A 56,011-nucleotide genomic window follows, 5' to 3' on the forward strand; every position below is an offset into this window, starting at 1 on the left:
CTCTCGCCATCGTCCCTGGTCGTTATCGGATTCGACCTTGTCCAGCTCCTCTGTTTCGTCTCTTCCTCCAGATCTGCTCGCCATCTCGTTCTACATGTGCGTTGTTCGAATGTGCTGTAGATGCATGAGCGTCCTGCTTTTGTCGCCTCCAATCTATGTCGCCGCCAACCTTTCACTGTCACCATCTATCACTGGTTTTGTTCTTTCTTCCTTTCTTTGTTTGTTTGGGTATTCACTTTCTTATTTTGTCTTCTTTTTCCTCCTAGGTCATTAATTTTATTTTTTTACGTTGCTGGAGCAGCAAAACGAGGTGAGTTATTGAAATTTGTCTAATTATACTAGCTAATTGTGTTTGTTACAAGTCCAATTTTTATTTTAGCTAATTGATTTTTGTCTAATTTTACTATGAAATTCATTGCTCCATGAGCCCCCCCGAATCTTGTTAACCCTAACCCTTTCTCCATGAGCTTCGATTGGCGCTACATTTGCTGGCCCTGACCAATGTTTCCCTGCTTCTTTTCTTCTATCTGTGGTTCGATTTGCTACAGCTGCACGTGTTTCTTGCCACAGTCATCTCCGACCTCCGTCGCCACCAGCACCATCTCAGTTCTCAGGTTCTTTTTCTTCTTCCTTTTATTTCTTTACTCGGGTTTCATTTTTTTATTCACCTTTTTATTTAGATTCTTGGATTTGTCAATTGATTGAACACCGAAAGTTACATTTCAATTAATAACTTAAAGCAATCAAAGGTGATTTGAGGAGTAATTTTTCTCTTCATATTTTATATCAATAGATTAAATATATTGAATTTGTCAGTTGATTTGATTGCTAATTTTGAAGAGTCATATGAAGATGATGAAGTCCTTGTTTTTTATATGAGATTTTGGGTGCTAAAGACTTCTTTTTTATCTCTATTAAATATGCGGCATTTTTGTGGTTCTAATTAACTATTAACATCATTAGTTAATGACAGCAGATCAAATGAACCACCAAATTAATTGAGAAATTCTAATACCTCAAGTTCTCCTTCAATTAGACATTGATTTAATATAATTTTATAAATTTATAATATTAATAGTCAATTAAGACTCTTAGGCTGCATTTGATTTTGAAAATAGGACAAGACAAGATATAGAGAACTAGACAGAAAGAACAGAAACACATAAATTAGTGTTCTTCTATTTTGTTTTGTAATAAACTAGAACAAATTATGAAAGTCTATTTTGTTATCAATTTTTTGCATTCAAAGAATTTAGAAAGTGTTACGGATCCAGCCCGCGGATCCTGGACCAGAGGTTGAGCCCGAACCCGGCACCTCGGGTCCGACCCACCTCTCTCTCTTAGAAGGCCCAAAACCGGCCCTCTGGAAATCCTAAACCGACTTTCGAATTCAAATGTTTATCTTATCTTAGCCAGATAAGATAAGATAAGATATTCACAATCACCTATAAATAAGAGGACCCAGGTCCCTTCAGGTATTCATTCATTCCTCACATTTTACACCTCTTAGATCCATTCTGACTTGAGCGTCGGAGTGTCTTTGCAGGTACCTCCCCCATCGCTCCAGTCAAGCGACCCGGTTTCAACCCTGTTCGCAGGTTCCCGATCCACCCTTCAACCCGTACCAGAGACATCTCGTACATTGGCACCATCTGTGGGGACCTTCCGCCAGCCGAGCCGGATGGGGGACGTCCTGGAGGAAACCCCCTCAAGCCAGGATGACTCCCGACCGCTTAACCCAACCCCAGAACACCGGGAGGTCACAAACCAAGCAAGAATAGCAAGTACTGTCCACCACTCGAACGACCACGTCGTCACGGACCAACGACATCCTGAGAAAGCTAGGGACAAAGCAGCACAGATCATCCAGGATCTCTGCCTCCGGGTCCAGGAACTCGAAGGAAAATTAACCAATAGAGAAAAACACAACAACGAACACGGAAGCCATGCAACTTCCAGATCAAAATCACGCCGCGGTAGGTTGCCAACCTGACGACACGACAGAAGAGACGGTCGTAGTGCCTCACGCGACCACGGGCACAAGAAATCGCCAGAACGACGATACAACAAGAAACACAACCGCAGCGCTTCCCGAGATCCGAGTCATCAACACTACTCCGACGAAGATCGGAGATACCGAAACACCAAGCACACGAGAAACGACCATACAATAATGGGAGCTACACCCTTCACAGAAAGAATTTTGAGAGCAAAACTCCCCAAAGGTTTCGACAAACCTACCGACTTGAAATATGATGGAACCAAAGATCCCCAGGAACACCTAACGGCCTTCGAGGCCAGAATGAACCTGGAAGGAGCGGCCGACGCGGTCCGATGCAGAGCCTTCCCGGTAACCCTAGCAGGACCGGCGATCAAATGGTTCAACGCCCTCCCAAACGGATCCATAGCCAATTTTCACGATGTGACACAAAAAGTCATGGCCCAATTCACAACCAGAATCACTAAAGCCAAACACCCCATCAGCTTACTGGGGATCACGCAAAAACAAGAAGAATCCACAAGGAAATACCTCGACCGCTTCAACAACGAATTCTTGACGGTCGACGGGCTCACGGATTCCGTCGCAAGCCTTTGCCTAACCAACGGGCTCATGAACGAAGATTTTCGCAAACACCTCACCACCAAACTAGTATGGACCATGCACGAGATCCAGAACGTCGCCAGAGATTACATCAATGACGAAGAAGTCAGCCAGGTCGTCGCCGCCAACAAACGGCAACACGGCAACACCCAACACGGCAACTCGGCTTCTCGCCAAAACCCACCACCCAGAGAGAATCAAAGAGACCACCCCAGACCGGCAAATACAAGCCGAACGCCAAGAATTGGCAAATTCTCTAATTACACGCCCCTGACAGCACCAATTACCGAGATATACCACCAAATAGCAGATCGAGGCATCATTCCAAAAGCCCGACAACTCAAGGAAAGGACGGGAGGCAACAAAACCCTCTACTGTGACTACCACCGGGGTTACGGTCACAAAACACAAGATTGTTTTGACCTTAAAGACGCCCTCGAACAAGCCATACGAGATGGCAAACTCTCAGAATTTGCCAAAATCATCAGAGAACCAAGACGCACGAAAAGAGATAGGTCGCCGGAAAGAGAAGGGCGTAACCCAAGAACCCAAAAGCAACCCCCCAGGGAAAGCCCGGAGGAAGACCCGACCATCATAGTAAACGTCATCACAGGCAAGGACGTATCAAGTAAGTCAAAACTAACAATGAAAAAAGATCTCAAAGTAATGGCTGTCAGAAACCAAACCCCAACCGTTACAGCCGACAACACGATAACCTTCTTACCAGAGGATTGCCAGCACGGCACCTCGGCCGAGGATGCCCCTTTCGTCATCTCGGCCAGAATCGGAACAGGACTAGTGCGAAGGATACTGGTAGACACCGGGGCAGACTCAAACATTCTTTTCCGAGGAGCCTTCGATAAACTTGGGCTCCACAACGACAACCTCCAAACACACCACAACGGCGTCACGGGACTCGGAGACAACTTCCTCAAACCAGATGGCTCAATCACACTTCCCATCACCATAGGAACGAGCAGCCAGAAGAAGACAATCCTATCTAAATTCGTAGTCCTAAAAGACTCCACAGCCTACAACGTGATTCTCGGAAGGAAAACAATCAATGAATTCTCCGCAGTCATCTTTACCAAATACCTCCTCATGAAGTTCAGAACCGACGACGGCTCCGTCGGTACCATCCACGGGGACCGAGAAGTCGCAGCCGAATGCGATAACACCAGCCTAGCCCTAAGGAAGAAATCTCGAGATGCGGCCGGGGTATTCCTAGCCGATCTGGATGCCCGACAAGACGACCAACCCAGGCCAGAACCAGAAGGAGAAATGGAAAAGCTACAAATAGGGCCAACCAAAGATGAATACACCTTCATTAATAGGAACCTCCCATACGATCTCAAAGAAGAAATCTCCCAACTCCTAAAACAAAATAGAGACTTGTTTGCATTTACACCAGCCGACATGCCGGGAATAAACCCCGACCTAATGTTCCACCGGCTAGCCGTGGACCCCAAAGCTAAACCAGTGGCACAAAGGAGACGAAAAATGTCATCAGACCGAGCCGCCGAGGTCAAAAAGCAAGTTAAAGCCCTACTCAAAGCCAACTTCATCAGAGAGCTCCCCTACACGACATGGCTAGCCAACGTCGTACTAGTGAAAAAATCCAACGGGAAATGGCGAATGTGCGTTGACTACACGGACCTCAACAAAGCCTGCCCAAAGGACGCCTTTCCCTTACCAAACATCGACGGATTGGTAGACGCCGCATCCGGCCACCGATACCTCAGCTTCATGGACGCATATTCTGGCTACAACCAGATCCCGATGCACCGACCAGACGAAGAAAAAACAGCGTTCATCACTCCCGACGGGACATACTGCTACACAGTAATGTCCTTCGGCCTGAAAAACGCGGGAGCCACCTATCAGAGACTCGTCAACAAGATATTTCAAAACATTTCCGGAAGCAAGCTAGAAGTCTACATAGACGACATGCTCGTCAAGACCAAATCCGGCGAACAACTCACCAACGACCTCAAGGTCATCATGAACACCCTGCGAAAGCACCAAATGAGGCTTAACCCGGCAAAATGTGCCTTCAGGATGGAGGCAGGGAAGTTCCTCGGCTTCATGATCACGCAACACGGAGTTGAAGCAAACCCGAAAAAATGCCGCGCCCTCCTCGAAATGACGAGCCCAAAAAACCTTAAAGATATCCAAAAGCTCACCGGCCGATTGACAGCGTTATCACGCTTTCTCGGGGCATCGGCTCAAAAGGCGATCCCCTTCTTCAAACTAATGAAAAAAGGGGCCCCTTTCAAATGGGAGACGGAATGCGAAGAGGCTTTCCAACATTTCAAGAAAGCCTTAGCGGAACCACCAATCCTCGCCAAATCCCAGACAGGAGAAACACTCTACCTATACCTCTCCATAACGGAGGAGGCACTCGCAGCAGCACTAATCCGTGAAAACGAGAAAAAAGATCAAAAACCCATATACTTCATAAGCAAAGTCTTACAGGACGCGGAAGCTCGCTACTCACGCATAGAAAAGCTAGCTTACGCACTCCTTACAGCCTCCCGGCGCCTACGACAATACTTCCAGGCTCATTCCGTTACGGTCCGAACCGACCAAGCGGTCAAGCAGGTATTACAAAAATTCGACCTAGCGGGCAGAATGCTAGCATGGTCCATCGAACTATCCCAGTTCGATATCAAGTTCAAGCCCCGATACGCGATCAAAGCACAAGCTATGGCCGACTTTATCGCCGAAATGACACCAGGAGACTCCACCCCCGAATCATGGAAACTACATGTTGACGGCTCATCGAACGTCACCTCTGGAGGTGCCGGAGTCATTCTCGAAAGTCAGAATGGAGTCGTAATCGAACAATCAGTACGATACGAATTTCCAGTCTCAAACAACCAGGCAGAATACGAGGCCCTCCTGGTAGGCCTAGCCCTAGCTCGGAAAGTCGGAGCAAAGGTCCTAGAGGTAAACACCGACTCACAGGTAGTTAGCTCCCAAATTAACGGAGACTACCAGACACGAGATCCCCTACTCCAACAATACCTCGCCAAGGTAAACAAACTAAAAGAAGGATTCGAGCGAGTTACCATACAGCACGTCCCTAGGGAACGAAACGCCAGGGCAGACCTACTTTCCAAACTAGTCACTACCAAACCAGGACACGGTAACAAATCGTTAATCCAGGAAGTCGTCAAGTCACCCGCCGTGTCAACGACAACCAACGCTCATATGACACTCTCGAACCAAGGATCTTGGACCTACCCTATCCTACAGTACCTCCTTGACGAAACACTACCGCCAGATCCCAAAGAGGGAAAACGAATAAAACGGGAAGCCGCCAACTATACCGTTGTGGCAGGACAGCTATACAAACGCGGATTCTCGCAACCCCTGCTCAAATGCGTCGAACCCGAGAACACGGAGTATATACTCCGCGAAATCCACGAAGGTTGCTGCGGCCACCACATCGGAGGCAAAACATTAGCCCAAAAAGTAATCAGGGCAGGCTACTTCTGGCCCACGGTTATCCGGGATTCCATACAAATAGTTAAAAGCTGCGACAAATGCCAAAGGCACGCCAATATCCACCAAGCCGCCCCACACCAGCTCAGCATCATATCGGCAGAACGGCCATTTGGCACCTGGGGGATCGACCTCGTCGGACCCTTCCCTACGGCACCCGGTCAACTCCGGTATCTCATCGTCGCCATAGACTACTACACCAAGTGGATTGAAGCCGAACCCCTAGCCTCCATAACAGCAGCCCAATGCCGTAAATTCCTCTGGCAACAGATCATCACCCGATTCGGGATCCCCGAGATCGTTATCTTGAACAACGGAACCCAATTTGCTGACAAAAAGTTCAGAGAATTCTTAGAAGGACTACGCGTATCTCACCGCTTCAGCTCGGTAGAACACCCCCCAAACAAACGGACAGGTGGAATCCGCAAACAAAATAATCGTCAAGGGACTCAAGAAACGGCTTGACGAAGCCAAAGGACTATGGGCCGACGAGCTCGGATCGGTCCTATGGTCATACCGAACCACGCCGCAAACGACCACGGGAGAAACCCCCTTCCGATTAACATACGGCGTGGAGGCAGTCATCCCGGTAGAAATCGGAGACCCAATCCCAAGAAAAATGGTCGGCAGTAACGACGAGGAAGCAGAACGAGACCTCATTGACGAGGAAAGAAGCATAGCTCACATCAAAGAGATAGCCCTAAAACAGAGAATCAGCTTAAGATACAACCATGGCGTCGTCCGACGAGAATTCGCGACGACCTCGTCCTACGACGAAACGACATCGGTCCCCCGACCCCAGGAGAAGGGAAACTCACCCCCAACTGGGAAGGACCATACAGAATCAAGGCGGTAATCGGAAAGGGAGCATATAAACTCGAGCGACTTAACGGCGACGAAGTCCCAAGGACCTGGAACGCCGCCAATTTACGGCGATACTACACTTAGGCCGACCTAACTAGGCCACCCCTTTTTTATTTTATTTTACAAATCCTGAATTTTAATTTTCGCTTAAGTATCTATCCCGGGTACTCTTTCCCCCCAAAAAGACGGAGGGTTTTAACGAGGACCAACCTTAAATAAATATTTCGTTAAAAGCTATTTCCACCTTTCTAAACGTCCCAAATACGGAACAAAGACGCGGCCACGACTGGAGGACTGATCACCCCCCAAGCCCAACACACGGATATCCACAAAAACCCGACCAAACGACGGTCCAAGAAAACAAACAGAATAGCTCAACAAAACATATAAAAGGCCCGAACGGCCGAAAATACCACAAAACGGAGGCCCGAACGGCCAAAAATACCATAAAACGGAATATACAAAGGCCCGAACGGCCAAAAATACCATTAAACGGAATCCAATGTCACGGCCCTTGGCCATCCAAAATATTCAAAAACAAACAGTTCAAAACAAAATTACAAAAGATAAAAAGCTACTCAAGGTCGACAATCCGGCCGTCACGAACAGTCTTGAAGGCTCCCATCACGGACACATCCACCCCCGGAGCCAGCACTAAAGCCTGAGCCTTCATTGTCTCCTCGGTAGCCGCAATCGCATCCTTTGCATCACCTAATAACTCCGTATTCTCCCTCTTCAAGGCAGCAATCTCGGCCTTCAGAGCCTCTGACTCAGTGAGAAGCACGGCAGCCTGAGAACCCGCATCCGACGCCCGCTGCCGCTCCTCTGCCAATTGGGAAAGAAGCGAAGTCTCAACCTCGGAAAGTCGGAGAATCTCCGCCCCGGCCTCCTCAGAAGACTTCACTGCCTTCTCCTTCGCAGCATCGGCAGCCTCAAGTTTCCCCTTCAACTTAGCTACCTCAGCCTGAGAATGGCGAAGCTTCTTATCCAACAAACCAACCTGAGCCATCACGAGCTCAGCCTTCCAAACGACAACGGCAGACCGGAGGAGGGCACGATACACCGACTTGGCCTGGAACGAAACATCGCAGCCATCAAAAAACGGCTCCGTACCAGGCATCAAGTGTTGATCAATGAACCCCGGGGCATCAAAGCGTCAGTCCATCACGCTAGGCACAAGTCCCTCTTCCTCAAAGGTCTCGCTGCTCGGCTCCTCAGGCCTTTTTCTCTTCCGAGAAGCCTCAGCAGCCGTCACCACGACGACTTCAGGTGAATTCGCTGGGCCAGGGGAAACCTGAGCATCGGTCCGCGCGCCCGAAGAAACCACCTCTTGAGAAACAGCCTGCGACCCCACGGCGGGGTTAGAAATAGGAGTAGCCGGAGACGACGACCCCTCCTCCTGGGCCATCGCCGCCTTCAACCGTGCCAAGGAAGTCAAATCACCAGCCATCACAACTGAAAGAAAACAAAAATCCAAGTTACAAAAACAGGAAAACAAACATAAAAACCAAGAAAAGAACAGACACACACCAACATACGACTGGCAAGCAACCGGATCACCCATCACATCCCGAGGATTAAGAGGACGCTCTCCAAACAACTGCCACAAAACAAGAGCGATATCTCGCTCCTCCGGGGACAAGAACTCCTTCGAGACCCGAGTAAACACGGACGGACCCGCCTTAAAGTTCCAATAATTGGGGAACCGACGCTCACCCTCCAACGTCAGCCAAAAAGGATGATGTCCCCTTACAGGACGAACCTTAAAATACCCGCTCTTAAAACCATGAAAAGAGTCTTCATAAACCCGAAGACCCGACGATGCGGCTGAGCTCTAAAAGACACATACCCCTTCTTATGCTTCCCCTCCTTAGTTGGAAGGGCACACAAGAAGAGAAAAAGGAAGACGTTTACCGAGGCAGGAAGCTCCAAATACTCACAAACAAGCTCGAAAGACCATATCGCCGCCCAGCTATTCGGATGCAGCTGGGATAGCGCCACAGAGCACCGGCTCAATAACTGCTGAACAAACGGGAAAAAGGGAAGCCGAATGCCAAGCCGGGTAAACATCGCCTCATACACCCACATCCAATCCGGCACAGTCGGGGAGTCAAGATTGGTGTAGCAAACCCTCTCATCAACCCCGGGAAGAGAAAGCTCGTAATGGCGTTCAGCATCACCACCCCCACAAACAGCTCCTTAATCGCGGAGCCGTTGGAGGTCCGCCTCCGTCATCTGCGACGGCGTCCCCCATACATCACTAGTAACCCAAGAGAAAAGACCGGGGACACCCCCCGCCGGGGCCACCGGAGCCCTCACACCCTCAGTCCTTCGACGAGCCATACCTAAAATAGTGACGAGCACCACCGTCAGCCAAACCCCGCAGCAGAAAACGGCGGATGAAACCAAAAATAGACACCACCATACACCACCAATTGTACGATGGCGCTCGCCCCCTTACGGAATCTACTACCCCAACAGAACTATCTACCACTATGCAATACCATCATACACCATAAAACAATCCTAAATCTATACGAAGCAAAGACGAAACAAAATGCAAAGAAAGACAAAGCAGAGAAAACAAAAGAACACCAACCTGATGATGCGAAGGAAGTAAATCCAAAGAGAAAATGCTGCAGCAGAAGACCAACCAAAACCACAGAGTGCGAAAGGAAAGCAGAAGATGTTCTTTCGAAAGAAGAAAGCAAATAGAGAAATGAAGCAAACGAGGGAACTGAAGGAAGAAAACCAAAAAGGTTTTGAAAAAGTAAAATAACGCAAACACCCCCGGAAAGAAAAACAAAGTAAGGGCAAAAAAGGAAAAAGCCCCCTCACAATAAATGCCCCCTTGGAAAAAGCAATTAATAAATCACGCCTCGAAGAACGCAACGGGCACAGCAGACATGGAAGAGTCACGTCAGACCAAAACGGTCAGACGAATCTTCCACGAGACGAAACCGAGACGCCGACCTCACCTCAGAAGAACCAAACGGCCACCTTAGAAAAACTAAAGGCCTAAACCCGTAGTAAAAACAGCATCTCCCAGCGACAGACCGACCTCGCTCGCTCTCCCGCTGCGGGGGGCAACTGTTACCTATCCAGCCCGCTGATCCCGGACCAGAGGTTGAGCCCGAACCCAGCACCTCGGGTCCGACCCGCCTCTCTCTCTTAGAAGGCCCAAAACCGGCCCTCTGGAAATCCTAAACCGACTTTTGAATTCAAACGTTTATCTTATCTTAGCCAGATAAGATAAGATAAGATATTCACAATCACCTATAAATAAGAGGACCCAGGTCCCTTCAGGTATTCATTCATTCCTCACACTTTACACCTCTTAGATCCATTCTGACTTGAGCGTCGGAGTGTCTTTGCAGGTACCTCCCCCCATCGCTCCAGTCAAGCGACCCAGTTTCAACCCTGTTCGTAGGTTCCCGATCCACCCTTCAACCCGTACCAGAGACATCTCATACATGAAGAAAAATATAATTATAAGAGTTATGATTATAAAAAATTAACAAGAATAATGAAAGAAAACATAAAAAATAAGTTGTGCCTCTTATTAGTGTCTCTATGTCTTTCCTGGTTGGATGAACATAAAATACACTAATTTAGTGTCTCTGGACACAAAATTTCTATCTATGTCTTATCTGTCAAACACGATTTTGTGTCTCTGTATTTTTGTCTCAGTGTCCCGTGCCTGTAAACAAACGCACCCTTAGGTGTGTGTTGCAGTGTCACTTAACCTGTCACATTAGCAAATTTTGATCCCATCAACAAAGAAAGTGACGAAAGGTCTACCATGAGTAATTTAAAATATTTAAAGAACGAGTTTAATTGAAAAAAAATTCGAAGACCAATTTGAAAAACGAATGATCTTTCAGGGACTAATTGACCAATTACTCGTACTTTAAATATGAACTACAAGAGTATTTTTTTTTTATTTTGTTTTTTAAAGACTATAAGAATCTTTTAGTCTCTTGAAATAGAATCTACGGAAAAACTTTAAAATTTCTTTAAAGTTTAACTTTATTTGAGTTATAAAGAAGGTATTTTGGTTTTTTTTTTAACTAAAAGTGTAATTAAGATTTCTTTAAATCAAATTTGAATTTTTTATTTCTAATATACGAGGGTGATACTGAGCATTTTGGACTTTGGTTGTTTGGTTAGGGTTCCTCTCCTCTAAACCAAACAGCGGAATTTTGGACTTTTGGGAGAAAATCGGCCGGATTCTAATTCGGTTTGACCGACCGACTGTGGTTTCTGAATCGAGTTATAGTATCTAACTGATTTGTTGTTTCCACTTGTTTATGATTCGATCAGGCAGTTTAAATTGGCTTTCAAGACCTTGCAGTACAATAATAACTAGATGAGAATATCTGTATACTTGACACAAACTTAACGCTTTATCTTATAATTCATCATATATATATATATATATATATATATATATATATATATTGTTGTCAATAATAATAATAATAATAATAATAATAATAATAATAATAATATTTTATTAATTCAGCTATAAAGTATACTTGGAACTTAACATATGTTTAATTATTTATGTACTTAATTTAACTACATTTTTCTATTGATACTTCAAATATTTCTAATAGTATGTTTGATAATTTAGTTTTTATATACATATTAAAATGGCTTAAAAATTAAAAAGAATTGAAATAGTGGTTTATTTCAATATTTATTTTTGAAACACAGCTAAATAAATTAAATAAACAGGATTTTGATACTAACGTTTTGTAGCAGTGAAGCAATACGTTTTTTCTTTAATTTGTTAATACAGAAATAAAATAAATACACAATTAATTAATAATCATTATATTTTTATATATATTTCACAAGTATTTCGTATATAAATAGTATTTTCATATGGATGGATTTTGTATATAAATTTTTAAATTTTCTTCTAACGAAATAAGTTTGAGAAAATAAATACATTTAATAACTTTATAAATACGTAATCTTTAAATAATATTAGTCAAATTTAATATTGATTTTGTTCATATAATAACGACCTATTTTCTTAATCTTGTTTTTTTAATTTAAATTTATTTATTATATACATTTTACATGTTAAATAATTTATAATATTTTATTCTTTAAAATTTATTTTCAATTTTAATATTAAATTTGTAATTTTAAGAATTAAAATATAAAATTATTTTTTTAAAGTCAATAGAAAAGTGGTAGAATCTATTGAGTCGCTAGTAAAAAAATAAAGCCAATTAAGTATGTTACATATTTAATTAATTCGTTTAAAAAAAACTAACAATAAAAATAGAAGAATTAGTATTGATTATTTCCCACACAATACATTTGTTTTGTCAAAACTGTTTTTTACATGATATATATTCTAAATATTTTAAGTAATCTCATGTATATAACCATATGTATGGTAAGGTAGGTTATGTTAATTAATTTATAGTGTATGATCCCAATTTTATATATGTATATATATGTATATATGTCGTATTTTATTACTGACCAAATTCGAACCAAATAGAAAATAAAGCCAAATATTCATGTTTACTTTTATCATATGTCGATGATATTATAATTGGTCTTGCAAAAGAAAAATAAATTTAATAAAAAAATATATTTAAAAAATATTAATATAATTTTTAACAATTTTTTGTATTGAAATATGTTACTTTACTATATTTAAAATAGTGTATTTAGAATAATTATATTACTTTAATTAATATATATTATTCAAAAGAACAACACAAATTTATTATGTTGTATTAAAAGAATTAATAAATATAATTTATTAGTTTCTCTTAAAATAACATTTTCTTTTCTTTGGTTAATCAAATAATATGATAACAAATTTTTTTTACATAATTGCGTCTAACGAAACAAATATTATATTTATTTATATCTATGTTGCATGTAAAATAAACAACTAATGTTCAAAGAAGTTAATTACCTAATTTTATCTTAGTAAATTATAATAAGTGAATAAAATGCAATGTTGCACATATATATTTTTTTTCATAGAAGAAAGAAGTACTCTTAGTTATATATTAAAGAAAAATTTGCAAGTGAACCGGTACGTGGGTATTTCAGTATTTTTTTAACCGTTGATTCTAATAATAAAATACATATATAATATATATAATATAAATCAATAGTTAAAAATTACTGAAATACCGTTGTATTGTTATATTTAAAAGTTTTCTTATATTAAATAGAATAATTATTTAGTTATATATCTGTAATATTTTATTTTATATTAAATAGCTTCAAATTTTAATTACTTTTTGAATAAATTAATAACAACGTAATGCGAATAATTGTTTATATATAATTTCATTTTAATTTTTGATTCTGTTATCCACTTACTTACGTGAACGTTGAGAATAATCTGAAATAAAAGATAATGGACTTGTTGTAACTGTCATGTATTTTATGCTTTGACTGCGTCATGCGCTTCGTGTAACTGTTGCGGGTTCTTAGTGGGCAACATCATAACTCTGCAGGCAAAGGATTCGATGGTCTCAGAAACGTTTGGACCATTAAATGGTCCCATAACAAAACATGTTTTTTAAGTTTTTTAATAACTGCTAAATAGTCCTTATTTAATTTTAATTATAAATTAGTCCTTTATATATTATTTAATTATAAAATTTATTTTTTATTTTATAAATTATTTTTTTATCATTCATCTATCATGTTTATTGAGAATAAAAACTAAAACAATAATAAATTAGATCTTCGATTAATCGTAATAAATATTTTACAATCTTAATCGATTATAATTTTATCATTGATCCAATTACATACGTATTAGGTTGGAAAAATCGTTTTTGTTAAAAATTCAATCGATTGGACGCACAAACCAATCGATTGAAATTCAGGCTTCCCAAACTTCAATCGATTGGAATTGATACACAATCGATTGAATTTTGCAAGGCATGTGAGATTTTTCTTATTCAATCGATTGGTCATATTACCCAATCGATTGAAATCATTAAAGCAATCTGGGTTTAGTTAATTCAATCGATTGGTTCTGTTACCCCTCGGTAAATTATTATTTTCGAAAACCCCATTTTTAAATTTAATTCTCCAAATACGAATTTTTTTATGCAAAGCAAATTCGCCGCATTATAATTTTTATAGAGTTTGCCTAACCCCGACAAACTTCACTTCAAATTCTAAAAAAATGGCTAACTCAAGTTCTTAAACTTCACAATAGACAATGACAACCATTATCATCTCCAGAGTACATAGGAGTGCACAAGAATATTGGGGAAATAATAGTTTTTTTTTAATTTATAATGAGAAAAAATCCTGGTTAAATATGCCTTATTCCCGTGTATCTGTTTATTTCTGGAAATGATGATAATGGTTGCCATTAATGTTGAAAAAGTCATGCTTGTTATTGGTGTATTTTTGTGTATTCCTATGTACTCTTGTAGACGATGATAATGGCTTAAAAATTTGAGTTTTGTTGGTTTTGAAAAAAATTCGAGTGAAATTTGTCGGGGTTAGATAAACTCTATAAAAATTATAGAGTTCGGGAGGTCAGACGAACTCTATAAAAAAAATATAGAGTGCGGCTAACTCGCCCTAAATAAAAAAAATCGTATTTGAAAAATGAAATTTTGAAAAATGATATTTTTTTAAATGATAAGTAAAAATGATTTTAGTGTTATAGGAAGTGTATTGGAATTTTTTTCATTGGTAAATTTTGAAGATGTCAGGTATATTTACGGACATTGAAATGGATGAATAATACTATGAGGACGATGACATTAACCAACAAGAAGAGTTAATATGTGACCAAGATATGATAGATAAATAATATGAATCTGAACAAGATTTTGGAGATGAATTTATTGAGGGAATAACGGAACTAATCGATTGAATTAACTAAACTAGATTGCTTTGATGATTTCAATCTATTGATAATATGACCAATCGATTGAATAAGAAAAATCCCGCATGCCTTGCAAAATTCAATCGATTGAAGTTTGGGAAGACTGAATTTCAATCGATTGGGTAGTTGAATTTTAAAAAACTAACATTTTAGTCATCGTTCAATCGATTGGGTAATATAACTAATCAATTAATTTTTGCGAAAACCATGATGCCTTGCAATTTTCAATTGATTGTTTTGTGATAACCTGTAGTCTAATCGATTGAGTTATGGGAAACCTGAAATTCAATCGATTGTTTTGATAATCCAATCGATTGATTTTCAAAGAAACACGATACCAGGACGAATGTCACGGATCAAATATAAACTTTTAATCGATTGAAATGGCCAAAAAGTTTATTACGATCAATAGAAGATCTAATTCGTTATTGTTTTTTATTTTGATTGTTAATAAACATAATAGATGAATGATAATATAATAATTTATAAAATAAAAAAATATTTTTTATAATTAAATAAAATATATGGGGTTAATTTGTAATTAAAATTAGAAAAGAACTATTTAGCAGTTGTTAAAAAAACTTAAAAAACATGTTTTGTTATAGGACCATTTAATGGTCCAAACGTTATGGGACCATCGAATCCAATGCCAACTCTGCATACATAAACACCTCTTAACCGTGAAAAATATTTTCATTACCGTTGTTAATTGACTATTATCCTCTTAAGAATGGAAATTGACAATAATACCTCCAACTGGGTTGATAAAAGCATCAATGAAAACCAATCTTGTCAGGTTGAAACCCTCCACTCCAACAGTGTTGTTGATGGCATAGTTGCCTCTTTGAAGGTGCAATGTGTTTCAATCTAAGTGTATCTGTTATGCACGATTGCAACTAAATTTTCTTTAATATTCATATACTGTTTTGCAGGATTTGCACATTAAAATAACTGACCTTGAGAGATTGTACAACAATATGAAGAGAGAGATGGCCATTCTTCAAGTTGCAGTATTGGACTTTGGTGTATTTTTAGTTGTTGATAGCATAGTAAATTATATATTTTTAAATATTACTTATTATTGCTTACTAATTCATATGATGCTATTATAAATGTATTATGTGTAATAGAAAATAATTTTTTTAAACACGTTTTTTAATTTAATTTAAAATTTCTTCTGCAAATGTTATTTAAAGTTCATTCGTCATTAGCATGTTTTTGTAATTCATTTTGTTTTGAGCCATAACTCAGTCTATTTGATTTCATTTTCTCTGGTCCGTACTACAGCACTAATATATTAAACAAAAAAAGCATTCCAATAGACAATTGGCCTCTCTGTAATGCTGGTGGCATCTCTGATTGCAACACAAGGTTTATAGCCTATTTTATTGTGATATGCTTGTTAACTAGATCATGAATAGTAATGATCCTAATTATTTAAATGACTTGTATTTTATAGTGATAACTCCGCAGTTTGGTTGCTTGAGTGGATGGCAATGGAAGACATGTTTCAACCCAATCTCACTGCTAGGGTAAGTTAACAAATTTCTACCTTGTGTACTTTTCGTTTCTTTTGACACAATAATTAATTTAACTTTTACGTTTTGTAGCCCCTGATTCTAAAATTCGAATGCTTGCGGCATGTGCAACTTTAAATGGGACTCACAATGAATATAATATAATGACATGGTCAGACATGGTTCTGCAACTAGGTGGAAAGCATTGGTTGGTAATTAGATGGTCACACTATTTATTATTAGAAAAGGATAGAATGCATTTGATTTGATTGTTTGGTATTTATGTTGTTTGTTATGAGATCTATTTGTTAGATCAATTACTTTTATTATTTAGCTTTTATATGTTCTCCTTAATATTTAGGATTTTTTAGTTACACATCTTTCATATAGCATATTATTTTTTCGTTGAATTTCAATTATGTACTCCCCAATTCTATTTTACTGTTTCATCCCTACTATTATAAACTATAATTTAAAAACATTCAGTTATTCACTGAACAACATATACAAAACTCACAATCTATAGTAGTTATTATAGTAAAAACGGCTACAAAAGTCACGTGTTCTAACCGTTTTTGAATATCTGTTTAGTCATTTTTAAGACTCTAATTTGTTTATTCTAAAAGTGTTGAGTATTTTTTATTTTATTTAATATGTAAAAAATAATGTTTTATTTTATTTAATAAATAATAAATTTAGACTCTGATTTCTTTTATTGTTTCGTCATAATTGAGTTGACATAGTCCCATTATATGATTCGCAATAAAATTCTTCTTACATTGTTGGATAACTTTTATTTAGTTTATACTGATACATATATATTTTTTTAATACCTTTAGTAAATTAAATACAAACAGAAATTAAGAATCAAAAATTAAGAATTACTAATTTGTTAAGTGTTTTTTAAAAAGAATATTTTTTTAGATCAATCAACATTTTAAATCAAAATAAAAATTTCTAAAAAATTTTTACAAATTATTTTAAATTCTTTTTTTAAATAACAAATAAAAAGAATATAAAAATTATAAATATTCAAAATAGTATGAAGCATATAATTTAAAATGTATTATTCTTGTAATGTATTTCCTAGATGATTAGACCAAACCGTGATTAGAAATATTCTTAATATTTGTATCCAGTTGCGTCATATTGCGTTCAAGTAATAATACCATAATTTTGAAATATTTTTTACAATGTGAAAAAGCAAAAATAATTTTAAATTGTATAAATCAATATATCTTTTCATAATGTCTTGCATTAGTAACTATTAAACACAAATGTATCCTAAGAGTAATAGCAAATATAATTTTCACATCTAATATTTGGGGAGTTAACCATAAAAATATATTCACTTACCATATGATGTGTATAACCAGATTTAGCTAATATATTATGGTTATGCTACTATTTTTTTTTTTGTAGAAGTCATCTTAAGTCCGCAAATGCAAATAAATAAAACAAATGTATCGAAAGAGTAAATTAAGAATAAATAAAAAAAACTTTTACTATTGTCCAATAAACTTCCTGCACTAAAACTAAAAAAATAAAATTCATATTCATCTTTCATCCAAGGCTAGACAGTAATAGCTAATGATATTTGCCTTTCTGATTACCGATGGTCACATCAAAATCCTACAAGAGCCAAAAAAATTAAAATTAGACAACCATGTAATTAATAAGAAGCAATATGTTAAATACTCACTATTTCATCGATCCCCTCCTCACTGGTTTGACTAGACCAATCGTCATCATCTTCGGGACCTCCTCCATCTCTACTTTCCATTTGATTATGGTCATCTCCACGCCGACAATTTTGCCGATTGTGTCCTATACCGTTACATCTGCTGCACCGAATCCTTCACTTTTTCTTTTTGTCCCCAGCTTCTTTTGAAGTAGCATCCGTCCGTGTTTTGAATTTCTCACCCGCACTATTAGAACTTCCTTCTCTATTCTTTTCATGTTTGGCAAATAATTCAGCCTTTTTGTTTCTAACCCACTCCATAACATCCTTAAAATCACCTAAATCTCCGTAAGCAGCAAATGGCAAGCCCTCTAGCTCATCATTCATAGCAGCAATCCTACTCTCATAACTTCCATCTCCAACTAATAATCCCCACTGCTCCAACCTTATATGTGCCTCTTTTGCTTTTATGGTCCACCGCTTCAATATCAGTGACTCAGGTAATTCTGTAATTTGAAGATATATCAACAGACGAAGGATATGAACACATGGAATGCCAAATGACTCCATTCGTTTACATGAACACCTAAACTCACTGCTGCCAGGCCAATAAGATACAACCCATTTTCGTGTTAACTTATAATATTTTCGTACATCATAGTTCACACTACATGAAGTCTCTCGCCAATCAACTATTATCACACTTGACGCTTTCAACAATAATGATCGAAACAAGTAGAACATCTCCCTTGTATAAACAGTTTCTCCTGATCGCTCCAATGCATGCACCTGTGTTTGCATTATCGGAAACCCGTATGAGGTGTAATAGTCAGCCTCAACCTCATTATTCCGCAACAAACCCATCCACCGGCGGAAGTGATGGAGGAATTCCTTAATGCTATAGCCAGATTTTACAAACCTAGCAACTTGCGAATGTAGTGCCTCACACCTCGATGTAGTTCTCAACCCGGCAAAGAACTTGCCTCTCATATGTGCTGTAGCCCACATATCTTTAATCCCATAAGTGGTCTCAACCCACTCCATGTCCTTAACCCCAAAACTATCAACCATTGACGCCCACCTCTCCTCAAACTCATCAATCTCATAATCGCCAAGCATGCATTTCCTGAATTGTTGGGTAAACTTGGGATTGGAGACATTGGCTGTGGCATTTCTTAACAAATGCCATCCGTACAACCTATGGTGTGCATCTGGAAAGACCTTTTCAATTGCAAGCTTCATAGCCTTGGCACCATCAGTTATCACAGCATCTGGTCGTTTACCATTCATTGCTTCCACGAATCTTTGTAATAGCCATATGTAAGTTCCTTCTCCTTCATCAGCCACAATTGCACTACCAAAAACTAGTGTTTGAAGGTGATGGTTCACTCCTGAGAAAACTACCAATGGAAACTTGTACTTGTTTTTCTTGTAAGTTGCATCAAAGGCCATAACATCACCAAATACTTCAAAGTCAACACGGCTCTTCCCGTCCATCCAGATTAGGTGCCGAAACACACCATTGTTATCCACCTCGTAGCTCCAGTAAAACTTTGGATCTAATTTCTTCCGCTTCTTTAAGTACTTCAACGTTTCGGTCACATCACTTTCCATCAATTGCCTTTGCTTTTCTATTTGGTTGTACATGTCTTTTCTTCGAAATCTAACATTCTCAAAACCACCAGATTGCTCAGCAAAATGCATATAGATTTGGGTTGTGAAAATTCCAGCATCTCTCATGTCGTTCATTCTTCGAATTTCTTCATTAGCCATTCTCCGTTGCGATCTCAACATCCGGCTCAAAGTTAGGGGTATTAACTCATGATTATGTTCATTTTGAAATAATGTTGTATACTACCAGTCCCTGCCAACATCTATGTGAACTCGCATTTGTGCTACACACCCACACCTAGTCTCTGGCTTTGGAGCTCTCTTCCTATTTGTTTCATCAACCCCTCTGAAAATATGATATTCTTGTCTCGAACACACAAATGTTTGCCAGAGTATGTGCTTATCAATCTCACTTCGCCCAACCTTGAACTTCCTAATTGAAAATCCATTGACCCTCCCAAATGCATTGTAAAAGGCATAGGCAACATTAAGGTCTGAAAATACATACTTCTTAGCAGCATCAACGCTCAAACCTACGAAATTAACCTGACCGATACTTCTTGTACTATTCAATAACAGGTCTTCAACATCATTGCCATCGCTATCAACTAACAATTCGTCCATTTCCTGAAAGACATTAAACAACAATAGACCTCAACGTTCTAAACATAATTTCAAACAATAATAAAGCTTAACATCCTAAGTGTTGGAATAATCCAGCTAAAAAGATGTACCTCAACTGAAACATTCCCTATTTGGTTATACAATGACTCTCCAATCAAATCAACCATTTTTGTCGAATGCTATATTTACTGCATACTATTACAATAAAATAAAACGAAAAATATTTATATTTATGAAATGACAAAAGTACAAAATATTTGACATATTCACAACTATGAAAGTAAGTACCATATGACAAAAATAGGCACAAGACACCTATGAAGTCCAAAATTCTCTTCTTCAAAATACAAAAATAATAAAAAATAAAACAATTACAAATAAATCACAAGGATATATCACAAATAATAAATTTTTACTAACACAACATTCACACTTCTAAAGTACAACAACCAAATCATGCAAATAGTATAATAACAAAGCATAAAAACAGCATTCATGAATCAATATTACTATAAAATACATTTCCGTATTGCTTTCCTTTACTCCTAGCACTCTACTAGAGAAATGAATGCTACTCCACTTTCATATTGTTACTAGCTTCTTGCAATGAATGAAAATAATAATAAACTTATTATTCTAGTAAATATTTTGAAAATAGAGGCTTTGTATTATTCAATATTATTGTATATTTCAAGTTTAAAATACTATTATAATGAAATGACTTGAAAAAAAATAAAGAAAAAAAAATAACATAGCACAAGTTCTTGAACTCTAGACCAAAATATGACTCGAAACAATAAATATAACTACATAAAAAAACTAACTCTAGTTTTTATTCTTCAAATTTTGAATGTAAAGTAGATAACCGACAATAAATTTAGCAATGTCGTGGAACTAAAGACGTGGCGAAACAAAAGTCTTCCTTAATGAGAAAAATTTTAAATCCACAAGAATCAAACATAAAGAGTAAAAAAGAATAAAAAAGGTCATGAAAATAAAAAATTTGTAACAAAAATGCTAGAAAAATTCAAGTTTAACACAAGAGATATTAGTTTATTAAAGAGATAAAGAAAGAAGAGCTCCTAGCATCATAATTCTACAAAATTGTTGACTATACATTATCCAAGAGCTCCTGCCATCACAAGGGGTATTAGTTTATTGTATCACCATATATGTTCTCTTTTAATGGATTAGAAATTTGAGAATCACATAGCAAGAAAGCCGGGACACATTTCCACAAATTCGTAACAACTCAAAAAACAGTAAATTGGACAAGCCCTCAATCTTAGTTGTTCCTTTATGTCTATAGACAAATTGTATAAAAATGTTATAGAAATTATAAAAAAAAAAAGTAAAGTTGATAATCTAACATTAGCCTTATACCATTTTTGAGCAAGCAAAATACCAATTTGAACACTCCCATATCACAAGAAAATCAACCATTCAAAATTTCATAATTATAGTCTAATATAAATCTTAAAATATCTTCTAAATTTAAAACATTACATGAAATGTCATCAACCAAATCTATATGATATTATCAAAATACAAACTCAAAAATTAAATAGTAAAAAGAAATATCTAAATATTAAATGGTTGTAGACAAAATAAACATTGATATTGTAGTTTTTCATTCACTACTTCCAGAGCAACATATTTCCAAGCTATAAATTAGAACCTTGTGACTGAGTATCTTAGAACTAGGAAGATTAGGATTAGCAGCATCATTTGCTTATTACCAGCATATTGCTTATTGATTAATACTATCATCTATAACTGAAATCAATAAGTCATTCACAATGTTAAAAACAGCAGCAACACAGCCAGAAATCAAATAATCATCCATAAAACCATAACTGAAATCAATAAGGCAGCAACACAGCCAAAAATCAAATAATCATCCTTGAAACCACAACTGAAATCAATAAGGCAACACCAAATGACACTAACAGCAGCTCTCAAAGGATAAATCCAATAAAAAAAACTATTACCAACAGCACAACAGATTCAACATTAAATTAATTTAAATGCACTAAACATTCTTGAAGTTTATTTTTCTTTCTGTTTAATGAGTCTAACCAGCAAAATTCTAAAAACATGAGCGTACTGAAAAGAAAACCCAAAAAGAAGAAAACATTTATTTAGGACTTTAGGTAATTAAAATTCAAAAAAGTAGCAGATCAGATCAGACTTCATTCAAACTTCAAAATTTAAAGGGAAAAAAATAGAATAAGCAGAAATCAGTGAAAACAGCAGAATAATTTCAACAAATCCAAAACTAGCAATAATTTCAACAACACAAAATCAATTATTTGATTTACATTCACAAATTCACATTCAGAAATCAGTCAAATACTCAAATCACTAAACATAGCATAAAAGGAATAACCGAAAAAGTGAAAGCAGTGCCACTAACCTTCGACGGACAACAGGACGACGAGTGGCGAGACTACGACGAGCAGCGAGCAGCGAGGGGCTACACGACGCCGAGCTAGGAGACAGGGTCTGGGTTCGGGACAGGGGGAAGGCCGGAGACGCAGAGGCGCCGACAACCCCGGACGGCGACGGCAGAACCTTTGAAGAAGCTAGGGTTTAATTTTTGTTTGGGGATTTTTTGAGATCGTGAGAGTGGACAGGGGGAGACTTGGAGCACGACCACAATGCAGTGAACGATGGCAGTTTCTCACTCCCTGCGGCGGTGGCCCCTGAGCACAATGGACGGCAGCAGTGCTGAGTCTCTCCTTACGGCGGTGGTGGAGGCTATAACCCAGGGTTGAGAGTTGAGAGAAAGGATTAGTTTTTTTTGTTGTATGTATCAATTTGTTTGTTCAGCTCATTACAATAAAAAAAATAATAATAATAAATAAATTAATTTACCTGATAACTTTTGATAGTATGTTACTTCTTAAAGAGTGCTGCACTCTCTACTTTGTCTGGAGTGCACTAGCTTTCGCCATTAAGATGGGAAGCGAAAACTGAACACCAAACTCCCCTCTTCCCTATTATTATTATTATTATTATTATTATTATTATTATTATTATTATTATTATTATTTGTTTGTTTGTTTGTTTGTTTACTTTTTACGTGTGTGTATATATATATATATATATATATATATATATATATATATATATATATATATATATATTTTAATTAAATTTATATAATATCAAATTCTTTATTATTGTGTTTATATTTAGGGTAAAATACATAATTAAATCAAACCTAAAACAATATTACACCGTTCATCCAAAAAGAGAAACATTACATGGATCACCTAAGTGCATATTTTTATATAAATCAAATGAGATGCATTTGATTTATAAATCCCCATAGTAAATTTGAATTACCATGACGAATGTAAATCTAATGTCAGAGTCTGATTTATGCATGCATGTCAACCACCCAGTAAATTCAATCAGTTACAATGCGGATCTACAAATCGAATGAGATAAACCGAATGTATCTCATTCGATTTATATAGAAATATGCACTTGGGTGATCTGTGTAATATTTTTTTTTTGGTAAATTGTGTAATATTATTTTAGGTTTGGTTTAATTATGCATTTTATCCTTATATTTAATAGTATAATTTTGTTTCACACAAAATAAAATTATTATATGTTTGTTTGCTTTTTAAGTGAGTATATATGTTTTTCTTTTAAATTAAATTTATGTAATACAAAATTTTTTATTATTGTCTTCATATTTAATGTTATAATTTTGTTCGCACAAAATAAAATTGTTATATATTTGTTTGCTTTTTATGTGAGTATATATTAATTAAATTTATATAACACAAAATTTTTTATTATTGTGTTCATATTTAATATTATAATTTATTTCACACAAAATAAAATTTATTTAAATTTTAATATTATATACATAAAATATATTTAATATTTTTTTCTAAGATTCTAATATATCTTTTTCTTTTCTGAATTTGGTGCATGAATTTTCAACTTATCTTTTATGTATTATTTATTTTAATTCTAAAGCACAATATTTTTTTTGTACAAACATGTTATAATTAATTATATGCTATTTTTTATTTTGAACTTTAGTCCAATATTTAAAATTTATAAAAAAAATTAAATTTTATAAAAAAATAGTTAACTTGATTAATAGGTTATCTTTTTAAATTTAGACTATTTAAATAAAATATAATAAATAAAAAATTTAAATTTAACAAAGTATGTATGCAATACTCTATACTTATAAGTAATAGCTCATTGGCATAAAATTTGGAAAGATATGTGACTCGGACCCGCAACTCCTTAATTGAATATGAAAAGTCTATGCCATTTGAACTATAACTCATTGGCCATTTACATAGTTAATAATAAAAAAACAATAATAACAAATAAACTCAATTTACGTAGTTGATAATAAGTTAATTTGTAAGAGTGCGGTACTCTTTATTTTATCTGAAATACACTAACTTTAATAATTGAAGATTTGTGTGGTTTTCTTAAATAGAAAAAACCAAAACTGAAAGTCCGAACCCCACCCACTCTTCCTCACCCAAAGCTCACCGCCGTTGCATCTGTTCCACAGTCGCACGTTGCCTTTCCTCTCTGTGTTCTGCTCGCTCGTTCCGTTGCCCTCGCCTCCTCCTTTCTCTGCTTGTGCCTCTGCTCCGCCGCCTCCTTCTCTTCTGCGCCTCTTTGCTCCGCCACCTCCTCCTCTCTCTGATCAAATTAGGTTAGCTTTTTCATTTTTATCTAAAGCTGTTATGTTCACTTCAATCTTATTGATGATGATTGATGAATGAATGAGAAAAAGAGAGATGCAAATTATGTGTTGAATTAATTTTCCTGATCTAATTTACTCCTTTATCAGTTTATCTTTAAGCTATTTTCATTTGGCTTTTTATGCTCCTAATCGCAGAAAATATTAAGTCCACGTACAATCTAATTTAGATAAATGAAGCAACGGAAGATACTACTTCTTATTCTTTTTCTTTCCAGTCTTGTCTTTGTAGAATCCTTCTTTTTTGAGGTGTTGTTGTAACATCTGTTACATTCAGTTCAGATTTGAGCCTTCTTCAATTATCAACGACAAGTGAACAGGGTACTTCACATGGAGTTTCATCATTTATCTATGAACTTACTGTGCTTGGTTATTTCATGTTTGTATTCTAATTATCTGACTTAATAGCTCTTCGTAACTTAATCTGCACTATCGGTTCGAATTTTATATAGTCTTGTAGCTAATAATATTCAATCAAAGCACAGTCATTACATGTGGTTATTTGAAGTGTCTTTGCTTGGATTTCCTTACATCAGCAAGCACAGTTTTCACCATTCTGTTTTTTTTGCTTTTTCTCGTAGGATTTCGGCAACAATGTCATCTCTCGGCACGTCCAAGGGGATTCTTGAGATTGCTAAGTTTGGGGTGTATGTCACTGTCCCCATTGTTCTTATGTATACTTTCGCCAACAATACCAAGAACCTTCAAAAATTCATGGGAAATGTAATCTCCTTGTCCCTTGCTGCGCTTTTCAATAAAATTATGCTTATGACACCGAATGTTTACTTTTCTTGCTTCTTGTTTAACTGCTTGAGTTGGGGTTTGGAACTGTTTGAAAGTAGAAAACCTTCGGTGTTGGTGTCGTGGGGATGAAGAGGTTTTGATTTGCATCTTTGACGGTTACCGTTTGAGTAGGGTTTAGTTATGGACTCATAGCTCCCTTCCTGTTGTCCAAGGACCAAAGTAATCTTAAATATATGATATATGCTAACACAGACATGCCAGTGCATGCCCGCCCCAATAAGCAATACTTTGGTCAGACAGGAAATTGTAGGTGCATGATTGGCATAACTGGTTAGTGATTAGTTTATTGGATCAAGCTCCTCTAAAGTGAGGAAGTGAAAACTTAATCATCCTTGAATCAAGATAATGGGGCCCACACATAATAAAATTACAATTCAATGGTGATTAACCCCTGATTTTATCACTTTACAATTCTCCTCACTTTAAAGGATCTTTTTCCTAGTTTCTTACAGTTATATCACTTTAGAGTAAACTATAAAAATCGGTTGAGATTACTTTGCTTTGAATGGTTGAAATTTGAAGATGTGAATTCAGATCTTTATAACATTTCACTTCTGTTTCAATATGCTATTAAAGACAGAGCAGCTGCCAATACTTTGTCATATTATTTATAATTTGCACTGCATGATGAAATGATGATACCTTTGAATTCTTAATTTCTTGTCATTTTGTCTTGCTAGCATGAATGCCATGTGGTAAAAATTATTGACTACTTGTTCTATCTTTTGCTTGTCTTGTAATGTAATGTAATGTTACAGAAATCATACATCGAATATCCCCCGGAGGCACCAAGGCCGCCATCACCAGAGGAACTTAGGGAGAAGGCTCGCGAGCTGGCTCGTAAAAGGAATAATCCATGATTCTCCTTCTATTTGGTTGTGCTCTACTTGTTACGGCCCAGTAGTATTATTATTATACAATACATATGGTTGTGTAGTGATAATTTATAGGGTTTAACTATGTTAAAGTTATCAAATAAGAAGGTTTTTATAGGAAAAGATGCAAAGTTTAATTTCTAATACATATGTTGTGTATTTATTAAAATAAAAAGTTTGAAAAAATTTCTACTAGTAGTAATTTTAATATGTGCCTTGATAGCTAAAATTTTTTTAATGAAAATATCGTTTTGTTTTTAATGGAAAATTATACAAACAAACTTGTTCATAATTGAACTACTTTTGCATATTAGATGAAGGAATGCGCCCGCTATAGCTTAGAACAAAAAGTGAATAAGATCTTAATGACTTCTATTCATAACTTTTGTTGAGTGATAGGTGTTATTTATTGGAAAAAGTCGAAGATATTTGGATAGGAAGAACCTTTCTCCATGAAAGTCCACTAATGTGATATTTGAAAATTTGTGAATTTTATCTATGTGTATCTAATTATATTTAATGGGGAAAAAGGGATCCATATTTGAAATTTGGGTGAGTATATAATTAAATAGGTTCTTACAATTTTTTTCTTCGGGAGATAAGAGATTGATTGCAAACAACGATCTAAATATCTACTTTCAGGAAAGAGCGCTGAAAATAAAATTTTATAGAAAATGCTATCTTTTAACATTGTAATCCTTTTCTTTATAACGTTTTCTCTACAACGAACAGAAAGAGTGGGAAAATTCTCCCTCAACTGATGCAACAAAATAATAACATAATAGGGAACTAAAAGAGTATCTCTCAGAATCAGAGATGAATCTTCGCAACCTAACTGAAAATGATACGAGAGATTTACATTTCACACAAAAGGGTATGTGTGAAACTGAGGTTTGATTGGTTTGGTGTATGAGCGTCGCATTTTTAAGACTTTGCTACAGGAAATTGTGAATGAACTTATAGAAACATTCTAGATGAGAATTTTTCTTATCATGTTTTCTTATGAATGACAATCCTGAATACTCCATCTTTGCTTTATTCTTATTACCATAAACTGCAGACCATCCACATTCACATATGTGGTCTTTTTTATTAGATTCATCATAAACTAAACTATACACATTTGAACCTTGGCATCACTAGACTTTTTCACATGATACGCTTGCATATGGTGATGCCGTCCCCAAATGGAGCAAGCGAAATCTGGACTCGAGAATCGGCTGCAATTTGTTTGTTGAATTCGATTGTCAGATGCCTGCCAGGTCTGTAGAATTCCGGAGTCTCATTTTCATTCTTTGCAACAGAGCCTCCCCAGAGAGTGTTATCATAGACTACTATCCCACCAACCTTCAACAACTTCAATAGCCTCTCATGGTAATTCCAATAGTTAACTTTGTCAGCATCAACAAATGCATAGTCATAACTCCCTTCATTCTCATGCTGCAATAACAAAAGGATCACTTTAACCATAAAGAACATTTAACAAAAACCATACCCCCAAATCACTAAATTTTTTAGAGCAATGAAAACTAAACTTGTTTAACCCTTCATAAAACCTACAAAAATGGAGAAATGTAAGATTCTCACATCAGTCAAGAGCTGATCTAGAACCGGCAAAGCCTCGGACTCCACAAAGTTAATCTTGTGCTCGACGCCGGCTTTCTTAATTATCGGTAATCCGATTTCATATGCATCTCGATCTATATCGATAGCGGTTATCTGCAGGGAAACAACATCTTTGTCAATTCAAATGAATTTCACCATGAACTAGTTCAATAAGGCTCAAATATAATACATAAAATTCAAAGTTGCACTCTACCTTCCCGTCCTCAGGAATCGAAAGCGCTGTCAGTAGAAGGGAGTATCCGGTGAAGACTCCGATCTCAATAGTCTTCTTAGCATTTACTAGTTGTAGAAGCATGGTAATGATCTGACCTGCATCCAGTGCTGTAGCCATTAATTTCCTGGCAAACACAAAAAGTGAAATGTGATTCAACAATCAGCATGTAGATATGTAAAACATGCAGAATTACATTTTTATGTTATCTTGGAGCAAATCGTGCTTCCTCTGTTTCTAAAAACATTCTTTGACTTCCCTTGAATTTAGGTAATAATACATTGGAGAAGTCAATGTTATTTGATAAAAAAAGAGTAAAATATTTCTGTCATATTCTTTAAGAATTAATAGAACTACTAGTCGTTACTACTAGTCTTAAAATATGTATGGCAAGAATTAATAGTGTTGTAAAGAAGTGTTAAAGAACAATCTCTAATAAAATAAAAAAGGGCATACCTTGGATGATTAGCAGTTACATCCCTTAACTCCTTGAGAGGCTCTGGCTCACGTGGGAAGACACTAGATTCCAAAATATACTACCATATCCATAAACAAATTCAGACGATGGAATTGAAGTCATACAACTATAGTGTATATCTAGCAACTAGGAAAAGAGATCAATGGGACTATGGAAGCAGTAATACCTTGTACAACTCTTCAGTTTGCAATAAACCCTTTGATGCCATTGTCCTCAAACTACACACACCAAGGAATATGAAAGTTTAGATCATGAGTGTGTAATCATTTCTAAATCATCATATAGCATGTTCTAGGTGTTTGGGAAAAACAAAGAGAGTCAAAGCCAGGAGTGGGAGCATACTACAAAAATTTACATGAAGAGTGATGGGAAGAATAACGCACTATTGATACTTTATATCAAGACACATTCACACTGGTAATACCAACAAATGGTTCAATAGAAAGAGAATAGACACTAATATTTATTATTTAACATGGAAAAATTTTCTGGTGGGACAAAAATTCATGGGCCAACCCGATATTCACAGTATTTAAAGGTACAGCAACAACAAAGTATTATCTCACTATGTGAGATCAGTTACATCCATCTAATAACATCATTAAGTCCTATAATGTATTATGTATACAATGAGACTGTTTGTACGTAGACCTTATTTGACTACCTCATGTATTGTCTTTCGGGTATTCTTTTACCTTTCGTCTCTGTCTACCTTCCATCTCATTTACTCTATTAACTCTATGTTTTACCGATCTTCTTTCCATATGTCCAAACCACCTTATATGAGTTTCTACCAATGGAACATTCTGCTAATATTAGATGTGTTTTTACTACAATTTAAATATAGTGTATCCTAGTAAAACTTTTTTCTAATATAATTTATAAAATCTAATGAACATTAGAGAATACCAAAAACCCAGTATATATTATTCAGTACATTCTAGTTGTGCGACAGATTCCTTAGGATATTACACTCACTATGAGAGCTCACTCTCACAAAAAGGCTTTTATTTTTGCTTCTTCTCCCTCGGTGGTTTTGAGAGCTCTATTTGTAGAGAAAGGAGCTCATCTCGTGCCATTGTCACCAAACCACCTAACCAATCTATTCCAAGACTTTGAATTCAACAAAGCCTTGCAATGTTGCCTGGCAATGGCAAAATGAGAGCCAAGGATCAAAACCAGGTATGTTTCTATGCTGAATGAGAATAGATATACCGGGGCACTTAAAAATGTCCATATCAAATATGGTAAAGTACTAAATTAGTCCCCTACGGGGGTAATCCTATTTTGGTCCTTAAGGTTTAAAGTGTTCTATTTGAATTCAAAAAAATTTCATTTAGTTTCAATATAGTCCCACCGTGAGGTCAAAGTTAAATAATTAACGAAATGTCCTAAATGACAACAGTACAAAAACAAGGTCGATAATCTGGAAAACAAATACGAGCTCTAGAGACACAAAATCAATTGTGGATGCATCAATACATTTATTTATCATTCTTCTTATAGTTTAAATGAAATATTTTCTATAGAACTAAAAAAAATGATAAATAAATATATTGATACATCCACGGTTGATTTTGTGCCTATGAAGCTCCTATTTGTTCTCCAAATTATCGACTATTGGTGTTATGTAGGACATTCTCTTAATTATTTAACTTTGACCTCACGGTGGGATTACATTTAAGTTAAATTTTTTTTATTCAAATAAGACACTTTAAACCTTAAGGAACAAAATAAAATTATGCCCAAAGCCCCAATGTAGGGAATTAATTTAGTACTTTACCCTATCAAATATCACAACCATGTTTTCATGTTTTCTGTACACAAAAATCAGCTACTAAATAAATTATCTCTGTATAAAATAAAATAGATTGAATAACATATGTATTTATACACAAATACATAATAGTTAATTTAGTGGCTGATATTATTTTTTTTGCACATAGCATTTTTGTATCACATATGTTTCGGGTTAAATTTATAGTTTCCTCTATAAATCGTTTATTGACAATTTAATCCCAAAATATATCATGACACCGACAAGAGAGCACAAATGATGAATTAATGATTGACCGTAAAAGTCATAGCTAATTCGTGTTGTTCCAAAACATAGGGGTATGAGTGTATCGCCAAAACCTTCACAAATCAGACGCAAAACCAAATTTCTTTTATTTAAGACAAGAGAAACGTTGTCCGTGCCTGCCAAGTTAGTTCAAAGAACAAAGAGAAAGCATAAGAGAGTTTGAAATACTTATCACAATTCAGAACTGAGAAAATGAGAGAGTTGTGTTGGTGTGGGGTGCAGTTGACCTCAGAGTTCTTCAGGATGGCGACTGATGCTTTAGCGCATTTGTTAGCTCATTCGTTTTGTAGAAAAGTTGTCTAATTTTTTTCTGGTGCTTTTCTTTCCATTTTTTGTTGGTGACTAAAAAAGTTGTCTACTTGTGTTACTGTGTGGGTCCACCAACATAAAATACTAAAATAATAAAACTCAGGAAAATGGATTTCATATTATCTTTGGGAATAATTTTGTACACTTTTAGAAATAAGTAATTCGGAATTTTTTCATTTAAATAAATTAAGTATTTTCCAATGCATGTATTTTTCAGAAAAAAAATGTATTTTTACATTTTATTATACATCTTGTTTATTATAAAAATAAGAAAGGGTAAACTACTAAAAATACATCTGAATAATTTTGTCGCTTACAAAAATACATCCAAAATTTTGTATTGATAAAAATATATTTAAATAATTTAAAAACGCGATAAAAATATCAATAAAGAATATTATTTTTTTGCAAGTGACAAATGACTTTTGTAGTTGACAAACTAGTTATTGGTTTGATCCAAAATTTTATACGAATATTTAGATAACTGTTTAAAAATACACACAAAAAATGATATAAAAATTTGATCTCTATATTTTTATTTTATTTTTTAAAAGTATTATTGGTTATTGACAAAAAAATCACAAAATAATATATATTTAACAAAAAATCACCAAATTTTAAAGATAAAAATATCTCATTTTTCTAATCATGCTTGCAAAAAATCACATTAAAATTCAATTTCTAAAGTATTTTTTGAGAATACATATTTAATGTTTGGCATTTTTGTCACGTTTTTTAATTATTTGAAGGCATTTTATCGATAAAAAAAATTAAGTGTATTTTCGTCAGCAACAAAATTATTCGAATACATTTTTTGTGGTTCACCCAATAAGAAAAGTATATGCATTGCAATACTAAATAAGATTAGTATGAAAAATTTCAAACGGTCAATCGTAAATGAGACATATTAAGTTAAAGAAAAAAACATTTCTCATATACGATACAAACGAGATAGATGTATTAATATCTTGTTTGTAGTAACAAGAAGATAACATAAATATTTTTAAGTGTTGCAAATATCACAAGCAATTTTTTTTTTATTTTTAAATTCTCAATTCATTTTTCTTTAATTTTTCAATTTTTTTCATCTCAAGAGACTTAAAAATAGTTTATCATGTAGACAACTTAACTGATATTTTAGTCTAGATTACATTTTTACAAATTTGAGGTACTTCATATATCTTAACTAATATCTTTGAACTAGATCTCAGAAATTGTAAAGAGTATTGGAACTCAACTTTACAAAAATTCTATTGTAATTGATTTAGTAATGATATCTAATCTTAAGAGTATTTGATTTAATCTGTCTAAGATATTAGGTATTCGAAAATAAAGTATAATAAATGTATTGTTAATTATTATGACAAATAAAATTCTATTATTATGTTTATTTTGAAAATATTCTATTAATAAATATGCGGTAATTATAACTATTAAGAATTCTGAAAATGAGTCAGTTCAATTGCTATATTTCTATATGCATCATCTATATATATAATTTAATAAATAAGATCTATTAATCTTCATCCATTGAAGATTATTTACATTGATCTATTCGAATTATTAATGTCCCTTTTAATAATTCTATAACAAAAAAAATTAGATTAAATTATAAAAAAATTTATCTCTCAATATTATGATCACTATTATAATAATAGATCTCTAAATTTAATCAAATACCTTATTCTATTAATCTTTTAATTGAATAATACATATAATAATAATGGATTTGGATCCTCTAAAGTTTGAATTTCACTTTAGAGAGTAAAGTGTGATCTTTCACCATTGATTTCATAGGTGGGACCAATAATAAATATAAAAGAGAAACTATTCAAGGAGAGAAGATCACACTTTACTCTCTAAAGTAAAATTCAAACTTTAGAAGATCCAAATTCAATAATAATAATAACACCAAATTATTTAATACATGTAGGATTATAGTCATACTACTTATTCACAACACATTCTTTCTTATACTATTATTTTTTCTTTTCTCCCGCATGTACTCCATGGTGAAGTATGAAAGATTGATGATTGTTTTGGTGAGAAAATACTAGCACTTACATTTATCGTTAGGGTCAGCATGTTGATGTTTTCTTTTATGTGCAGAATGGTGCTATCAATCCTTAGAACTAAGATTAACTCAAACTAGATGATATATACCAATTTAATAATTTTAGATATTCTCTCTTTAAGTATTTATTATTCGAGACCACTACTAAATTAGTTACAATAAAATTTGCAAATATGCGTTCGAAAACTCTTTGCAACTCTTAATATTTTAATCAAAGATATTAGGTTAGGTATATGAACTATATTAGGTTTACAAAAAATGTAATCAAGACTAAGATATGAATTAGAAATGTCTAAATTAGAAAATGTTTCAACTCTTTTCCGAGATGAGAAGGGTAAATAAAGAAAATAAAAAAAGAACTTAAGAGAAAATAATTACTTTTAATTTTTGCACCCTTTCATTCTTATTATCTTCTAAGGTTTCAAAGTCTTGAATTTATACTTATCAAAGCTTTAAAGACCAATTAAAGATGCAATAAAGATCCGTTAGAAATTAATTTTTTTTTCTATAACTTATTTTTTAATATGGATATAAAAAATAATTTTACTAGGTAATTAACATTTTAATATGGATATAAAAAATAATTTCACTAAGTAATTAACAGGAGTCTAGTCAACTCCTGCCAACTTCTATTGGGTTGAACCTCAAAGCCTACTACAACAAAAAATCATCTCCTCATTTACCCATTCTTACCATAATTCAGATATCACTTTTCACCTTCCCTCTTTTTCACCACCACAACAGCGTCGTTCATCTTTTCCCCCCTTTTACCATAATTGTGTCATTGACCCTCTCTCACATGCCATCTCCATCACTGACCCTCTCCTCCCACTCTGATCGACGCTGCTGCCGGAGTCCACTTAGTGACGCCGCTATCTACCTACCAGTTCCGGCAACACCTTTCTCCATCTAGAAGCTGTGTTTCAGATGTAGAGCACCAACAACCGTAGCCCACACGAAGCCAGTTTTGTACATCGTCGTTGTAATACCCTACCACATAAAATCTTACGCTATAGTAATAAATTAGAGGTGGTGAGGCATTACGACACCTAAAAAAAAGATACATACACAATATTCAAAGCATAATGATATAACTATGAGCCTGTAAAGGAAGATAAACAAAATCGAGAAAAAGAAAAGAGAGTGGGATAAGCTCTATGAGAGAATGCCTTCCTCAACATCAAAGAAAAGAAAAGAAAAAGAGGTAGCCAGTTCTTCATTCGATTCAACAAGATTCAAATCTAAATTCCATGAGGATTGATTTACTGACTGGGAATCCTCACAAGTGGTTGTTCCTGAAATCCAGAGTGAGATAACAAGAAGAGGGTGGGATAAGCTCTGTGACCCACCCCAAGGAGTTGGACTATTGATGATTCAAGAGTTCTATTCCAATTTGTGGACGACTGATGCTGAGGCAGAAAAAGAAACACCCAATTGCAAAATCTTTGTAAGAGGCAAAGTTAATCATTTTAGCCCACCACACATTCACAAAATCCTCTGCCTTAGAGCCCCCTCTTCCTCTTCTGAAGCACCATCTTATGAAGGGAGGGTCAAAACAAACCCGAGACTCGTAGATGTGATCACCAACATTCGCGAGCCAAATACAGACTGGAAGTATGATGCCGAGGGGAGGCCGAACCAACTGAGGAGAAGTGATCTCATCCCGATGACTAGAGAATGGTTTGAATTTATTCAGAAATCATTAATTCCTTCATCCAATAACTTTGAAGTAACTGTTGAGAGAGCTATTCTCGTTCACTCTATTATGCAGGGGGAGGAAGTGAGAGTTGACAAGCTCATCTCAAAGGGCATATATCATATTGCAGAGAGTAGAGCGTCAACGACATATCTTGGATTTCCAAGCTTGATTTATCGACTCTGTAAAGCCGCAAAGGTAGTAATTGGACAAGATGTTCCCATCCCTGTAGAAAGACCAATCACAGAAGCAAGCACAAGAAAGGTTTTGAGAAGGAGCCCTCACCGTCAGGCGCAAGTCCAAGAAGAGGAGCAAGTACCACAACCACTTCCTCCTTCACCTCCTGCTCTTTCACCACAACCCCAAGGACGGGCATATCAAGCTGAACCAAGTCAATATTCGTCACCTTTGTCCCCTACGGTCAACCTTGAGCAATTGTATGTTGAGTTTCAAGGCTTTCAATTGGACATGTTGGACATAACATCATATCTCTGTGCCTTTATTGTGCAGGTGCATCCGAATGTTCCCTCATTTGAACGTTGCCATAGAGAATTTGCACGCCAAAGAACGGAGCCTGCAAATAGAAGGGCATGGGATACAATAGTCGTAAGGCAAACACATCAGTGAGCATATCGAGGAAGGTGGCAACCATGGACTCCCGAGGGACATGTTGAGACTGATGATGAAGATGGTGACGAGTGAAAATCCTTAGTGAATTCACACTTTATTATGGTTGGTGGTTTTCTTTAAATCTTTCTTCTCTGTATTTTAGTTTTATCTTTTGTTTCTACAATATTGTATTGTCTTTCCTTTACCTTATGTCTATATCCTATTGAATCCCGTATTGCACTACCTATGCTTACTACTATGCTTATCTTCCAAGATTTCTGTACCTCATGCAGAAAGTGTTGTTTGGTGGAAGAAATATTGAATCTAATGAATAAAGTCCTCTTATGAAAAGTGGTGGTCCATAACTGTGTGATTACATTCTATGGATTATGGTTAAAGGTTAATGATCTTGAAGGAAAGGGAAGAATGGTTCTCCATGAGCAAAGGCTTAGAAAAGTATTATGAGGTCTCTAAACAAAGAAAAATAAGATCCTTGGCTTGAATTAAAAAGAAAAAGAAAAAGAGAAAAAACAAAAGAAAAGAAAAAAAATGAAAAGATCAAAAGAAAATCAAAGTTGCAAAGCTCTAAGCATCAATGGGTAAAGAGCTCAGTTATGTGTTTGTGGTGTTGATTGTCCAAGGATAGGGCTCGGGTAATTAGATCCAAGGGATATCTTATCACCCAGTAACTTCAGCCAGTTGATCTGGGATTACCGATCGAAAGTCCACAATCAAGAGTTCTCTTGAGACAAAATATTTAGAAGTCCAAAGAGGCTCTGGACATCAATGTCTTGGAATTTAAAGTATTTAAGGAGAGACTTGGGTAACTAGATCCATGGGGTGTTTTATCACCTGGTAACTTGGGCCAACTGGTCAGGGATTATCGATCAAAAACTCACTATCAAGAGTTGCCTTAAGACGAACACTTAGAGTTGTCAACGGAAAAGATCTCTTTGTCATAAATAAAGGATTCAATGATCAATCAAAGCTAAAAGGAAAAGATCTCATAATATCATCCGAGTCTCAGTTCTAAAGGATCCTTCACTCTCAAGACTTCAAGATTCATTAAGCAAGAAGAGAATTCGTTTACACGTGGCTTGCTAAATCCCATTATCAAGAGAAGCGTGACCTTCAAGAAGATTCAATTCTCCTTCATTCATTCAATTCTTTTCTTCTCTTTTCCTTTTGCTTGAGGACAAGCAAAGCTTTAAGTTTATTGTTGTGATGCGTTCGTATCATTATTTATTTTTCTTGCTTTAATTTATTGTTTTCTTAGGTTTAATTACAGTTTTATCTTCTAATCTTTTCACTTTTAAGTATCTTGTGCTGCTAAGGTGTTTGCTAATTATTTTCAAGGAACTATGATCAAAAGAAAGGTAAATCAAGTAGCAAATTGAAGGTTGATTAAGGAGCAAGGCTTAGCATAAAGAATCAGAGCCAATAACACAAGGATCAAGCCATGCAAGCCATGTACGATTGCATAAAAGAAGCGTGACACGCCCTGGAGAGCTAGAACAAGGGTGTGCCACGTCCTGAATCAGGAAGCAGGGGCGTGCCACGCCTGGGACAGTGCATGCCACGCCCTGGAGAGGAGTCATCTGGTGTACCATGCCAGGTACTATGCATGTCACGCCTTAGCACAACCAAGAAAGAGCGTGCCATGCCCCATGATTAACAGCAAGGGCGTGCCACAGGAGAAAGAAGGCGTGCCAAAAACAAGTTCCTTGAGCAATTTATCAAGGAGGGTATGCCACACCAAGCATTGGACGTGCCACGCCCTAGTCAATTCCAAGCCAATAAGGAAGGCATGCCACGGTGCAATCTAAGCATGCCATGCCTTGCCAAGATCATCTCCCTAGGAGCAATACAACAAGGAAGGTGAGCTACGCCAAGGAATAGGCATGCCATGCCCTAGTCACTTCAATCCCCTGGAAGCCATTCAAGTCAAGGGCGTGCCACGAGACAAGAGGGCGTGCATGCCTCATTAAAGTCAAGCTCCTGGATCCATTCAAGAAAGAGGGCGTGCCACTCCCTAGCCCAACAAGCCCCTGGGAATGTCTTCCAACCCAAGCGTGCCACGGGAGTCATGGGCGTGCCACACTAGCCCATGATTGCCTTGTCCAGTGTTGATTCATCACAAGTCCAACCTTCAGATTTGATTTTGAATTCAAGATTAAAGAAGATTCTGTAATTAATTAGTTTTGAATTTCTTTTGATTCTGTTTTGAAATTTAAGATTTGAATTTAGTTAGAGATTATCCTAATTATTCTGATTATGATAAGATTAGGATTTGAATTTGAATTAGGAAAATCGAGTTATAATAAGTGAATTACATTCACAGAGGAATGCATCTGACTTCCTCTGCAGACATTTCATCTTTGAGTTTTTGCATTCTCCATGAGTCACTAATTCCTTCTCAAAGGGTTAGAGGCACTATTTCTGTTTTCTATGAATGATTAATCTAAGTTTCTTTCTGTTTTAAAGCTTGCATTGATCCGTATATGATTGAGTATTTCATTCTTCATCCTTAAAGGATTAGTAGTGCCAGAAGGTGTGCTAATCCTGTTTTGAATTCGTTTACTGATTTGACAGATCTTATATCCAATTTGTGCTTGAAAACTCTTTCACATGGCTTCCTAAATTGACTAGGCATAGCATTTTTAAAGCGTGCGATGCATCACACAATTTTTTATTACCCTAGTTTTGAATACGTGACATATAATTTGGATTAGGACGATTTTCAAAAATTATGTTTCCGCATAAGATTCAATTGGACAAGCCTAGCTTGGATACGTGACATATAATCTGACCTGAGGACTACTCTTGAATAAGTGAATCTTATGTGGAATTGAATCGGTTTTTGCACTTAACCTTTTTGGTTAGTCGATTGACCAAGACATTGGCTGTTGATTAATTGAGGAGAAACCGAGGAGCCAAGAAATTGAAAATCGGTTAATTAAGATTCGTCGTGAACGATCCTTTCTTGCTTTGAATAGAGAAAACAAAGTTTAATTCTTCTAAAGACTTAAGCATCCCCAAATCCCTTGACTTTCGTATCATATATATTTTCCTCCAACAATCACATGTGCTGTCTTAAGCAATTCAAAACCCTAGTTTTAAGTTTCCTCAAGCTTTTACTTTTCTAGCAAGTCTTCAAGATTTCAGCACTTAACAATTTTAGGTTTTATTGATCTAATTAGTAGTTTAACTCGATATTTGTATGTTCAATTCGTTAATCCTCGTGAGAATGATATCCACTTACTGTGGTACTACTTGAATAATCCAGTGCACTTGTCGGTATCTGTGAGCTTCACTTTTCGCTCATCAGATCGCGTGGTCGCAAACAGATCATCGACCAAAGCTCCGAATTGAGAGAAAAATAGATTTGAATGGGTGAAGTGAATAGTAACTAGGGATCTCTTCTTATTTCAATCTCATGGCTCTATCCCTCTCTTTATGAAACTTATGAAATTTTGGGTAAAAAGGGGGAGGGGTGAGTCATGCCCTTTATCCCTTGAGTGAGGGACAATTTTGTAATTTTTGTTCCTTGACCCCACCTAGGACCAAAATCTTTAAGATAAGTATTCCGTTTTTATTCTAAATATTTTTATGGTCAATCCTATATTTTTAATTCTCTCATATATAGTACCGGACAGACTTAAGTCTGTATAATTAATTATAACGCCGGTACGTATTTTTTCACAATTAATTATATTTTGGCGCCCAAATTTATTTTCTAAATTAAATTTTTACTGGTAAATTCTCAAATTATAAATTTTAAATTTTTCAACCCATTTTTCTCACTTGCAATTAATTAATTAATTATCTATTTATTATTTATTCGAGTTTTACAGTTGTTGCCGCGTCCGCACCCTTGGCGCCGCTGCTGCATCCGCCCAACCTGACCCATCGCGCAGTTGTTGCCTTTGCCCAAGCAGACCCGTCGCATAGTCGTTGCCTCCGCCCAACTTCTTCTCCACGCAATCGCCCCCTTGTGTCGTTTCTGTCCCTCGCTGGCCCAGTGTCGAACATCCTCTCCATGAAGCAACAAAAATCACCACCAAGTAACGACGCTTGTGCCCAGTACCTATTTTTTTTTTGTTTAAACAGTCTATTGGAGGGAAACAAGAAATTCGTTTAATTTGGTGATTTTTTAAAAGTTTGTTTCTTTGTTAAACATGTGTTTCGTAGCTCTTTGGATAGATGTTTCTTTGTATTGCAAATGGATGATTATAAATTTTTGAAATGCAGATGTTTCTTCATTATTGATGGATGTTTCTTTATATTGTAAATGGTTATTTCTTTTGTTCTTAGCTAGATGTTTCTTTTTATCATATATGGACATTTCTTAGTATAGGATCACGAATTTTCTTTGCTCTTAGCTGGTGTTTCTTTTTTATTTATTTGGATAATTATATATATTTTTATAAGTATAACATTAATGGTTACAACTTAGCATATGAGAGAATAATCACATGGTTACTTGATTTTTCTTTGTTATTATATGAATGTTTCTTTTTATTGCAAATGGATATTTTTTCGTATAGGATTCTAGAAGTTTCTTTTCGTTTATACTATATGGATGTTTTTTTATTGTAGATGGTTATTTCTTAGTATAGGATACCAGATGATTTTTTAGATATTTCTTTCATGATAAATGGATGTTTCATTTACAATAATTCAAATGTTTTTTTACTGGATGTTTCTTTCAGAATAAATTGATGTTTCTTTGATAGCTTTTTAGATTTTTTTATGGACGTGATGTACAAAGATAAAGATTGCTACATTCATACTGAAGAAAAAATAAAGAATGTATTAAATCTTTGCTTGTAGATCCAGTGCCAATAATATGAAAAACAAGCATATTAAACCTTTTATAATCTTATGCTTGCCATAATTTATTCTCTGACTCCATCATTTCGTATATGTTTTCATAATTTTGATATTTTTCCCAAAGCTTGACATTAAAAGATGGTAATAATGTTAAACTTGTTTAAATTGTAAATTTAAAGTTATGTCAAATATAAGCCTTTGTTATTGATTAGCAAGCAAAATAATCCAAAGAAAAAATTGTCTTTAAGGGAAGCTTCTTGCTGTGCAAATGTATACTAAAAAATAATTAAAAAGATGTTTCTTTTGGAGTATAAAGATGTTTTCTATTTGTCGATTTGTCTTTTTTAAAGCATGTTTGATGTACAAAATATTAGTTTTTTTTTTATTCAAACTTGGACGTTCAACTCAAGGTAGGTTTTTGAATTGCTCTTTTGTACTAATTGGATGTTTCATTTTACAAATACTATGATGTTTTTTCTCATTTTTTTATATAACATTTAGTTTATTTTTGTTACAAATTGGTTGTTTTTCTCAAAAGATTATGGATGTTTCTTTTGTATTACTTAGATATTTCGTTATGTAATAATATGTTATTTACCATTCTTGATTTGTGAATTAAGTTATTTTTGCAACAAATTTAAAATGTCTCTCAAAGGATTATGAATGTTTCTTTTCATATTAATTCGAATGTTTTTTTATTATAATTCAAATGTTTCTTTCTATTATATACAGTAAAAGAAACATCCATAAAAATCTATAGTTCGTAAATGTCCAAAATAACAATCTAAAAATTCTCTAGGATAAGAGCTACTTAATTCTAAACCCAACTGTACATCATGAAAAATTTTGAGAATCCAAACTCAGGACATCAACCATCAACTGTACATTATAAGCACAAATTACAACTCATAAGAAACTCATCCAAAAGCTATTTTTAAATGTCTTCTTCTTTTTTTTTTGTATGCTTTTTCCTCTGCAAATGTACAATAACAAAAAAATCCAGAATCTTTAACAAGAAATATCCGAAACACAAAAAAATGAAACATTCAAAACTTACGAAATAGAAATATTCAGAATATAAAAAAAGAAACATCCAAAACTATAAAAAAAATTTCAAGACAAAAAAACATCTAAAATATTATTAAAAAAATTCCAAATAATAGAAGAAGACACATCCAAAACTTCAAAAAATAAAACATCCACAACTTAAGGAAGCTAGATTACGTCATTAGATGGTGCATTTTAGTATTCAATATAGCCCATTTTTTTATGAAATATTTTAGCAACCATTCAAAAATCTTAGCACAATTATAGAAAAATACATCTAATGATTACGAAAGAAACATCCGAAAGAAACATCTAAAGTTTAACAAAAGAAACATTCGAAACCGTATATGATGATCTAATCAAAGAAACATCTGAAACCCTATAAAAAAAATATCCAATAACTCAAAAAGAAACATCCTGAAACCTATAAAAGAGCTGATAATTGTATATCTCAATTTTTCAACTCAACCCAGCTTCGATGTTACAACAAATTCAAACCACACAATAGGACATACTACTTAACAATGAAGTAGAATCGGACTACCTTAATAGCTCATTTCTTCCAAAAGAGAAACAAATGCTCTCCTTGCAAATTAAAAAGCAATCTTATCAAGCCTAAATTCCTAAAATACAAAGTGAATGGAAAGCTCATCAAACCAGGCATTAATAAGAAAAGAAAACATATATAATTACAAGATTAAGAAGTACCTTAACAAAATAATATCCCCAATTCCCAATCCCCAATTTCTTAAGCAAGTACTCTTGTTTATTTCAAACTCAACTAACATGTAGTTAATATTTTGGATGCCTTTATTGATATGTTTACAACATAAGCATACATTCCACATCGTTACAGCTTTCAATAAGAGTCCATAGATTTAAGTTGGACAATGTACTCTCAGATCAATAAAATTTTGAGCAGAAATACTGTATTAATGAGCATAATCTCTCAATACATACAAAAACATACCTTGTCGGGAAGGGAGGGCGCTTCATGTGGCAGTGGCGCTTTGTTCGAAAACGGATGGCACTGCATGCGACGGCGGCGTTACCTTGTCTATGGAGCCCTTGCAATTGGCGAGGAAGGAGTTTTTGTGCACCTTTTAAAACGTACGAGGCGCGGAGGTAGGGGTCGGTTTGAGCGTGGATAGAATTGCAGAAGCAGGGGATGCGAGCGATGGGGATGAGAGTAGCGAGCGGTGAGGATGTGACAGGCGAGCGACGTGGGTGCGAGTAGTGCGGATTAAACGATAGTGTTAATGATGCGAGAGTGTTGTACGGACGATGAACAATGGGACGCGAGGAGGGTGAAGCAGAGGCACAATGGTAGTTGTCTTCCCTGCATGAATAACGAATGAGGTGGCAAAGAAGGATGCATGGATGACCAGTGATGGCATGCGAGGACGGTGCAGTGACGGTGCTACGGCGGCACGATAAAGCCGCAACAGCGTGGGGCGTTGGGTAGAGGCAGGTGCATCGTTGATTATTGGGAGAGAAAGATTATGATTTATAGTTTTGTGATGAGTGGGAGTGAAATTAGAATTAGGATCATTTTTGGTAGATTTTTTTTTTTGAAAAATTGAAAAATTATAGAGGAGTTAGTTGAGTTGGCTTATAACAGAATTGTCCACCTATATTTTTCCTATGAAAAATGCTTGCTTCTCGAGTTGAAAATATTATTCATTTGCATATATAATAAGTTTCGTACATCACACAACAATGGAGAGAGAATCTTTTCAAACATTTAGTTTGTTGAGAACGTTTAATAATACTTTTGGAGTCAAAATACACATTCCAAAAAGAAAAAAACATCTCTGAAACCAATCCTTTGTGAAGATGCATTTATAAAGTATGCCTAATTGATCTAATTATTTTTGTATGTAGGCTTTTTCAAGTTCCTAGTTTGCTTTATTTATTTAACAAAATTTATTATTTAATATTTTTAAACACTTGAACAAATATTAGATAATAATTTACAAAATTTTTAAATTATATTTGTGTTTATTAACCATCAAAACAAAAATGTGAGATATTTGTAGAACTAATTACTATAAGAAAGATGAATTTTTTTACAAAAATATATGAAAATTATAAATCTAGTAGGCATAAATACATTATAATACCCTTTTAAATGTCAACCCTTAAATCAATCAATATAAATATAAGGTTGAAGGTTTTTGATGTCCTAGAGAAGGGGGGTTGAATTTATGGCCTTCTTTTAATCTTGAATAATAAGTCCTCAAACCAGAAAATGCAACTTAGCTTCTGTTCTGTCTGCGAGATATATTATCACTACAAAAAATTCTGGTAAAAACGGCGGTTTTTTTTGGTATTTACGGCGGTTTGAACCGCCATTATTACTAATAATGGCGGTTTCGTAAAGCGATGCAATTCTGGGCGTCATTCTGGTTATTACAGCGGTTTTTGAATAGGTTAAAGCGGCGGTTCAAACCGCCGTTATTTCCAGGGTTAAAATGGCGATTTTTGGATAGGTTAAAACGGCGGTTTGAACCGTCATTATTACCCTGACAGAGTGGCATTTTGGTTGGTTAAAATGACGGTTTTTGGATAGGTTAAAATGGCGGTTTAAACCGCCACTATTACCCTGACAAAGTGACGTTTTAGTTGATTAAAACGGCATTTTTGAACCGCCATTTTTACCCTGACAGTAGCATTTTAGTTGGTTAAAATGACATTTTTGAACCGTCATTTTTATCGCGTTAAATAAATAATTGTGATTAAAATTTCACAGTAAAAAAAAATCATAATCCATAAATGAAATATTATATAACTCATAAACAAAATATTAATATAATATATAATTTTTTATTATTAAAAATCAAAAGTAATAACTCCTATACAAAACCTTGTCTTACTAAACTTGCCAAAATACAACCATTGCAATAAACACTAATCAGTCAAATCTATCATCCAATTCCCTAAACTATGTTAATACCTAATAATGTATTTAAACCATCTAATAAGTGTTGTTTTTACTACTTAGAATATGAATATACAAGACAAATAGCTTAGCTAAGTGATAATGAATAAGATTTGGAGGCCAAAAGTTTTCTCCTTTTGTAATTAACTTTAAAACAAGCCTGCCTTAGTTTCTTGGTCTCTTGTGTGAGTTTCATCTCGGGAATTTGCTCCAACATCTTTGTTTCTTGCTCCAACACTCCAACTTCATTATCCAAACTCATCTCTTACAAAGATTTGTAGGAACCTCTCCTATCATGGAATTTCTATCAAGCCGGCCGTTATAAATTAAAATTATAACAATGAAAAGATGTCATTAGAAACAATATTTTAACAAAAAGAAAAAAAAAAGAATCAAAGAGTTAACAATTAATAGTTAAACTAGTTAAACCATTAACTTGGACAACACAAAATAAATTTAACCAAGCAACTTATTAGGGAGGTATGGGATTTTCCTACATTATTAGGATTAAAAACTAACAAACAGTTTATTGTTATTGTTAATTAAGGGAAAAGTATTGAAATATTAGCACGTAGCAAACATAATGATAGTATTTGTGAAGGTTAATCATGAACTATATATTATTGTTGTAATAAAAAATGAAGGAAACCTTAGGGAACAGTGAGATGCTCCGTGTTTGATGGTATAATAATGGTATTGGCATGTCTTCATTAATATTACTTTAAACCATGACCTACACATTACTACGAAATTGAATTTCACAATGTTGTTTCATTTCAGTGGACCCTCATCATCACCAAAAGTTTGCTGCCACAATCTAAACACTACTAACATCAAATTAATCACAAATTAGACATAACTTAACCTACCTTCACTTATTCATCTAAATTAAATTAAACTCACTAGGTAGCCAGTTAGGCATTTTGGGTTCTTAATAATTAAAACAGTACAATGAATGAAAAAGCTAAGGGATCAAGAAAATTTATGCTCAGGCCGGCGAAACAAACATTAGAATTGAAGACTAATTATCCATCTATCATTATTGCCACAATAATATATATAATACACGTATAAATTAGGATAAGCTAATATCTACCCATCATCAATTAAACCCTTCAATTCTTCATGAAGAGTTAGATAGAATCAAAGCTTCTAATCTGAAAAGGGAAAAGAAGTAAGAAAAATAAAAAGGAACCACATAAATCTATCTAGCATTATAAGTTACCTCTTTAGAAATTCTATCTTTGACTTCTTCATTATGTTGCTCATCAAATTTGACACATTGTAACATGGTCCATCTACAACAGATCCTCAAAGATTAAACAACTAAAAGTGCAACCTGATGAAACATAAATAAAATATAAAGCACAATAGTAGAGTGAACTAGTTACCTCCCCAGAATCTTTTTTTACTCGAAGGTGGAGTTTTAGTGCACAACCGTACTTGCCTACTCTGTTTTTCTATAGAATTCCAATACATTGTTCATTAATCTAACATTAACATGTATGTTTATCAAGTTATATTAGCATTTTGTTTGGATAAAACAAACATGTATGTTAAAAGGTTGAGAAAGATTCAAATCAGGTAGACTAAAGGATATTCACGTTCAGCAAAGCAGGAAAGGCAAGGAAAACTAAAACAAGTAGCCAATAATGCACACACTAGGAACATACTTGCATATTCTTTCTTGTACAGATTCCTGATTCGATTAGATACTTCCTTCTCAGACTCGGCTATTTCTTTCTGTTTTGCCTGCAGAGAGTTAACATAGTGAGCGCAACTAACAATTTTTATTGAATACACCCCATTCAAACTAATCATGAAAACCAATAAAATCAAGAAAACAAGAAGACTATATAACCAAGAAAATAAGAAGACTATATAAGCATTCAAACTAATAATGAAAACCAATGCCTCAATCATGAAAACCTCTCATGTTCTCTTCCTCATGTAACATCCTTCTCTTCTTGTTAATGAAAATTTACTTCTATTAGAAACATATTGTAGATTCATATACACATGCATAGAATTGGATTCTCTCAATTGAAAAACTTACTTGATGACGTTAAAGATAAAGTTTCAAGACAGCCATAGCATACATGCATACCAGATATTCAGGGCTTTGAAGCAGTAGAGTTTCCACTTATATTAACATATTTTCTCCTAATTTCTTGATCTTTTCATTTTTAGGAAGCAAGTATCAAAGCTGGGAAGATACTATCATATAGTAGTACATACATTAGATAATCTAGAACATAATAAAACAAAATAAAGTAGAAAGGAAATTAGTGCAATACTGATTGTAATTTTAACTCCTTGCTATATGCCTTTTTCTCCTGGTCACGCCTATCAGCAACCTACAATATAATATAACCAGTTAAATTCGCAATACGCTTATAATGCACCTTCAAGCTTGCTCAACTTAGATATACACTCACATTTTTCTTGGCAGCAGCAAGTTCCTTCTTAATCCCAGTTGTAAGTAACAAAATTAAATGTCCACCTATATAAGTACACTAGTAGTTCTTGTCTAACTAAGGCCTTATACAAAATCACAACTTACCATCATTTGGCTCTAAGACCAGTGCATTTTTAAAGCTTTCAATTGCAGCATCTATGTCAAAATTATACAGAGTAGAAACAGAACTTGATGAAAAATGCATTTGAAAAATGCATTAAAATGAATGCATTTTAAAGTATAGAAATAGTAACTTAAACTTACAGAACTGTTTGTAAAAATTTGAGACTTAGTTTTTCTCAAGGCTATGCTTTTCTCTGCAAAATCATAAGGATGTTACCATAAGTCGATAAAGTGGTGAGCATCTGCAGAATAATCACTATACAATCCATTCATTCATTTGTAGGAAAAGCTAGCATACCTCCCTCAATCCCTTCTTTCTCCCAACAAACAGAACCTAGCTTTCTACCAAAAGGAATTAAATGTTTACCTTCTCAACCAAAAGGAATTAAACTTTTACCTCTCAACCAAAAGGCAATTTATTTCATCGATTGCAGATACTGCGTTTATTTCAGAACAATCATAGCCTAATAACAAGCATAACAAAATTTTCGATTAGAACTTATGTAGAATAGGTTAAAAAACGGCGAAGGAGGAGGATGCTTCGGAACGAACCTTTTCCAGAGATCGCGTTGAGATTTGGCGGCAGTGGAGCGCCAGAATCGATCCATCTGGACGCATAGGGATTGGATCTGAGAGATGTCGTTGGAGAGGGAGAGGGAGAGATCGGAGGAGGCGGAGTAGTCGAGGCACTCGAGGCATTCCACGTCGTCGCGCGTATTGAGGAGCTTCTTCGCGCTTTGGTAAACATCCGATAGCGTTGCTCCGCCGCCTTCCATGGTGAAGCTTAGTGCTGGTGGTGACTGTGGTGGTTTTTTCGGAGCTCCGAGGAGAAGAAGCTAAACGTCAGAGAGAGAGAGAGAGAGAGAGAGAGAGAGAGAGAGAGAGAGAGAGAGATAGAATATGTGAATTAAAGAAACGAAGAAATCGGAGCTCCGACGAACGTTGACAAATCTTCAGATCGAAGCCAAATCATAGAAGCTCAATGAAGGCAACGACAATGGCGTTGCTTGTAGCAGCGAGGAGATGAGCTGCAACAAGGGGATGAGGAGCGACAGCGAGGAGTTGAATGACAAATCAGTAGAAGATGAACAAAGGCAAGAAATTAGGGTTTGTCAGTGACATCATCTTCACTTTCTCATATGCAACAATACTAACACTCTCATATGCAACATCACTCAAGTTAAAAAAAATTATGGCAGTTCCAAAAGCCACAATTAACAAAAGTCGCCACAAAAATCATGAGTATTATGGCATAAATTAGAACCGCCGTAATTAACAAATATAATGGTAGTTTTTTTAACTCGCCATAAAATTAGTGCCATTTTTACCAATATTTTTTGTAGTGTATACAGGAGACAATTTTATTTTGTCTCATAGATCGTGAAAAATAGAATTAGTGCAGGGAAGAAAAAGATGATACAACCATATATCCTAGTTTAGTTGCCTTGTGCAATGCAACCTACATCCAGTCTCCACCACAACGTTGGTGGAATTTTCACTATCATTTCAAGTATTACATACACCAATTCCCAAGGATTCAACTTAATCCTATCAGGGACAAATCAAGTTTTAACATAAACTTGACTTGGCTAGGCAACTTCCTAAACTCTCAACACACTAAGTGCTTACCTAACTTAGCAAGGGATACAACTCAGATATCAAGACACAAACCAGAAATACAATCAAAAGAAATCAGACATAACTAATGACTTTTCACTCCAAGTTTCTCTCTTTGCCTTTTCTCTCAATCGCTTTTTCTTAATGCCTCACATGAATGCCTTTTTTCACTGAATAGAAACAAAGAAAGATAAAACATACAAACAAAATATTCAATGATAGACCATAAAAGAGATGATGTTGAATAGCTCAAACTCTATAAACTGAATCCAAATTCTGAACTCTCAAATGTAGCTTTTCATCTTGGTGGAATGCTCCTTTTTGTATAGGTACAATGCTTGTTAAGACTTCAAACCTAGATTTGTGAGGTTTATCTCTTCCCTTCTCTTGGGTTCTCTCTCATTCCTTTCAAAACTGAATTGATTTTTCTTTTTGTATTAGTTCTGTTTCCACACCTAGAGCTTGCTTCACAAAGTCAGCTCCTTAAATCTTGAGCTAGCTGAGGTCTCACTTTCTTTTTCTTCAATCAGACCAGAAAATCAAGGATTTTGAATCAGAGCTAATCAAAGCAGCTTCCTTGAAAAAAAAAATTCTTAGTGGAATTGATAGATTCAAACTATTAATGTAACACCCAACCATACTTAATCTTATGCTAAAGTCATAAGACTGAGATAGTAAGGTATTACGACCTCTAAAAGTAAGAATATATATATTAATAACGAAAGAGATATTTAACGAGGAGCCCTAAAAAATAGGTAAAACAAAAATCGCAAAAATCAAAAAGTGCAACTCTCAAAAAACGTGGTTACTTGCGTGGGAAGAAAACTAAAGTTCAATAATATATATGTACAGATGATACGAGTAGAGGGCTAAGAACACAGCATAACTAGCTCCTGACTCAGCATGCAAAGCCAAAGCTGGCCGGAGAACATATACGTACATATATATACATAATAATAACCCAAAAGAACATGTTCAAAACCCTAGTTCTCCATAAAACCTCTAGAAGGTACATAAACAAGGTGTTCTTACTTACAAGAGGAGAAACTATACATATATATACATCAAAATAACAAAAGAAGATCCCAAAATAAGCCACTTCGCCGCAGAACCTTCAGACGCCTACCGAGGTACCGCTCGACCTGCATCTGAAAACAACAACACAGTATGGGATGAGAACCAGGGGTTCTCAGCATGGTAAAGGTGCCACGCATATAATATATAAGGTCTTGAAAATGCCAGAAGCAATCTTAGAACGCCGACTCTCAAGTTACAAAGCTTAAAAATCACTAAACAGAAATCATAAAGAGGGTGGTCTTCTAGGAAACTCTAAACCTAGCTTAAACTTTAATCTTAACTCTAAACATGTCCACCTTACCTCCGTACCTCCATCTCCAATGATTCGCATAGACAAAACAAACAGACAAGGCAAGTACAGATAGGAAAACAAGTAGTTCAAGTAACAATTACAATAATTAGCAGAATATAATCAATTAGGCATTCCCAATTAAGGCATAGCAAACAAAGCACACATATGCATATGATGAATGTCTATCCTACTGGTCGTGAGCTCACGTGTCGGTTACTTTGCCAGAACCCGACACATCTGGTAGCTAACCCAGACATTAGTCTCTAGGTTGCGCATCTCTAAGAGGATCATAAACGAAGGAGAGTGCCTTTCCACCTTCTCCTGGAGGTTTCACGAAGGAGAGTGTCTTTCCACATCGAAGGAGTGTGCCTTTCCACCTTGCAACCAAAGAAGAAAGTGGGGGATACAATACGAAGAAGAGTGCCTTTCCACCTTCTCCACATCCACATCACGACAAGAGAGGGAACTTCCACCCCAACTTGCCATCCGAACACATGTTCAAATTAATTACGCAAGCGGAATTACATCTAGACTTTGCCATTCCGACCATTTTGGCCACACACAGTCATCTTAAATCTCATCATTTATCACATTATGTTCTTACATTCATTCTTTATAACCATAGCCACGTTTATTCATTCAGCTTCACACCATTTCCCTCACAAATCATCTTGTTTACCTCTTTTCTTTATTCTCAAGTTATCTCAAATTCCTAACTTCTGCTAATTACTAATCTCACTAGCAAAATCTAGGGTTAACAGGGTAAAAATAGGGGGTTTAGGGTTCAAAATCATGTTTAGAACATAAAAACATAGTTACTGAAAAACAGGGCGTGTGCGTACGCACCCACCTGTGCGTGCGCACAACTTAGAAAAAGCAGAACGTGTGCGTGCGCACGGATGTGTGCGTGCGCACACATCACTAAGTGTACATGCGCCTTACCTGTGCTAACGCCACCAACAGAAGGCTTATCCTGGTGTGTGTGTGCGCACAAGGGCGTGTGTACGCACACTTTATGAAAAATACCAGGTGTACATGCGTACAAGGTCGTGCGTACGCACAGGTGAATTTTTGCTTCTATTGGGTGCGTGCGCACAGCTGTGTGTGTGGGCACACATTAAAAAATCTGATTCTGCTGCAACATTTAAAAATTCAATTTTTCGCACCAAATTTCCGGTATCCATATCTTCCTCTACAGAATTCGATTTTCCACAAACCTTATATCATTTTCAAGCTTTTAAAACCTTCTTTAATTTAAAACAAATCTCATTTGCATTCGAATTTTGAGGAGTAAGTTATAGACTTTCAAAGTTCATTAAAAGTTACTTTTTGCCAAATTACACTAAACCCCATTTTTACCAAAAGTCACATTTCTTACCCAATAAACCTGTACACTTACCATATATCAACCCCTATATCATTAATAATATCCACTAATACCTTAATATTCACACCAATACATGAAACTCATACACTAATCATAAATTCACTATTTCCAACCATAAGCTTCCATTTTGAAATTCATTAACCCATTTCCTCCATTCATTAATAACCACTCATAAATCATCTTTAACTAACTCAAAAAGCCATAACAACCAAATTCAATTAACATATATCAAAACCATCATCAACCTTTCATTAGCAATTCCAAGAACACATATCCAACAATGTCAACATCTCATATACTCATAATTTTCAATACAAGCTCAAGCATTAATAAAACCAACATCATCACAAAGCCAACCATTTAATACATTAATTTCATTCATCTCATGACCATTAATTCCAACACAATCCAAGTCATCAATTTATCATCAACATCACAAGACTAGCCATTTAATGCATAAAACCCTTTTCAACTTATCCTATAGTTCTCTAGCCTAAGTTTTCACACAACCTTATATATTAAACACGCGAAACCTAAACCATACCTTGGCCGCTTTTCCATGTATTTCCTGAGGCAACTCACCAAGGTCACACACAGAGCCCCCACAAGTCCAAATTCAATAAAGCTTTAGCGCCAATCTTTCACCAAACCTCCATTGTACTCAATTATCTTCAACATACACATATACAAGCCTAATTCACATGTATCACACCCAAATTCATTACCCAAGCTCTTATAAATGGAAATTGTCAGAATTCAAGAACCTCACTTTAAATACATCTTGATTGAATAAAGGCTCACAAGTTCCTCAAGCTAAACTTGAACCTAGAGAACCAAAATCACAAATTTTCAACATTGATTCTCACTAATTTTCGAAAATTGGAGGGGTGGAGAGGCTGGAGTGTTAGGTTGACTTACTAAAGAAATTGATTCGATGGAATTGTAGAGCTCAACGTGGTGATCGCGTGGCCGCCAACGGTGCGACGATCGGAGCTCGGAGCAAGAAGTTATGGTGGATTGAATTTTTTGACCAAGGGTTTGGAAGTGTGAATTTTTCTTCCCCTTCTCCAAATTCTGTAATGTGAAATGGAATGAGAAGGGAAGGGAAGCTGTGTCCCTTAAAAGCTATTGGGCTGAATCGGGCCTTGGGCCCGATTCACCCGATTCAGCCCGTTCGACCTAATCTTAGACTGAATTCTTTAAAATTAGTGTCAAAATTCTTGTTTTGAAGAGTTATATCCTATTTTAATATTAGATTTATATTTTTAATTTTCTTTATTAAAATTTAATTTATTGACTAATTATTTGCTAATTTTTCGGGGTTTACATCCTATCCACCTAATTAATAATTTTGTCCTCAAAATTCAGATTCAGTTATCTGAAAAGAGGTGTGGGTAGTCGTTTTTTTCCGGATTCAATACTCCTTGGTCTTAATCACTTGGTTGGGATCACGTAGTTGGAATCTTAGCTTGAATTTCACTAACCTTTTCTCTATTGTCTCGGTTTTCAAATTAGGACCTAGGTATTTGTCAATCTTTCGGGGTCGGGTTGATATCAGAGTGACTAACGTACCGCGCCACCTTAATATATAGCCTGGTCATTTTCCCTCCGATAGGTGAAAGATGGATGGATTTTCGTCATTCGATTCACAATTACCTAATGGTATTAAATCTTTCGTTTACTGCTAAAAGTTTTTCTACCGGGGCGTCGTCATGGCACCATAAGGTTGCATTCATTCACGTCCTAAGTTCTTGGTTCATGTATCATTAGGTTCAGATGTAATGAATCTCGACACAAAGGTTAGTTTCTTCTCTCAAAGTTCAAAATCTTGTTATATTGGGGCATCTAAGTAATCAGTGCATCTTAACGCGTCGATTGAACCATAGGCAATACGGTAGGCAAAAATTAAAGTTCCAGATCTCTTCTTGTTGTGGTATACTCCACATTCCATCTTTCGTATTTTAAAAGTTTCGCTCTTAATGAGTCATTGCCTTGATGGCTATATTTAGAAACAATACAAGCTGAATGACAACATTCACGAAGAGAAAAATCAAAGTGCATTGTGGGAGGAAATTAAGCTTGATCTTGTGATAGAGAGAGAACAGGGAATATCGAGTCAAGTAAGCTTCAATTGACTTCTGGAGAGTGCAGATTACGGAGGTGAGCAACTCCACTCACGGCGAATTTCTCAAGTTTAGGATTTACACAAGTACGCCTAGACAAGGCTCATGCAAGTACAAAATAGTGTTGGGAAAATAAGTGATCCATTACGAATGTCGACAAGCTTATCGAGTAATCGTGAATTGTTTATAATTGTTTCGTAGGAACAAAGGACGAGAGTTAAAAGAGTTGGGAATTAGCGAATAGGCTTGGGGTAAGATCGGTTCTGGTTTGTTTTATGGCATTGTAAAGGGCAAATTTGTGATTGATCGTGGTGAAGGCTGGCCGTGTGTGAGTCGCGAGCAAGCACATAGTTGTATTTAAGTTAAAATGTGTAGTAAAGCATGGAGGGCTCGAGCAACCTAAAAGAATTATCAACTCCAATTGTTAAAAGGGCTTCCAAATTTAAGCAAAACTATGGACTAAGGAATAGGATTGAGAGAGCTACCAAATAACCAACTATAGTGTTGAAATAAGCTCGATTAATGAGTATGAAAATGCTTGGGTTGCTGATTTGTGATGTAACCATGGTACACGGACGATTTGACAAAAATAATATTGTAATTGGCTTTTAGATTGAACGGTAGTAAGTTGATTATCGAAAATCTTTCTGTCGTTATCTTACTCTTTATCTGACATCACCGGTATTTCATACGGGGAGCACTTCATTAAACGGAATTCGTTTTTATCACTCATCTCATCTTGACTCTCCAAGCTCTGCCGATTTTAACGGTGTTATGGTACACAAGATAACCGTGAATGATTTGATCCTCAGTTCTAAGTCTTTCGCTACTCACTCTCTCTCGCCACCTGAGTAATTTGCAGCTAAAAGCTAAATCCGTGTCATGCCTCTTTTTCGCAGTCTTGGGTTATTAAGTTTGACACCTACAATTCTAGTTTATTGTAAATATGGATAAGTGCGATGTCTCACTTCCTATATGCAAACAAAATTTCAGGTATCAGTTTCAGTTTACCTCATCTTTCTGGTGACCAACCATCATCTTGGGCCCTTTTACGTGAACAAACTATTACCTTATTTCCCATAATTTGCTCATCTCTAAGAATCTTGATTATTCGTCCAACGAAAACCAAAACTTCACTAAGCTCTGCAAGCTTTGACGGCAATACCCTACTTGAAACGATTTAGTTTGGTTCTAAGTCCTATACTAGGTTTGACATTTCACTGTTAAGTCTTTCTTCCCTATCTTAGGCTATGAGTAATCATGGTATCCTATAATATTACATTTCTCCTTAAATTCAATCATTGCAATTACTTTAACTTGGTGATTGTGATCGATCTGCATTATGAGTTTCCACCACGTGGGTTAGGACAACCCTTAACTAGATGCCCGGGTGATCCGCATCGGTAACATAGACCTTGCTTGTTTTTATGCTGCCTATTGGGTCGATAGTTCTCATTCCTCTTGAATTCTTGACTCCTTGGTTCCAAGTCCTGATGGTAATCTCTTCGGTGGGACTCCCAGTTATCATGCTTTGCCACGGCTGCGTTCCTTACACATTCCTCAGCTATTCGACTCTTGTTCACAAGTTCAGAAAATACCCAGATCTCTATGTGTGCAACGAAGCTCAGAATATTGCTCCGAAGGCCTCCCTTATACTTGATACACTTCCACTCAGCAAAAATCCTCAAGATCTCCTTGACAAATTCGTGAAAAATGACACAATTTCTCAAACCTGCTAGTGTACTCAGTAAGAGTCATCTGCCATTGTTTCAGCTGAAGCAGTTCAAGTTCTTTAGCATTTCTGACTGAACTGGAAAAGTACTTCTTATAAAACTCTGTTCGGAACAATTTCCAAGAAATTACAACCCCATCAGGCTGCAGAATACGCCTCATGCCCTGCCACCAATGTTGAGCCTCACCTTGCAGCTGGTAGGTTCCAAACTCAACCCACTGTTCTTCAGAAACCTGATGAGCCTGTAACGCTCGCTCAATAGCTTGTATCCAGTTATCCGCATTGGTAGGGTTTGATGTTCCTCTGAAGGTCGGAGGATGAACCTTCAGGAAGGAGGGAAGCGTTATAGGACCATCATCGCCGTTGTTGCCATTATTTCCATTGTTTATTTAGTTTCCTAAAGCTTCAGCTGTCGCTTGCATCACCGCGGCCATATTCCCTAGGGTGGCCATGAAGTCTACAGGGTTAGGAGGATTGTTTCCTGTCGCTTCAGGCATAGCATTGCCTATTCTACCTCTACCTCACCCGCGTCCGCATTCGTGAGTCAACATCTG

General features: G+C 35.7%; 3 protein-coding genes and 1 long non-coding RNA gene across 13 annotated transcripts; 1 reads left to right on the forward strand and 3 right to left on the reverse strand.

Annotated features, from left to right (window-relative positions):
• Positions 1–18,251: 18,251 nt before the first annotated feature.
• LOC112730201 (protein FAR1-RELATED SEQUENCE 5-like) lies at positions 18,252–19,847 on the reverse strand. Its single transcript, XM_025780298.3, has one exon. It carries the CDS (start codon positions 19,845–19,847, stop codon positions 18,252–18,254), a length of 1,596 nt encoding a protein of 531 aa, XP_025636083.3.
• Positions 19,848–24,752: 4,905 nt separating this feature from the next.
• Positions 24,753–26,864, forward strand: LOC112727630 (uncharacterized). 2 transcript variants are annotated; one of them, XM_025777456.3, is made up of 4 exons: positions 24,784–25,014; positions 25,281–25,383; positions 25,644–25,785; positions 26,625–26,864. In XM_025777456.3, the coding sequence occupies exons 3-4, from the start codon at positions 25,657–25,659 to the stop codon at positions 26,724–26,726; spliced, it is 231 nt and encodes a 76-aa protein (XP_025633241.1). In that variant the 5' UTR covers positions 24,784–25,014; positions 25,281–25,383; positions 25,644–25,656; the 3' UTR covers positions 26,727–26,864. The 2 variants fall into 2 exon arrangements, with proteins under 2 accessions (XP_025633240.1, XP_025633241.1); XM_025777455.3 differs by lacking the exon at positions 25,281–25,383 and having other exon boundaries at positions 24,753–25,014.
• Positions 26,865–27,686: 822 nt separating this feature from the next.
• Positions 27,687–31,463, reverse strand: LOC112727631 (probable caffeoyl-CoA O-methyltransferase At4g26220). Of its 5 annotated transcripts, none has more exons than XM_025777462.3 (6): positions 31,367–31,463; positions 29,223–29,274; positions 29,035–29,114; positions 28,561–28,705; positions 28,329–28,460; positions 27,687–28,181 (listed from the first exon to the last, which is right to left on the reverse strand). In XM_025777462.3, the coding sequence occupies exons 2-6, from the start codon at positions 29,262–29,264 to the stop codon at positions 27,891–27,893; spliced, it is 690 nt and encodes a 229-aa protein (XP_025633247.1). In that variant the 5' UTR covers positions 29,265–29,274; positions 31,367–31,463; the 3' UTR covers positions 27,687–27,890. The 5 variants fall into 5 exon arrangements, with proteins under 5 accessions (XP_025633247.1, XP_025633243.1, XP_025633244.1 ...); XM_025777458.3 differs by having other exon boundaries at positions 31,308–31,456; XM_025777459.3 differs by having other exon boundaries at positions 31,315–31,454.
• A 13,050-nt stretch (positions 31,464–44,513) lies between these two features.
• On the reverse strand, positions 44,514–48,476 carry LOC112727633 (uncharacterized). Of its 5 annotated transcripts, none has more exons than XR_011868692.1 (9): positions 47,782–48,476; positions 47,627–47,693; positions 47,371–47,423; positions 47,087–47,262; positions 46,946–47,005; positions 46,322–46,400; positions 46,040–46,108; positions 45,874–45,946; positions 44,514–44,938 (listed from the first exon to the last, which is right to left on the reverse strand). It is a non-coding gene; the product is annotated as an uncharacterized lncRNA (long non-coding RNA). The 5 variants fall into 5 exon arrangements; XR_011868691.1 differs by having other exon boundaries at positions 44,514–44,952; XR_011868693.1 differs by lacking the exon at positions 44,514–44,938 and adding an exon at positions 45,630–45,805.
• Positions 48,477–56,011: the final 7,535 nt, after the last annotated feature.

This window comes from Arachis hypogaea, chromosome 12, assembly GCF_003086295.3.
Source record: "Arachis hypogaea cultivar Tifrunner chromosome 12, arahy.Tifrunner.gnm2.J5K5, whole genome shotgun sequence".
In the NCBI taxonomy this organism is placed as follows: domain Eukaryota; kingdom Viridiplantae; phylum Streptophyta; class Magnoliopsida; order Fabales; family Fabaceae; genus Arachis; species Arachis hypogaea.

Excerpts from the sequence above, each read along its gene's own strand:
- LOC112730201 (XM_025780298.3), bottom strand. The coding sequence starts at position 19,847 with ATGGCTAATGAAGAAATTCGAAGAATGAACGACATGAGAGATGCTGGA.
- LOC112727630 (XM_025777455.3), top strand. The coding sequence starts at position 25,657 with ATGTCATCTCTCGGCACGTCCAAGGGGATTCTTGAGATTGCTAAGTTT. Across the intron at positions 25,786-26,624 it reads TTCAAAAATTCATGGGAAAT|AAATCATACATCGAATATCC; the intron begins GTAATCTCCTTG and ends GTAATGTTACAG.
- LOC112727631 (XM_025777462.3), bottom strand. The coding sequence starts at position 29,264 with ATGGCATCAAAGGGTTTATTGCAAACTGAAGAGTTGTACAAG. Across the intron at positions 28,461-28,560 it reads CGATTCCTGAGGACGGGAAG|ATAACCGCTATCGATATAGA; the intron begins GTAGAGTGCAAC and ends GTTTCCCTGCAG. Across the intron at positions 28,182-28,328 it reads TAGATCAGCTCTTGACTGAT|CATGAGAATGAAGGGAGTTA; the intron begins GTGAGAATCTTA and ends TTGTTATTGCAG.